This window comes from Balaenoptera physalus (genome assembly GCF_965194825.1).
Source record: "Balaenoptera physalus genome assembly, chromosome: 5".
NCBI classification, from domain to species: Eukaryota; Metazoa; Chordata; class Mammalia; order Artiodactyla; family Balaenopteridae; genus Balaenoptera; species Balaenoptera physalus.
In genome coordinates, this window is record NC_138884.1 from 6,661,164 (window position 1) to 6,733,252 (window position 72,089).

General features: G+C 38.2%; 1 protein-coding gene across 1 annotated transcript; it reads right to left on the bottom strand.

Annotated features, from left to right (window-relative positions):
* Positions 1-14,887: 14,887 nt before the first annotated feature.
* Positions 14,888-53,840, bottom strand: NAF1 (nuclear assembly factor 1 ribonucleoprotein). The gene is given in 9 exon segments (XM_082461804.1): positions 14,888-15,403; positions 15,406-15,797; positions 21,995-22,097; positions 25,562-25,613; positions 28,534-28,694; positions 33,941-34,023; positions 37,094-37,187; positions 50,811-50,979; positions 53,429-53,840. Coding segments are annotated over 9 exon segments (1,377 nt in total). The 5' UTR covers positions 53,683-53,840; the 3' UTR covers positions 14,888-15,334.
* Between the last annotated feature and the right edge of the window lie 18,249 nt (positions 53,841-72,089).

Below are 72,089 nucleotides of genomic sequence, written 5' to 3' on the forward strand. Positions count from 1 at the left end.
AATCTAGAGATGATTTAAAATATATGGGAGGAGGTACTTAGGTTATATGCAAACATCATTTTATATAAGGAACTTGAGCATCCGTGAATTTTGGTATCCACGAGGGTCCTGGACAAATCCCTCGAGGATACCAAGGAACCACCAGGCCCCGGCAGTGAAAGTGCCAAGTCCTAACCACTGGACCTCCAGGAGATCCTAAGAACTACTGTACTTTAATGTACTAAGACAGTAAATCTTAATTGTTCTCACCATCAAAAAAAAAAAAAAAGGTAATTATATGATGGGATGGATGGAGGGCGTTAACTGACGCTATGGCGGTAATCTCCTTTCAGTGTATAAATGTACCAAATCAACACATTGTACAGCTTAAACTTACACAATGTTATATGTCAATTATATCTCAATAAAGCTGAAAAAAAAAACCTAAAAATACACTTGCCTTTGACCAAGGAAGTATGTTTCATTTTATAAATAAAATACATGTACGTGTCTGGTTTGTATTTGTCTTAAATCATTTAGTAGATGTGGGAAACATGCATATTTTTCAGTGTTCAGTCATTGGCTGCTAGGTTCTGTCACTGAATGCATGCCTTGATTCTCTTCCTGTTGAGAGATAAGCTTAAGTAATGATTGAGAATACGGAAAATTATAATGAATGAGGTGCCAAGTTATACATGAAATGTGCATTTTTAACATTTTGTTCTAAATTGCATATTTCATTTCAATATAATGCCTATAGTAATATTTTTAATGTTAAGCTTAACCATGTAATGGATTTCCATTTTTTATTTAAGAAATGCACAATGAATCAATGCTTTCCCGTCAGCTACCCCTGTGGGAAGCCTCTCTCTTTGGACTGTGAACCAGGGCTTCACTATTGACAGTTATCCTAGAAGAAGACAAGGTATTAGCCAGGGAGCTCAAATCTCTGTAGTGAGAAAAACTCACAGTAATTTGCCAGAGTTATCAGAGTGTTTCATACTAAGTAGTTTGATTGTGTAAATTAAAGTAAATATACCAAACATCCTCACATTCCAGGCATGGCATTGACCAACACGGTAGGCACTAGCCCCAAGCAGGTATATAAATTTATTTTTTAAATTATTTTAAAGATTTCTTTGATGTGGACCACTTTAAAGTCTTTATTGAATTTGTTACAAAACTGCTTCTATTTTATGTTTTGGTTTTTTGGCCATGAGGCATGTGGGATCTTAGCTCCCCGACCAGGGATTGAACCCACACCCCCTGCACTGGAAGGCAAAGTCTTAACTACTGGACCGCCAGGGAAGTCCCTAAATTTAAATGTAAATTAATTAAAATTAAATAAATTTAAATGGAATTCCTCAGTCCCATTAGCCACACTTCAAGTGTCCAGGCGGCCAGTGGCTCCCATATTAGTGCCAATAGAGACCATTTCCACCACAGCAGAAAGGTCTCCTGGGCGGTACTAGACTTGAGTTTCCATTTTCCATAGTAATGAAAACTAAGGCTAAAAAGAATTACTGAAATAATGTGAATACTAAGCATTCATTTTTTTCTCCTTTTCATTCCTTTGTTTAATTTCTTTTTTTTCCCCTTCTGCCTATGTGTCCTTCATCTCAATATAGTATCAACTGATATGATTTCAGTTTCAAGATGGAATAAAATAATTTATTTTAAATAAAAATTAATTTAGAAAACAACTTCAAGTAAAAAGTTTCCTGAGAAATTTAGAGAACAATATAGAAAATGATATTTTAAACACTGTACGTTAGGTGATTATCTAGTTCTACATGTAATTCCAAAATAAAAATCTATTCATCCATGGTGAATTAGGCAAAATTAGTAGACAAAATTCACTTTGATTTTTAGTCGTCCATGTTAGGGAAAATTCTCCATCCTTTCCCCATAATTTTCAAAGAAAGGAACACTTCAGAATTATCTCTCCCCACCTACCTTCCTCAGGAGAAGTGGCCATTCTTGGTGCTCACTGGGCCGTCTTGCTAGTCGTGGGGACCGCTGGGCCCTACAGCAGAGCCCTGTGCTTCCGTGTGCTCTGGGCATCCCGTGTTCGGGTACAGAGGCGCCCTGCTCTCCCACCACTGTGAGCCCAGGCTCTTCGTGCTCTCCCTATACCATTTTACCTCCAGGACAAGCTTTTCTCGCTTTCTCTTTCAAGTTTAGACCATCTTGCAGGAATGAAATGACTTCAATTCAGACAAGAGTGACCTCAGTCCAGTCTCAGATCTAGGCATATTCTAAAAACAATCTTTTACCTGAAAGTCCTGTATTGACTCAACTATTTAAAAAATTGGTTTCCATACTTCTCTACCATTTGCTTCATTAGCCAGAACTGGGCAGAGAATAAAAACCTTTAATAAACAAAAAGCCCGTTGCACAATACTGTTTTTTGGGTTTTTTTTGGACGCACACAGCAGCTTGTGGGATCTTAGTTCCCCAAGCAGGGACTGAACCTGGGCCACAGCAGTGAAAGCGCGAGTCCTAACCACTGGACCACCAGGGAATTCCTGCTTTTTAGGCATTTTTAACTAATCTTCCCAGCATGAAATTTTAATACCTCAGATATACTGTATATCTAATTATAATTTTATATATCTAATACATAATTACTGTATGTGTATCCGCTTTGTACAGAAAAAGAAAAAGAGTAAGAATTTTTCACTTTCTAGGAATTAAGTTTTATCTCCTTGGAGACGATATAGCTCCCTTGATAATGCCTGATAAACAGGAATTGAAGTATCGGAAATAGGTACTATTTCCTAGATTCTTTATGTTGCAGTGAGCTGTGCATATATTTCAAAGATTATAGCTCACCTGAGTGTCAAGATTCGGAAAATATTCCTTTCTTCCTGCGTACATTCTCTTTGCCTTCATCAGTAGGTTAGTGAGGCGATGACCTCTCTGGGCTTTCTGAGAAGTCACAGTTTCTGAAGTCACTAGACCTTGACCTTGGAGATCTTAGGTCATTCTACTCCGTTTTCCTGTAACTGCTTACAGGAAGGGGAAGATTGGGTAAGGGTATTGAAGGAGGGGAGGAAATAGATGAAGATACTTAGATAATAGCACAGTTTTTATTTCCCAGTAGCTGTTTATTCAAACTCATTATCGAATAGCTTACTCTGTCTCTTTTGAAACTTCCTAACTTAATAGGTTAGCACTTGGAAAGCATCTCTTATTTCCCCATTTTCAGTTAATAAAATCCTCTACCATTTCCTAAAAGAGAAAATAATATTCAAATGTGGAGCACTGAATTCAATATGAGAAAGTCAGTCATACTTTAATATAGTAATTGTTAAAATTTATACTAATCTGCATTTTTTTTTCGTTTAGTCAAAGCTTTCCTCCTTCATATTAGTTGATGAATCAATGAATCGTTATAATTAAGGCAAGAGGTAAGGCATTTTGTTTATATTTTCCTTTGTTATGCTTCACACTAGCAATAATAAGAAGGAATATGAGATTTTAAAGTGTAATAAGATAGTGTTCTTAAAATGTATTTAATTAAAATAATAGACAAAAATATACTGAATTATTCCTTCATTCATTCATTCAACAAACATCCCCTGTGGATACCACGTGCTTGAGGAAACACGTGCGTCTAAAGGAGCTGGTGCCCAGTGACCATCCTGCTCATGTCTGGAGCTCCTTCCTTCTCAGAAGACAGCCTCACAAGTGGAGGGCTTTGTGTCTTTCCCTTGGGTTACAGCTCCTTAATGAAATTAGGCTCATGCAGAGGAAATAGTTCCCCGTTTCCTCCTATTTCTCCCCAAATCATCACTACGTGTTGACAATTACTTCTTTAGAACTCTCCATCTGTACCTCTCACATTCCAAGGTATTTCTGCTTGGGGCAGAAACAAGCTCTTCATTAAAACAGCTCCACCGGACAAGGTTTCCGTGTTGCCCTTCCATCTTCTTTTTGCCCAAGTAGAGACTTGACCTTGCAAGGGCTGAGAGAAGACAGCTAGAGGAAATCACTTCTTTCAAATACAATTCAAGAACATGTCCTTCTTCTCCCTCCATTACCTCCTACCCTCATATGCCCCATCCCAATATAAAAGTCACAATTTACGCCATAAATGAAGTGCTTAAAATAATTTCATGCTTAAAAAGCTTATACGCCCTGGCTAGATTATCCTAAAATGCTGACCTACAATTGTTACTTATTCATTCTGGGAAAGGAGAAAAAGAAGTTGAAAGTATTCACTCTGTATTCATTAAAATTCCTTTATTTCTACTATCTAAAACATTTCAATTTGTCTAGGAAGAAAAACAATCCTCTTATTGTGAGGCTAATGTTTGTTTACAGTATTTTCCTATGAGTGAGTGAAGAAGGGAAGTAACATTTAGGGACCCAGAGAAAGAACACAGGTGTAACGAGGGGACGATGACATAATGACCAATCTCACAGAGCCGAGGAAAACCTGCCACAACTTGCTCTGTGACAACAGCGAGATCCACTGTTAGAAGGAGAGAGCTTCTCCATGGGGAGTGGAAACCTGTGCTGTACACTAGGACCTTGTTGTTCATCCATTCCATATATAATAGTTTGCATCTGCTAATCCCAGACTCCTCATTCATCCGTCACTCACCCTCCCCACCTCCGCCTTGGCAACCACCAGTCTGTTCTCTCTGTCTCTGAGTCTGTTTCTGTTTCATAGACAAGTTCATTTGTGTCGTATTCTGGAGATGATCACACTAAGTCAGAAACAGAAAGACAAATATCATATGATATCACATATGTGTTTTTTTCTCTTTTTGTTTCCATCAAGTTAAACTCTAGTATGGATATTTTTGAACCCACCGTTGATGAGCTCTAACCACTTTATAACACAGATATTTATATTTGTGGTCCCAGGGATCAGGAACCACAATCTCTGACTTAGTTGTATTTAGAAAATGGATGAAAGGCCTGGATGAGAACTGATAGAGCTGCCTGAGTTTGCTTCTCCCTTTTACAATAACTGTAATAACTAATTAAGCCCAGGAATTACTCTTCAAAGGCTCCTCAGAAAATACTTTATCTAAGCAGATCTGGCAAAAATCTCTCCTTTCTGGATGTGACTCTGGCCATGGCATATCTATCCTTTGCTGCTTTTCCCAGTGACAGGGGTAGGATATATTCTTCTAGATATAAAGCTGAAAGATTGATTTGATGTTAAACAAATAGATGAATATCCTTGTAAGCAGCTCTATGCAGGAGGCCCATTTGTCTTGTCACTAACCTTAAACCAGGCCCCCCGCCATGCTCTACTCATTCCAGCCCTAGCACACCTTTCAAATCTTTTGATCACCCAATACCTTGCCTAAACTGTTGGTTCTTTCCATGGATCAAAGAAGTAGAAATGAAGAATAAGTAATTAACAGATCTCTTCCCTAGCTTCCCCTTCAGTAATCTCATGAACAAGCTCTGTGAACAGGAGATCATCTAAATAAAGATCACAAGGAGTCGACAAGCCTGCACACAGTGAGGGATGGTGAAGACGCTGACCCCCCTATCTCAATGATTAACTGAAATGACTTCCCTGTTCCCCTTTAAAAACTTTCATGGCCGAGCAGAATCTTCGGAGATGGTTACTGGGGACACTGAGTCCACCTTCTCCCCAGATGGCCAGTATTCTGATTAAAGGCAACTTTACTTTCTACCAACATTTCTCTCTCTCTCGTATTGATTTTCGAGAGGCCAGCAGCTGGACCTGAGTTTGGTAACATCCTACTCAATGGAGGGAGGAGTGATTATTGGTGGAAAGGGAGGGAGAAGAGTTAATCCCTTTGGTCTTGTCAAGTCATCAACCCATGTGGAATATTTAAATCCAGAGAACTACTCCTAGAAAACTGGAAAAGTAGGTTACTTCTCTACTTTAACCACCACTCTCCCATCCCCATCCCTGAGCATAAAGTAAAATATGCAGTCCTTACTGATTTTCCATTTGTTTTGTTTTGAAGCAGGTATCTGAGGCTTGAGCAACTGCAAGGACGGAGTTGTCACCACTGAGAGAGCAGACACTTCTGGTGGAGCAAGCGTGGAGTGAGAGCTTAGAACGGAGAGGTGGACATGTTGAGGTATGGATTAGTCATCGAAGTGAAACATCAGGTGGTCTGTGGAGTTCCAACTCTGAGCAAAGTCAGGGGTAGAGATGAGTGTAATTGGAAAACAGAAGTGCACCGAGCACGGAGCCCTGTGACCGTGCTCCCTAAGAGGCAGAGCAAAGAGCAAACCAGGAACGGAGACTGACAGCAACGCCCCTCACAGCACATCTCCAGAGACCTGGGCATATTTTTGTTTAAGTAAATGCTGCCACTTACAGCTGTGCAACAGGTGGCTGGTCTGAGAAAGTGTGACCAGTGAGGTAGAAAAACAAGAGAGCTTGACATCCTAGAAGCCAAGCGGAAAAAGTTTCAAAGAGTATAAAATTATCAGCCATGAAAATAGTGAAGTATGATGAAGGCTGAGACCAGACCATCGTAGCTGGCATTGTAGGAAGCACAGAATGACTTCGACAAGAGTGGTCCTCACCCATCAGTGGGAGCAAAATCCTGATTAGAATAAACTAAAGAGAGTTGGGAGAAGAGGAATTGGGGGCTGGGATTATAGATAATTTTTAAAGTTATTTTTTTGCAAAAGAGAGCAGAGAAACAGGGCAGTAACTGGTGAAGTGGGCCAAAAGAATGATTTCTTTCTAATTATAGGATGGGACAAGTAATGGAAATTTTTCCAATAAGGAAAGATTGGTGATGTCAGAGGGGAGAGGAGAGAATTGTTAGAGTGATGTCTTTGAGTTAAGCAAAACCAGTACACGAATGAAGTGATTGCTTTAAATAAGAGCTCTACCTAGAGGAGACAGTCATAGGACTTTGGAACGGAAGCAGGTTGGTAGATGGACATGGCGATGGGAGTCTGGATGCTCTATGAGGTGTCACAGAATGAGTTCTGGAAGCAAAATTAAGCTGGAGTTTGGAATGCTGAATACTAGGGATCAGCACTTACGGAAGGGAGAGGGAGGAAACAGGATTGTCTGGAAGAAAATTTCAAAGTACAGTGCATGCCTGGCAAAGCCTTAACCAACTCCAAAGACAGATTTGGATTTGCCCCTTGGTGTCTTTATGCTGCTGCCACCCTCTTCCCTCTAAACTGATAATGGATTTGGGTTCCTCTGACGGGCCTACTCTTGGGCTCTTGCTAGGAGCTGATTTCGGGCATGTATCTGACAGCTCTCCCAACAGCTGGGGTAATGGCTCTTTTCTTGAAGGGGTGATACACCTCTATGTCCAACAAATAGAATCCTTTCCATTTTCTCAGAACAAAGAGGCAGGCAAAATACCCAGGAGAGGAAGGACAGTGAAATAGCAGGTGGGGGAAGTGGAGGGCTTGGAGATAGAGGAGAGGCATGAAATTGTCACCTAGGTGGGGACTAGTGAACAGTCTAGCGAAATATGGTGCATTTCCAGGCAGCCCTAAGGGTGCATTTTTAGGGGAAGTGCTGAGGAATTTCAAGTGATCCACACAGCATGGTGGTTTGGTTTTCTCCAATCACGTTCAAGTATAAATGTGCAGCAGCAGGAACAGAACGAGAAAGAGGAAGGAGAATTTTTCTTTTTAATCGGAGTATAATTGCTTTACAATGCTGTGTTAGTTTCTGCTGTAGAACAAAGTGAATCAGCTATACATATACATATATCCCCATATCCCCTCCCTCTTGAGCCTCCCTCTCACCCCCCCATCCCACCCCTCTAGGTCATCACAGAGCACCAAACTGAGCTCCCTGTGCTTTACAGCATGTTCCCACTAGCTACCTATCTTACACATGGTAGTGTATTTATGTCAATGCTACTCTCTCAGTTCGTCCCACCCTCTCCTTCCCACCCCACCTCCACCACGTCCACATATCTCTTCTCTACGTCTGCATTTCTACTCCTGCCCTGGAAGTAGGTTCATCTGTACCATTTTTCTAGATTCCATATATATGTGTCAATATACGATATTTGTTTTTCTCTTTCTGACTTACTTCACTCTGTATGACAGACTCTAGGTTCATCCACATCACTACAAGTGACCCAATTTCACTCCTTTTTATGGCTGAGTAATATTCCATTGTATATATGTACCACTTCTTTATCCATTCATCTGTCAATGGACATTTAGGTTGCTTCCATGTCCTGGCTATTGTAAATAGAGCTGCAATAAACATTGTGGTACATGACTCTTTTTGAATTATGGTTTTCTCAGGGTATATGCCCAGTAGTGGGATCGCTGGGTCATATGGTAGTTCTATTTTTAGATTTTTAAGGAACCTCCATACTGTTCTCCAAAGTGGCTGCATCAAACTACATTCCCACTGAAGTGCAAGAGGGTTCCCTTTTCTCCACACCCTCTCCAGCACTTATTGTTTGTAGATTTTTTGATGATCCCCATTCTGACTGGTATGAGGTGATAGCTCATTATGGTTTTGATTTGCATCTCTCTAATAATTAGTGATGTTGAGCATCTTTTCATGTGTTTGTTGGCCATCTGTATGTCTTCTTTGGAGAAATGTCTATTTAGGTCTTTAGAGGAAGGAGAATTGAGAAATCAGTTAATAGGGGCCAGATCACTGAGGGGCTTGCAGGCCACTTAAGGACCTTGTCTTTTTTCTCTGAGTGGGATGGGAAGCCATACCAGGGTTGTTTATCTTAATCCTTTTGACTTTGAAGAATAATATACACATATGGATTTGCTTAGAACATAAATGTACAGCCTAATAAATTATCACAAAGCGATCATCCATATAACTGTATCAGGGGTGTGGCCAGAACTGTAGAAGGGCCCCCTTTTGCCCTTTCCCAATTATTATTCTTCCTCACTGTTAATGCATTTACTCTCTTGACATTTATAGTTAATTCCTTTCTTGCTATTTTTTTTCATTTTTAATATCTGTGCTATCAAAGCATGTATCCCTAAAAACTAAAGGTTAGGTTAGTTGGTTTTACATTTCTTTTTTCATCTTTCCATAAATGGAATCAAACAATATACCCTTTTTGCGTCTGGCAGTTCTGCTCTACATTATGTTTTTGAGGTTCATTCACAGTGTTCATCTGAGGTTCATTCACAGCGTTCAGGCAACCGCAGGATCAGACATAGGTTTGGTTTTCGGAAATTCCAACCCTGCAGCTAACAGGAGATAGTTTTGTGAAGGGAGTTGGCACTGTCTGTTTATTTCAGGATAATATAGAAGTTTTCTTGGTCCTTACCCAGGTTGTAGGATTAGAATTTAAAGCCCTGGGCTCAACTCTTTTTTTCTCCAATCTCTCCAATCAACGTAGAAGAATCACCTAATGCAAAGTCCTTATTCTTTATTTCCACAGTAATGTTTTCTGTCAGCAGCTACTTGATCAGTTAAAACGTTGTCTTCCCTAGACACCAGCTGTTTAGTTACCACATATCATGGACTATTGTTCTGTTGCTCTTGTGTACGGGCATTTTTTGTCTTTGCAGAATGTTTTTAGACTTTTCAAACTTACCCAAATTTCACTCCTCATCACAGTATGCCTGGAGAGAGCTTTGTAAAACGGAGACTGACAGCTAAATTTGTTAAGGTGAAGATAGTTCCCCTTTCTTTCAGTGTAAGAGTGATTTCCTGTTCATGGTCTGAATTATAAATAAACTCCCTATTGGGCAGAAACAATGGAAAGACATTTTCTAAATGTCTAAGACCATTAAATATTTCTTCTCCTCCTGGCTGTAATTATTTGGAAGTTTTGCCTATAAAGCCATTTGAAATCTAACATTGTTTAGGCCAAATTTTTTTAAATTGAATGTATCCACAGATATATTATTGCAGGTATAAAAATTCTGTAAGACATCAAAGAGGCACTTTTATAGAATGGAATTTGAGCTTCATAATTCAGTGTCTCCCAATGTGTCCTGTGAGTACAGTTTTGGGGGTTCACAACTATTTTGTTTAAAGGATTTGTGCATTATCAAATTTGAAAAAGATTTGTGTTATACGTGCTCCAAAAAAGGGAAAACCTTGAGAGAGACTCTCTCTCCAGCCCCTTTCTTTTTCTCTCTTTAAAAACAGGAGGAAAGCCACGGACCCTCAGTTCTCCTCCTTCCTAGAAAAATGTACATCTCACAGGTTTTTAGCAGGCTCTAGTACACTGCAGGGGGCGGGGGCGGTTTGGGGAGGGAGGGAAACCAGGTTAAGAAGTACAGAGTCTATACTAAAGAACAGTGGTTTCCTAACCCAATACAAAATATTTAACATTACTTCCAGGTCCCAGGATCTTCTACTAAATTGTCTTCTTAGCAAGACCAGGTATCTCTGAGAAATGTGCCCCACCATGAAATTTCTTCCAGCTATTATCTATGACACTGTTTCCAAAATGTGACCTGTAGAATAATGGGACAGGGAGATGTTCACTGAAGAAAAATAAATATAGGAAGTAATGCATTATGGAGTCCATATTTTAGATTGAACCGTATGAAATTGCCATTTTGTAGGCAACTTCATAGGGGTCAAACGGTATCTGAACGTATTAATAAAGTTAATGCCTACAGTTATTTTCTTCTGCCCTTAAATATTATTCCACCCATAATTTTGCTAAACAGAATTTATCTTGAACTCACGGTGCTGCCAATAAATATACCAGGAATTATAGTTGGTCATATAGCAAGCTGGTGTTAAAGAAAATTAATCATTTGCTTTGAATGAATCGGCCACTAAGACAGCTGGCGTACCTGGGGCTGACAGTGCCACGTGCTGAGATGAAGCGCCGCGTGCAACGTGTGGTCAGGCAGGCATTTGGAGAGCATCCCTCCTGCGTGTCATGGGACAACACGTGAAAGCTTTCAAGAGCTGCCGCAGTGGTTCTGCACATTGCAGTGGCTATGGATACTGAGAGCATATTAGAAGTTCATCTCTACCATCCAAACATTACAGACCCCCACCATCTATGTATCACGTTTTAATAAGGATTCTATGCTAATAGATTTTATTCCTTTGTATTTGTTCTATTACTGTTTGGGTCATATCTCTTGTTAGAGATAATGTTTATGCTCAATTTAAATAAAAAGCTTTTACCATGTAAGGTCAGTTTGTTCTCTTTGGGGGCTGGTGTAATGCAATAACTATGAAATAAGCCAATGTAATATTTATTCCCATTTCATCAACCTTATGAATAGAAATAAAAGGTACTGAACAACTAAACTATGCATATCAATCAGGCTTTTTGTACTAGCCTTCAAATATAAATATGTAAGTATACATATAATATATATATAATTATTCATAATTTTTTATTGAATATGTGGAAGAAAATTTTTCCTCATTGGCTATTTTCATTATTTTACCATTTGATACACAACTGTGTACCTCATTTCCAGGACACTCAGTAATTGATCGTGTCTAATCCACCAATGATAACAAGTTAGGTACAGAATACACAGTCAAAGATGAGATATAATTTCATTGCTGCTAGTAGCTCAAAACAAGTACTTTGGCCTGATATAAGAAGCTCTTTCTCAACTTTAATTTCAGGCACAGTATAGTAATTGTTTCCATGGGTTTTTTTTTTTTGGATGGAACATAATTGCTACATAAATTTAGGATCTGACTAGGTCAGAATGACAAGTAGAGAATGGCTTTTGGAATACTGGCAATTTATCTGCAGTGAAGGACACAAATGTGTACTGTTGTTTTACCCTGAATGTATTAAATCATAAATATAGTGCAGACTGTATTAAATCATAGTGTATCTGCAACATAACCTGACAATGATTTCTCATAATTATTTTTTTTATTTTCCAGCTTGCATTCTATTAAAAGTATCTATTTTTAAATAGTTAGACCTGAGATCTTATTATCATTGGAATCAAATATGCAACGTCAGAACGAAGATTTTATGAACGCAAATTGTGTGAACATACCAAGTAATTCACTCTACAAAACGTTAATCTAGTTTTTAATTCTTTTCTTAAAAAGACCTAGTATTTAGCATACTTATTTTCCCTAGCACATAAATACAGAAGTACAAGACTATTTATTCTGATGAGCTTGTGAAGATAGTGTGCTAAGTGTTTTCTCAGGTACCCCAGCCAAGCAGTGGGGAAGGGCGAGAGGTAAACATGTAACAAATTATTTCTCTTCCTCTGCTATGTTCCCTGACCTGGGTCATCATCTGGAGCGGGGAAGGACTGCCTTTTTCCACAACAGAAATCAACAACAGATGTTGTGTAAAATAACTGGTAGAAAGCATTAAGCCAGTTAATCATATTGCCTTAAAATGTTTAAATTCATAATATTGAACACAAATGCCAATTATTGTTGAAATAGAATATATATAAATGACACAGTATGTCTGAGATTTTCTCTCTCCTCAAATTATTAAGAAAACTTGTCCATAAAAAATACACTAAGATTTTTCACACCTGGGGATTTTAAATACCACTTCTTTTTTTATCAAATAGGTTAAAATTATAGATTGGAACTCAGATTCTACTCATTTCTTATTCATCAAATGTCTTGAAATTTTAATGTACTTAGTTTCACCAACTCCAAGCAAGGAAAAATAGCACAAAGGGAGTGAGATGGAGGGCAGGGAGTAACAAATCAGAATGGGGGGGAAGAGGGGAAGAGAAAGAGGGAAAAGGAAGCATCCTGCAGTCCTCAACGCCCACAAGAGTGGAGACCCCTGCACACAGGCCCCTGCCAATGCATCCAACTAGTACTGATAATAGGGTCTACTAATCAGCTACACAGCAGAGATGGGTACATTTTAGGATTTAACTTTATGACTTGACCACAAGGCTTGTGAGAAATGTGTTTTGCTAAGTTTTAAAACTGTACCTCCTCTTCTAGGTCTAGGCAACCTCAACTCAGTTTTCAATATTTATTTCTAATATTGGACAAGTCATCCAATGACCATGGGCCTCACTATCTTTTCCATTAAAGAAAAAAAGAGAAGAGTTACTCACCTTAATAAAATAAATATACTAGCCTAGGCCATAATTTCATTTTGCCGTATTTACAACTGTAGACATGCAAAAACATTATCTATAGTCAATCATGTGAATGTCAATCTACTTTATTATAGGAAAAGACTTACATAAAGAATTCTCTACTTGAGGTGAGAAACGGTGTGAGAAGAACATTAAGTATTTACCTTTAGATCAGCTAGTAGTTGATCCAGGGCCACATGATTTTAAAAGCAGCACTGCAAGATTAATCTTGGGATGATGAAGACTGTAATATTTCTCTCTTCCAAATGAAAGAGACAACTTGGTTCCTCCTCTTAAACTCCAAAGATGCATACAGCTGAAAACATACAGCTCTGAGAACCAAGTAAGATGCCAAGGATACAATTTAAGTAGTCAGTTTTCTCTCTTCTTCTCTATCAACTCCCCACACCCTCACCACCACCCCAAACAGAACTCCCTTTAGTCCCTGAGTGAAGGGCCGAGACGCTGGAGTACATACATCTACCTTGAAATCTATATAGAGTAAATCCTGAGATTCATCACCCATGGATTCCTGTTAAAAGTGGTTTCCTAGGTCTCATCTCAGACATACTGAATTTGAATCTGGGGATAAAGTCCAAGAATGCGCACTTTTAACAAAACATCCAAAACTCAGGTGATTTTTGAAGTTTCAAAAGCCTTGAATTAAGTATAGGGAGTAAGGCAAGTTGGACCTAAGTGTTTAAGGTAGCAGCTTAACTGAAAGCAGAAATCAAATGGTATGGTTCAGCTCTTAAGTTTCTTCAGATATTAAATAACTACTGTCAAATATCTACCGACTACTTTTGGACAGAGGTCTAAAGATTTTCTAAATGCCATGGTGATTATAACAGCTTACTGATTTGCTATAACTGGATGGCAACATCTCACATTTTTATAAAAAAGTTTTGGGGTTTTCTTAATGTTCTTAGATATAATCTCACTTAACTCTTACAATATTCCATGAACCAGAAGACTGTGCCATAATCTATGAAGGCAACTCCTAAAGAGAAGCTGCAGTAATGTTTCAAGAAAGAATCATAAAGCACAACATGATAAAGCCAAAGTATTACCAGAGCAAGAACCTCTCATCTTATGACCTGGTAACCCTGAAAAGAGTCTCCTCAGCCCATAGGGAGGCAAAGTGGGGTCTCGGTGCAACCAGAGTCCAGGGGCTTGTGATAAATTAGCAGATTACCCCAATGTGCATACAAGAACTATTTTGTAAGAGTGCCAAGGAACGAAAGATTGAAAAACACCAGTTTAGTAGAAAGTGCTGGTCTGAGAATCAGAACTAGGTTTAACTCCTTGCCACCTCACTGGTGACCTTAGTGACTTAACTTCCCTGGAGCCCCTAGTCAGGCTGCTCCATACTTATTAAATTAGGACTAGTTTAGGCTACTCCCAAGGCCTCTTCTATCTCTAAAATTCTGTAATTTCCTTACGTTTATGTTTCATGAGTACATGAATCATGTAAAATAATACTCACTGGTCATTTAATTAAAAACTCTAAATTCAGTCTGTCGTTCAACAGATATTTATTAAGTACTTAATCTGTGCCAGGCATCCAAGAATCTGGGAAACAGATATGGAAGACACAGCCTCCTAGTGTGGCGGTAAATACATGTTACTGTGAATAAATAACGTATTTTATTGTGAATGATCCTTGTGTCTCTTTACGTGGTTAAACAGTAAAGACTACTGGATCATGCCCAAATAATGGAAATTTGCATAGATAATGGAAAGCCTGCCTGTGCAAAACTAATAAATATTAACTTTAATTATAGACATGGCTTCTGCCAAGACATAAGGCTTTTCTTCTTTGTACCCTTCACTTGCTTTAAAAAAAAAAAAAGTTAGGACGTTTACATTTATTGGTAAACTGCATTTACAATGAAAATCAATTTTCAATGTATAAGTTTATAAAAATAGTTTATTTTAAAGACTCTCAATAGAGGACTTAACATCTTATTTTCAGATATACCAAAAACATAATATACTCAGTGCATTTTAACCCATGATGAAAGTTGCTCCAGATCTATTATTATTAGATCTACACATACTGTTTAACTGGGTAGTGTTCAAAGTTTTAATACCACATAATTGGATTCCCCCCCCTACAAGTTTAATGTTAAATTTTCATGAATACAATTTCACAAAGATTATACTATATATCAACTTACAACTGAAGGAACCACTTAGTAATTTACAATGTTTTAAAACTCTAGCTACATGATCTCTTTTTTTAAAAAAAAATCCTTCCTATATATATATGTATGTGTGTGAGTGTGCGCACGTGCGTGTGTGCGTGTGTGTATATATATATAAAAGTCCACATTTCTCAGGAAATGCATACATCCACCTAATAGTAAGGACCAAAATGAGAAGCATTACTATCTCCAGAAGAGGAGGGGGGAGGCAGAGGTGGGGGGGCGGAGGTGGGGGAAGGGAGTACGGTAGGGGAATTAACGGGTGAGGCGCCACAGCAGGGGCAGCCCAGCCCATGTTTGCAGATGCAGGAGGTGGTGGCAGGGGTGGTGGAGGGGGAGGGAGTGAGAAGTTATGCATGTCAAACCCAGGAGGAGGGAAGGGATACTGTGGCATCATAGGGCCGTCCTGTCTCTGGGGTGGAAATCCTGAAGTCTCCTGAGGTACCATGTGCTCTGAGTTATAAAACTGTGGAGGTGGGGGCCTGCCAGGACAAGACCGAGGATATCTGCCCCGGGAAAACCCTCGTGTGAATTCTCTGCTGTGATATCCTTTTGAAGGCTCTGAAGCAGAGTTATGAACATTCCAATTCTGATGTACTTCTGAAAAACCTTCACCTTTGGGGAAAAAAGCATAAAAACAAAATTAAAATTAACTTTAATACATCAAAAAACAGTTTAAAATTTCAATAATTTCTTCTTTAACTTCCAGTAGACCTTACAGTAATTACAATTTTATAAGGCTTAAAATTATCAATTTTAAATGAATCCAAAAGGCCAGAGATCAGGAAAGGGAAAAAGCAAGACAAAACTTTGAGACAATAACCAGTTGATTTCAGCCAAACACCACAGAGAAAACTGGACAGGAACCTCACTCACACTCTCAAAGGCTGAGTAAGGGGCTTGGCTAGCCCTCCCAACCAGGGTGGTCAGAAGAGGCTGAGCAGGGAGCCAGTTTCCAGCCTCCCCTCAATGACAATGGGGAACCTGGACTTGCATCTCCACCAGCAGTAACACAGTGTTCCTCCACTTCCTGTACTTGGGGTGGAGTCAGAGAAAACCTAGGAGAGTCAGGACTTTCATCAGTGCCCAGCATAACGAGGCCATCCCCCATGGTGTCAGGAGCAGTAACGAGGCACTCTTACCCCCACCAGGCACAAGAGGAGGCCTGCCCGTGTGCAGCAGTAATGATTCACCCCCGGCTTCAGATGTCAACAGAAGTTATAAAGAAAAGCTTAACTCCTATCCCCACCTGGTAGTAATAGTAATAACGCAACCTCCTTCCTTTCCCCGCCAGAACAGTTTTAAAAACAAAAACAGCATAATAACTAATATGTCCACGTTTCAATTAAAAACCACTCGTCATACCTAGAACCACGAAGATTTGAAACTCAATGAAAAAGGAAAACTAATTGAGGCCAACATCAAGAAGACAAAGATGTTAGAATTATCAGAGAAATGTTTTTAAGTAGTCATCATAAAAACACTTCAATAAAAAATTAGGAACACACTGAAACAAGTAAAAAATAGAAAGTCTCAGCAAAAAAAAAACAAACAAAAAAACAAAGAAGAAAAATAAATTTCAGAACTGAAAATTTAATAATCAAAATTAAAAACTGAAGGGAGGGCTCAACAGTAGAATGAAGGGACAGAAGAAAGAAGATAGAACAACGAAAAGTATCTAGTCTGAAAAGAAGAAAGGAAATAAACTGGGGAAACAATGAACAGAGAGCTTCAGGGATCTGTGGGACTGTAACAAAATAACTAATATTTACATCTTCAGAATCCTAGAAGGAAAGGAGAAGAAAAATGAGGGAGAAGATGTACTTCAAGAAATAATGACTGAACACTTCTCAAATTTGGCATAAGACATAAACCCACAGATTCAAAAAGCTAAACAGATCTCAGTTAGGATAAACCCAAAGAAGTCTACACCAAGACACATCACAAACTTTTAAAAACTAAAAACAAAGAAAAAACATGAAAGCAGAGGAAGAGAGAAATGATACCTTACCCACATGAAAAAAACAATTTGAATGACAGTAGATGTCTCATCAGAAACCATGGAGGCCAGAAAGAAGTGGCACAACATTTTCCAAGTGCTGAAAGAAAACTGGCAATCTAGAATTCTATACTGAGTGAAAATATCCTCAGGAAAAAGGGAAATCAAAGACTTTCTCAGACGAAGAAAAGCTAAGAATTTATCTCCAGCAGACCTACCCTAATAGAATGACTAAAGCAAGTTCTCTAAACAGAAACAATAAAAGAAAAGACTGTAAGGCATCCGGAAGCAAAGAAGAACAGAGTAAGCAAAAACAGGAGTAAATACAATAGAATTTCCTTCTGTGACTGAGTCTTCTAAATTATGTTTGATGGCTGGAACAAAAATTATAACTGCTAATGTGATTCTTACTGTATACATAGGAAACAATTAAAGCAATTTATACTATTAACAAGGGAAAATAAAGGGACATATAGAGAGGCAAGGTTTCTACACTGCACTCAAACCAGTAAAATGACAATAGCAGATTGTGATAATTTATGTATATAAAATTTAAGACCTAAAGCAACCACTGAAAGAAAACCATACTAACTGATACAATCCACACTGCAGATAAATGCAAATGGAATTCTAAAAAATGTTATAGTAACCACAAGCAGGCAGAAAAAAGACAACAGAGAAATAAAAACTAGAGAGAATACAGAAAAACACAGATTTAAAGCCCTAACATATCAATAATTACATTAAATATAAATGGTCTAAATATACCAATTAAAACACAGAAGTTGGCAGAGTGGATTAAAAAACATAACTACAATCTACAAGAAACATTTCAGATGATCCAGTCACGTTGAAAGTAAAAGGATGGAACAAGCTATAATATGCAAACATTAATCAAAAGAAAGAAGGATTAGCTATATTAATATCAGATAAAACAGGCTTCAGAGCAAAGACTGGGACATTTTATAATGATAAAGGGGTCATCTACCAAGAAAATATAGTAATCCTAAATAGGCATGCCCCAACCACATGCTCTCTCAACAACTGACAAAACAGCTATACGGAAAATCACTAAGGCTAGAGAAAATTTCAATACCACCAACAACTAACAAGATCTAATTGACATTTATAAAACACTCCACCACACAACAGCAAAATATACATCACTTTCAACTGCCCGAAATCATATTCCTAGATAGACCATATTCCATAAAACTTTTTAAAAAATGTAGAATTGAAATCATACAGATTGTGTTCTCAACCCCCAATGGAATCAAAAATAGAAATCAATAACAGAAAGATTACAGAAAAATCTCCAAACACTTGGAAACTAAATAATACTCTTCTAAATAATCCATTGGTCAAAGAGGATGTCTCAAGGTAAATAAAAACAAAGAAAGGAACGTTAAGCTAAATCACAATAAATAAAACACACCAATATCTGTGGAACAAGTTTAAGCAGTAAAGTCTTAAATAAATAATATAAGCTCCCACCTCAAGAACCTAGAAAAACCAGAACAAAATAAACCCAAAGCAAGCAGCAGAAAGTTAATGATAAAGAGCTGAAAGAATGAAACTGCAAATAGAAAAACAATAAAGAAAATTAAATGACATAAAGAACTGGCTCTGTGAAAAAGCAACATAATTGGCAACCCTCTAGGCAAAACTGACAAAGAAACAGAAGACACAAATGATCAATATCAGGAAAAACATCAAAAGGATGTCAAGGCAATATTGTCAACAACTCTACACACATTACTTGACAAATTAGATGAAATGGGCCAAATCCTTGAAAAACACAACCTACTATAATCTATCCAATGTGAAAAAGATATCACTATTAAGGAAATTGAACTTGTAATTAAAAGTCTCCCAAAAAAAGATATCTCCAGGCTGAGGTGATTCACTGGAGACTTTTTACCAAACATTTAAACAATTAACACCAAATCTACAAAATGTTTTCAAGAAAATAATAAAAAAAAAAATTCCCAAGTCATTTTATGAAGCTAGTAGGAAGCTTCTGCTGACACCAAAACCAGGTAAAAAAATGAGAGGGACAGAGAGAGAGAGAGAAAGAGAGAGAGAGAGAAAGAAAGAGAAACAGAGAGAGAAAGAAAGAAAAAAAGAAAGAAAGAAAGAAAGAAAGAAAGAAAGAAAGAAAGAAAGAAAGAAAGAAAGAAAGAAAGAAAGGAAGAAAGAAAGAAAGAAAGAAAGAAAGAAAGAAAAGAAAGAAAGAAAAGAAAGAAAGAAAGGAAGGAAGGAAGGAAGAAAAAGAGAAAAGAAAGGAAGAAAGAAAGAAAAAAAGAGAAAGAAAGACCAATATCCCTCATGAATATAAACATAAAAATACTTATCAAAATATGAGCAAAATTCAATAACATATACAAAGAATTATACACCACGGTTTATTCCCATGATGCTCATTCAATATTCTAAAACCAATGTAATCTACTTTATTAACAAGGTAATGAAGAAGTCATGTGATCTTATCAATCAATGCAGAAAAACAATTGTCAGAATTTAAAAATTTGACAAAATTCATGATTCCTGAAAAAAAGCTCAGGGAAAACAGAACTAGACAGAAACTTCCTCAACTTGATAAAGGACATCTACAGTACCCCTACACCTAACATTATACTTAATGGTGAAAGACTGAATGTTTTCCTCTATGACCAGGAACAAAACATATTTACTCAATATAGTGCCAGAAGTTATAGTTAGTAATGGTGAGAAAGAGAGCTAAATATGCATACAAACTGCAGGGGCGGGGTGTGGGGCATTGTTCTTATCTGCCACTGACATAATTGTCTACATTGAAAATCTCAAGGGAGAACCTCCTAGAACTAGTGAGTTCAGCAAGCTCACAAGATACAAGCTAAACATACAAACAATAATTGTATTTCTGTATTCTAGAAATGAACACATGAACACGAATTTAAAACGCAACACCATTTACAATGATTCCCCAAAAATGAAATACTCAGGTGTATATCTAACAAAAAAATGTACAGGACTCGCATTCTGGAAACTACATAATGCTGGTGAAAGAAATTAAAGAAGATCTAAATTAATGGTGATGTATACCATGTTTGTGGAGTGGAAGACTGAATACAGTTAAGATGTCAATTCTCTCCAAACCAACATATAGGTTTAACCCAATTCCTATCAAAATCCTGGCAAGACTTTCTGTCAATATAGGGAAGTTTATTCTAAAATTCATATGGAAAGGCAAAGGAACTAAAATGGCTAAAATAATTTTGAAAACTTTCAGAAAAAAAAAAAAAAGAGAGAGAGAGAAAGAAAATCTTTGGGATGTAGGTCTAGGAAAGAAATTCTCAGACTCCATAAAAGCAAAGCAGATAAACTGGGCTTCATCAAAATAAAAAATTTTTGTTCTGCAAAAGATCCTTTTACAAGGATGAAAACACAAGCTATAGACTGGAAGAAATTATGTACAAACTTTCATAACTCAAGAGTAAAACACAGAAACACAATTAGAAAATGGGCAAAAGACGTGAACAAATACATCACTGAAGAGATACACAGATAGCAAATGAGCTCATGGAAAGCTGTTCAATATCATTAGCCATTAGGAAAATGCAAGTTAAAAATCACAATTACATATCATCACATACCTATCAGAATGGCTAAAATAAAAAATAATGAAAATATCAAACGCTAGTGAGAATGCAGACAAACTGGGCCACTCACACATACACTGGTGACAGGAACCTAAAGTGGTAAAGCCACACGAGAAACAGTGTGGCAGTTTCTCAAGACACTAAACATGCAACTACAGTGGAGCCTTCAAATAACATGTGTTTGAACTGCACAGGTCCACTTATAAGCAGACTTTTCTCAACAGATGCGTACTATACTATCCAGGGATGGCTGAATCCACGGATGCATCACCGCAGATACAGAGGACCAGCTGTAAGTTATACACAGATTTTCAACTACATTGGGGTGTGTGTGTGTGTGTGTGTGTGTCAGTGCCCCTGACCCCAAAGTTGTCCACTTGTCAACTGTATCATATAACCCGACTGTACTCTTGGACATTTATCCCAGAGAAATGTGAAAATTTGTGTTCACATAAAAATCTGTACACAAATGTATAAAGCAGCTTTCTTCATAAAACGCCAAACTGTAAACAACCCAAATGTCTTTCAATGGATGCACGGTTAAACCACCTGTGGTATATTCACACCACAGAATATTACCCTGGAATGAAAAGAAACTTGATACATACAACAATCTAGATGATTTCCAGAAAACTGTGCTCAGTGACAAAACCCAATCACTAATTTATCTAACCATCCTTGACAGGACAAAATACATTACAGAAATGGCACACAGATCAGTGGTTGTCAGCAGCTGAGGAAGAGGTAGGAGGAGGGAAGGGGATGTGGATATAAAAAGGCAACATGAAGACTTCCTTCTGTGATTGCATTATGTCAATAGGAAATAAAACACCTTGATTTTAGCTTAAGCACCATATCATTTAATTGTAAAAATGGAAGCAAACAGCTTTCTAAAAAAAAAAAAAAAGTACTGATGAGTACAAATGATTCTACCAAGGCTTAGCTTGCCTTTTACCCCTAGGAGCCAAGTTTACACCCACGAGCCTGAAAAGCCACCAATGAGCATCCCCTGTCACTCTCCCACCACGTCGCACCTGTGTAACGCCTCCAATGCTGGCCAGGTGCCACAGCATAAAGACAGGACCCCAGATGTTCCCTCAGTTTTATTACTGAGGAACTTATATAGATGTAAATGAAGATGAAAAAATGACTATATATTACATTTAACTCACCTGGTTCATTAAATTCAGATCTGAATTTTTTGCGGCCTTGAATCTGAGATTTTTTTCTCTGCTTGGCTTCTTTTTCCTTTTCATCATCACTGAAATCTAAGGCCTTGCACAGAAAAATAGACAGATTTATGTCACATGCATTTACCAATTCAATGGTACATATTTAACAGTGACCCTGACAGAAAAGTTACCCTTTTCAATACTTAATATTTACCAATAATATTCAAATCAGATATGATAGAAAAATAAAAATATTTTTTGAAAAATCCCTAATGACTCTAACACAGAAGATGAGTACTGAAGGTTTTCTTATATTGTTTTGTTTTGAATTCGTAGAAAGTTTCAGACAGGTAACTTTAAAATGCTGATCTTAAACACCCTTCGGATATGGGTATCCCCTAGCTAGAAATCTGACTTCCAGCTTAGAGTCACGATTCATCATAGTGCCCGCTGCCAAACAGTTCTAAAGGCAGGAGTAGTTAGGAATAAGCAAATACATAAACTATCAGATCTAATATAAAAATGGAAGTGAATGTTATACCCTTCATTCATTCAAAAATTTACACACACCCATTATATGCCAGGCACTGTTTTAAACACTTTATAGGGATTAATTATTTTAATAATACAATGTCAGGTATAGTAAGGGATATAAATAAATAATAAGGCAAAGTAAGGGTGGGGAAAATCACTAGGATACTCTTTGGATAGGAGTGTAGGAAAAGGCTTTGATAAGTAGATACACGAATGACCCAACTTCCAAGAAGAAATCATTTTAAATCACAAGAGGGAAAATTCAGATGTTACTAAGAATTGGGATCCACTGTTATAACCTACCAAAAACCAAGACCTATTAGCTATGTATAACTCCTATGATTTCTTGGAATTCAGGTATTTTACTATCCTATTAATTTCAGAAAATAATGACTATGTTTCGTTTAAAAAAATACAAAAGCAGGGTCACTGTGTATACATGTGTTCCCTAATTAAAAGGAAGAAATAAAATACATATGAAAGTTTCTGTACAGTATTTTCAGTATGGTCTTGGTGAAATATATTCTAGATTGACTCTTCCATGAACCAAGAGTAGATATGCCTCAGAATCTATAATCAAATTCAAAAACGTCAACTAATTTTAGTACCTTGAAACACATGACCTTTTATTACTGATCTTTAATGTGCTAAAATTTTTAAGCTCATGTTAAATTTGGTACTGAGCCAGACACTAGAAAGTACTGAGGCCAGATGGAAGACACTGCTTTCTCTGAAACGGTTCAAACGAGAAAATAGATAAATAAGCCAATAAACAAGCGCTGTGACAGTGCTCTGGGATTATGGGGCAACAGAAAGAGGGAAGAGGGCAAGGAAGGCTTGCTACGGGAGCCCCAGGAGGAATCTCTGATGACGAGTCAGCGACGAACAAGGGGAAGGAAGCTTTTGGGGAGTGGGTCATACGTGCAAAGGCACCGTCTATTAGAGAAGTACAAACGGTTCTCTAAGGTAAAGCGAAAGCTTCTTACACAGCAAACTCTGAGATGATGAAATTGGAGAAGTTAATAAAGACCCTTATGGGGCCAGTTTAAATAACTGGGCATTATCCTAAAAAGCAGGAGGACACCACTGTAAAGCAACTATACTCTAATAAAGATGTTAAGAAAAAAGAAAAAAAAAAAAAAGCAGGAGGGATGTATTAAACGATCTTAACTGGCAATGGTTTATTTTAGAGTGACTACTTTGGCAGTATTTTGCTACCACCTCACAAAATCAGAGAAAAATTCACATTTTTCTTATATATAAATTAATTTAAATTTGCATTCACTGAACACATTTATTCAACTCAAATTATGTATTCATATGTTAGAAACGGATGTGGAGATGAATAAGATGTATTCACTATTATGCTCCTTTATCCAAGTTCAGTATTTCCTGTTTTCAGGGCATGACTTTTTTTTTTAAATTTACACCCCACAAATTCCAAATTCTAGTCTACGATTAAGACCAGGCAATAGGGCTTCCCTGGTGGCGTAGTGGTTGAGAATCTGCCTGCCAATGCAGGGCACACAGGTTCGAGCCCTGGTATGGGAAGATCCCACATGCCGCGGAGCAACTGGGCCCGTGGGCCACGGTTGCTGAGCCTGCGCGTCTGGAGCCTGTGCTCCACAACAAAAGAGGCCACGATGGTGAGAGGCCTGCGCACCGCAATGAAGAGTGGCCCCCGCTTGCCACAACTAGAGAAAGCCCTTGCACAGAAACGAAGACCCAACACAGCCAAAAATAAGTAAATAAATAAAGTTAAAAAAAAAAAAAAAAGACCAGGCAATAATCCTATACTACAAAATCTGATCATTATAAAATTTAGAAACTCAGAGTTTCTCATATTACAGAAATAGAGACATCCAGTCAACTACTTGGAAAAAACAATTCCCATAAACTATGTTATGATTTAATTTTAAAATTAACCCAATCAAACCAATTTTATAAACTATTAACAATTCCATAATTAACAACTTTAATGCTTAGGTCTAAAACAACAGGGATGTATTAGAATATCTGGATTTCACAAGAAATATGTTTCAAGACCTTTGTGAATCCCCAAATACTTTTAAGATGTCCTGAACATAACTAAGAACATTAAGTGAATCTTCAGGGTCTTAGTGGAAATCACATGTACACATGACACACATCAGAAAACATAATCCCATGGCAGTGTGGATACTAAACTAGGACTGCTCATTGGCTAAGTGACTATATAAGTGGGCACTCCCTGACTCATGCTTCAGCAAAATCAGAAATTAACATAGACCATGAACCTTCAGCACTGTTTGAGAACATCTAAAATGACCAAAATTAAATCTGAAATACCAAGAATTTACAAAACTGAGAAACTTCATCAGAACTACTGAGCACATTTTAAAACTCCCACTTATAATAATTACAATTCTTCTTTTATATTGTATAAATTCACACTATTTTAATAAACATATACACTCACTGCTGTAATTTTCATATTTTAATAATTTAAAGACCATATATATCAAGGTACTTAGAGACATAAAAATAGTCTTGCTGGCATAGATTTAAGAAAGAAATACAAGAACACTCTTTTTAGGAAGGTAATTATACTGTAAAAAATGGAGAAGTAGGCAGACTGTAATGATTTTGTACCTCCAAAAGAAAGGCAGCTTATTAAAAGCACCATCAATAAATGTGATGGTGTATAATCACATCCTACATGGTGAACCTACTAAAGGAAACAAATTTTTTTTTAATAATGACAAATTCTGCCTTTGCCAGGCCTCAACGAAATTGATAAAAATAGGATATTTTAAGGAAAATGATAAGCTGATAATTATTAAAATGTGACTGAAAATTTTTTTTCCTGAAACGATCACAAAGTCTGGGCGGTATAAAAGCCGTCTGGGACAGGCGAGAGCACACAGGCTGGCAAAAGGCAGTGTGACTGGCGAGCAGCCTTGAGGACCTCCTTCAGGCCAAGAGCGATGGGTTTATAAGGTTGAGCCCTACCTTCCTCTCTCACATACTGGGCAAAAAGACTTATACGTGTACCTCTGGTGGTGGTTCTTGATCATTCTTCCATGATGCATCTGATCCCCTATCCCTAGGGGGAAAAAACAAAGGTCAAAGGGTCAAGGTACTTACTAAGATTTTGTTAAGTGCTTATAACCTAATAGTATGGAAAATAATAAAGTACAAGACCTAAGCGCAATCTTAATTTGCAATATATATGAAAAGAAGAGCAAAGAATAAAGGCTCATTTTTGTGTTCTTTACCTCATTTAAGAAGATGTGGGAAAGGCACACGTAAATATTAGGAGCGGGGAATCAGAATAAGAGGCCAAGGCTGTGTTGTGCAGGGCAAAGTGGTTCTGCAGTTCCTAAGTAGCTCCAGATGCTCTGACTTTGACGGAGAGTTTCATGATAGCTGAGCTCAGCTCATAAACTTCCTTCAACAGATGCTTAACCAATAATACCACAGGTCAAAATGCTGTTCCAGGTGCCAAGGACACAAAAATGAATACGAGGCATTCCCTTGTCTAAGACTTTACAGGTTCAACAACAGAGATCACAACATGAAATTCTTCTTCCTCGATTCACCTGAGGAATATCAACGATACTCCCTGAGTAACCAAGGCTTGCTCTAAGACTGCCTCTCAAAGAAGAGAGGGTGAGACAAAGGATATCTAGTTTGGGGAGGAGGAGGAGCTTTGAAGATTCTGAAGGACAGTATAATCACAAGCATTAACTACTTTTGGTGGAAAGTTTTACACTCTATGACCAACAAAAGCACGTAGATCTATTATAAGTACAATTATAAGTTCTGAAATCTCATTTTTAATCTTATCTGGTTAATCTTCTTGATTTCAGAGTATGACAATATTTGTTATTCAATTACATTAAAATATTACAAGGTATTAGGAGATTTTGTCCTCACTGCTTGAAACCAAATCTCAAAAATAAATGGAAGATTCTCAGGAATTAATTCATTAAAATCATTAATCCATTAATCCACAATCCATTAAAATCAATTTACAGATGTCTGTGGGCTGGCACAACATGAAATCATTAATCTGCTCTAATATTTTAATTCAGAATTTTGACATTATATACGATTTATATCAATGATTTTTCCGCTTTTAATTATCATCTGACACCCATGCATTTATCATAGCTCCAGGACTCCTTTTTGTATGGATACCATCTGATGGCCTGCAGTGCCCTTAGTGTGGGATCTTAAAGATATAAATGGTAAAAGCTCCCCAAGTAGGGCATCACCACAGAAAATCAAAATCTACTATAGAAAAGACCAAGCAACATTTCAAACAGCATCTTTAACAAAAGACTAAGTTCATGGGAAGCTAAGATTAAAATAGCCTTACTAGAAGAAGGTAAGCTGGAGAGAAGCTAAACTTCTCCACCTCAAAGGCAAAGGAGTCCCCATGACTGACCCAAAAAATGCAGTCTAGAACAGAAGTCTTTGTCAGGCTGGGTTTCTGCAGGGTGGGCTCAATTTCCCAATTCTTTAGTTTCTTGTTCTTTCTTTCTAGGACAAAATTCTTGTGCTTGCAAATCAGTACAAAGACTGCTTCTAAATCTATCTAAAAACATCTTCAGAAAATCTTTTCAACCTATCAACTTTTAGCTAAAATATTTTATCTGTTAAAAGCAAAATATATGGCACATCCAGAGCAACAGCCTAATATTCAAACAGAATGAAATGCTAATTATTTAAGGCATGATTTTAAAACATACTAAAATCTTTATGACTTTGTTGTCTATTTAATTCACCTTTCTTGTCAACATTTAGAAAAACTAACCTTATGCAGCCTGAAGAACACCTTAAGTTCCTTCAGATAATCGTGTGGATTCTTAAAACATGAGTTTAATCAATTATCAGGAATAAAATGTTCATCTCATTTCAGAAATTATTTCCAATAATTGAAACTCAGACTGGATTTAATATGTAGGTGGTAGAGAGGCCTTCTCGTGGCCTGCAGCTGGGACTGGTACCAGGGTTTGACAAGCACCAGGGTTACTACTCACTGTTAGCTCCTGCAAAAACCACACCCCTAATGTATTTCAAGTTTCCAACTGAAAGACAGCTAGATCTCAAAGGGACTTCTGTGTCAAACTGAGTGCAAGGTCTTTCCAGATTTAAGATCTACGCTCTGCCAATCCCTTGCGGTCTTTTCTTCCGCCCTTAACTGGGCAATATTTTTATTGGCTCATATTCATTACATCCTTCCAAAGCATTTAACTTATGTTTATAGAAAAAGCGATTCTACTTGAATTCGGTTTGTGCAAAAATTAATTATGTAATTATAATAAAAGAACCTAACTGATATAAACAGCTCTACAGCTAACACCTGGCGACGCAATTTACACCTGGCAGATACAGAGCTCATCGGTGGGAACAGAAATATTACCAGACACATGCCACAGGCATCATACAGCATATTTCATACAGCATCCAGACAGAATGGAGACCACTGGTTCGTTGGTGAAGTCAACCCTGTTAACCATGGCTTGATACACAACACACATTTTAGTTCTCTCTTCTATTAAGTTTACAATTTATAAGTAACCTGAAATTTACTCATTATCTTTTTTCCTCTTGAGAATTATCGTTTCATTAAATAGTGAAGCCTATGAATGTAATCCAAAGAAATTTTTATTTAAAATGGAAGTTTTTTTAAAAAAAATTATAATACTAATAGTAAAGTAGCATATATATGAAAGAAGGTATATAATGGAAAAAATAATGAATTAAAATTGACAAAATGTATATGGCCCAAACATGCTCTTACTAGTTGATCATGTCATTTTGGGCAAAAGATACAAATGATCTCGACCTATAAAGTCTGATAACAATTGTAGCTTTCAGAGATGCTACCAGGAAGACAAATTAACTCTTTGTTAGATAGATAACGTTTTAACTACAAGAAACTACATCACTGAGAATTACTCCTAAAACATAAACATTAGATAAGCAAAGAAATAGCATGCCAATAAAGTACTTACTGTTTAAGTCTTTCTGTGAATATATATTGGGTGAAGTCTTTCATTGATGGAGCAAAATACATAGTGTCCTTTATTTTAATACCTTTATTCTCAATGTGCTCTGAAGAATTAAACCGTAACACATAAAATGGGTGCGCGACAGGTCCAAATATCTCAAATATCTATGAAAGAGAAGAAACATAAAGTTCTCCTTTAACTGCAAAATAAAGAAACCCGATAAATGTTTTCAAAGGTAATGTTGTCAATATAAAACCAATAAAAGTTTAAGTCATTTCTGCGTACTCATAAAGCCTTCATATTTTGATCATAAATGCATTAGCTTATTCCAGATTTCCTTTCTATGAATCTAAAATAACTGTAACAAGTTTGTTCCTTGCTATATTTAAATCATTTTGGTGGTACCAACTACCAACTAGACGCAAATAATAAATTTTTGTTTTTGTTACTGCTCATTTAAGTTATAAGATACGAACAAAAGAATTACAGTTGGTAATGTTTGAGAAATAAAATGCTGTCATCTTAAATCTTATGAAATGGAACTTTTTGATTCTTTTAGATTCAGTCACTTCTGCTGTTTCCATAGAGTTGTTAACATTTTTATAATATTAAACGACAACATTTTTAAATTCAAAAAGTAGTAAAGTAGATTTAAACTTTAAATTGTTTTATTTCTCAAAAACCAAAGATACCATACAGCCTTTAACTTTTATGTAAAGGAACTGCTTTTAGTATATCTATTATTTTATTTTTGAAAATGTTTTATAAAGGATGAAAGGGAGCCTCTTGATTTCAAACTCTTCCCAATATAAAGGCCTGAGTTTTTAAATATGTTTCTGATAATAAATGTACATTATAGAAACTAGACCATGATCAGTATCAGTGTAGATTTTTCCAGTCATTTTCCTATTAATAATTTTTTTTCTTTTGAGACTATATCATACTTTTGTATATTGCTCCATTTTAACTATTTTTTTAAATTGAAGCATAGTTAATTTACAATGTGTTAGTTTCAGGTGTACATTAAAGTTATTCAGTAATACACGTGTGTGTGTGTGTACTCTTTTTCAGATTCTTTTCCATTAGATTATTACAAGATGTTGAGTACAGTTCCCTGTGCTATACAGTAGGTCCTTGTTGTTTACCTATTTTATATATAGTAGTAGTTAGTGTGTATCTGCTAATCCCAAACTCCTAATTTATCCCACCCCACCCCACTATCCCCTTTGGTAACCATAAATTTGTTTTCTATGTCTGTGAGTCTATTTATGTTTTGTAAATAAGCTCATTTGTATCATTTTTTTAGATTCCACATATAAGTGATATCATACAATAGTTATCTTTCTCTGACTTACTGCACTTTGACAATCTCTAGGTCCATCGATGTTGCTGCAAATGGCATTATTTCATTCTTTTTCATGGCTGAGTAATATTCCATTCTAGGTATATACCACTTGTTTATCCAGTCATCTGTCAATGGACATATATGTTGCTTCCACGTCTTGGCTACTGTAAATACAGTGCTGCTATGAACACTGGGGTGCATGTATCTTTTACAGTTTTCTCTGGATATATGCCCAGGAATGGGATTGCTGGATCATATGCTAACTCTACTTTCAGATTATTAAGGAACCTCCATACTGTTCTCCATAGTGGCTGCACCAATTTACATTCCCACCAGCAGTGTAGGAGGGTTCCCTTTACTCCACACCCTCTCCAGCATTTATTATCTGTAGACTTTCTAACGATGGCCATTCTGACTGGTGTGAGGTGTATGATACCCCATTGTAGTTTTGACTTGCATTTCTCTAATAATTAGAGATATTGAGCATCTTTTCATGTGTCTATTAGCCGTCTGTATGTCTTCTTTGGAAAAATGTCTATTTAGGGCTTCTGACCATTTTTTGATTGGGTTGTTTATTTGTTTTTTTGATATTAACCTGTATGAGCTATCTGTTTATTTTGGAAATTAATCCCCTGTCAGTAGCATCATCTGCAAATATTCTCTCCAAGTCTGTAGGCTGTCTTTTCTTTTGTTTACAGTTTCCTTTGCTGTGCAAAAGCTTATAAGTTTAATTAGGTCTCATTTGCTTATTTCTGCCTTTATTTCCATTACTCTAGGAGACGGATCTAAAAAAATATTGCTGCAATTTATGCCAAAGAGTGTTCTGCCTATGTTTTCCTTTAGGAGTTTTATAGTATCCTGTCTTACATTTAACTCTTTAATCCATTTTGAGTTTATTTTTGTAATATGGTGTTACAGAATGTTCTAATTTCACTCTTTTACATTTAGCTGTCCAGTTTTCCCAGCACCACTTAATGAAGATACTGTCTTTTCTCCACTGTAATATGCTTGCCTCTTCTGTTGTAAATTAATTGACCATAAGTGCATGAGTGTATTTCAGGGTTTTCTATCCTGTTCCACTGATCTATTGCTCCCTTTCAAAACCTAAAGTTTCTTTAAAATATATTCTTCATAAGCATAATTTCTGTGGCTATTTAACACTCCTTTACACATTTAGCAGAATTTATTTAATTTGTCTTATATTGTAGAACACTGAGACAGCTTCCAATTTGTTCAATGTTAAGAACTGATGCCCCATAATGAACACCTTTATCTGTAAATCCCTGTACTTCAGATTTCCTGAAAACTGATTTGTAAGGGATGCAATTATTGGAGCCAAAAGCATGATTATTATTAAAACTCTTGATGTAAGTTACTAAATAACTTTCCAAATACCTTAGACCAATTTAAACCAACTGCATTAAAAGTACCTATCTTATTACATCCTCAGTTGATTTGTGATTGTTAAAGTTCTCATTTGTTAAAAAGTAAAACAAAAAATAACAAAAACAAAACCTGCTTGAACAAATGCTCAAAACTAAATGCAAAGAAATTCAGGTTATATAGATATAACAGGTGATATAGGTTGGTCACTTTTTAAAAATCCCCTAATATTGAAGAACTCAACATTAAAAATGGAATTCCATTCACAATTATCAAGAGGAACTAATCATTATTAGGATTAAAGTGTAAAAGCAGAAATTCAAATCTGAGGTTGCCCTCCTTAAATCAGTGGGAAAAGGGGAGGGAGGTGGAAGGGGAAAAAAAATCAGACCACCTGCGTTGTAAACTGCACTTTGTTCCATTTTAGCTATTGTGATTTTTGAGTAAATGGGGATATTCCACTTCCTTACAGAGTTTCAGTGAATTTTAAAATATACACAAATTATTTGACACTGTAGCTGATCATTATTGTTATTGAAGAGGAGAGGGAAAAGGAAGGATGTGCAAAGGTTTAACATTAAAGGTAAAACCAATTTAGTGTCTGGATAAAATATGCTAAATATCTAAGAGATCCAATTTCATTTTCTGATCACTGGTTTGTTTAACTGATACTCTCAACCCTCCACACCTCCACCATGATCTTGGGGATTACTTCAAGGTGCTAAGATTTATAATCAAATATTTTTGAAAGACTTGTCACTTCTTGAATTTACAAAGCTTTCTATGTAAAATTTGGAGAGAGATTTAATTTTTCTTTCTAGACTTATACCACATAGCTAAAGTTAAAGATGTAAACGTTATATTTTTATCTGACTTGTTCCAAGGTCAAATGACAGAAGGGCTGAGTATTAATATTATTCAGGACTGAAAATTCAAATGTACTGGGGGATGTAAGAAATGTGAGTTTAGAGGTTTTCAAAATTAGCAAAGTGTTGAGTATATTGAAATTGAAATTGTCTGAGTTAGCTATTAAAGAAAAAGGAACTGTCGTGAAAATCATCAATACAAGGAATCATGGAAATGATGAGTCTCAACTCCCAGTCAGGAAGAGCAGGAGGTGCACGTCCCTCGCCCCTGCTGCCTGGTCCCCCCCGAGGAGGCACGCCAGCCTGCCTGTGCATGCAGAGCTTCCTCCAGGCAGTCTCCACCCACTTCCACGCCTCTCTCTCTCAGCAGCCGCCAAGGTTAAGCCCCTGGAATCTCCACTCCCCTCTCTCTCAGCAGCCTCCAAGGTTAAGCCCCCCGAATCTCTCTAACCCCTTACAAAGGCACCAGCAGTAAACAGGGTTTGTTCTGTATTGCAGTACTTCTTCCTCTGAGTCAAAAGCACTGAGATCCATACGTGAAACAAAAGTACTAAGCCTCGGTATTTGAAAGGGAGAAAAGCACGGCACCATCCTTCAGGTATTAAAAAGCCTTTCTTCTCTTTGCAAACTTTCTCAAGAATTGCCAAAAAGTATTAGCTCTAGACCCCAATTAATTCTGCTGCTGACTGCTGTGCAATCGTAAGAGACTCATTTCTCTTTGGTAAATGAGTCTGGTGGCCAGAAAGTAGGTAGTGCAGGGGGGCAGGACCCTGATAAAAGCCTGATCCCTTTCTAATCTGTGTTAGAATGGAACAGCAGGAAAAGGCATAGAAAAGGAAAAGTTATGTGAGCTGATCTAATAATATAGTTCAAAATATATGCTTTTTTCTGATTAAACACAAATTAATTATATCTCTCCGAACAAAAAAAGACACCAACTGTTGCTTATCTAGGAAAAACTAAACCCAGAAAGTTGCTTCTCCAAAGATAGCAGCTGGTTTCTTACCTGTTTGTTTTCAACTCAATACATATTTACTCAGCACATATAATTTACAAAGGACTGTACTACACACAGCGGGGAATCCCGAGGCAAATAAAACTCTCTCCCTGCTGCCAGAAAAAGAACACCTGGTTGGTATTTACATTCTTGATCTTGGACAGTTTTACATCCTCTGCTGACCACTCTGAATTGCTATTTGCTGGGTAAAATGTGGGGTCTTTCCTCCCTCTTAAGGTTGGACGTGCAGCATGTGGGGTTGCTCCATTAGTAAGACGTGAAAAGGGACCCAACCTCTCGACGATACACACATTCATAATTCCCCAGGAAGTGCTTGCAGTGACACTTTCCTGCTATCACTGACATCTTTTTCCACTTGAAAAATTCCACTCTCAGCTTCCACCTGAGGAAGGCAAAGTCTAAAAAGTTTTGAGAGCCACTATTCAAAGGGCCTCACAAACCAAAAAAGTTTATGAACAACTAGGCAGTGGAAAGTCTCCAGCACCTAACTGAGTACCTGGAGGAACTGTGTCTTATTCAATACATAGACCCAGTGCCTGGCAAACAACCTGACAAACATCAGGAAAAAACTGTATACATGTGTATTTAATGACACAAACAGCAAAGGATAATAAGCAGTATTAAACCAATGTACAGACAGACACGAAGTATTGAAGAAAATGGGGAATGTGCTAAAATTTGAGAGCTCTAGATTGCTCATATACTAAAATTAATAAACTTTTTAAGATAGTGAAAGTCAGAAAAACCAATCAACAAAGAAACAGGATAATTAGTAGGATCTGAATATTTTTTACAAACCTTTCCTGCTGCCTGTCGATCACTTTTAAAAACTACAGTCTCCTCATTAACTGGAGGTACGTTAGTCATAGATTCAATTATTACTGAAAAATGAAACAAAACAGATTATTTCAAGATTTAATCAGAAGATAATGCAGAATTTAAATGAGAATTTAGGCTTTAATTCCAACATAATTTAAAATGAAATTTAAGGTGGGATAATATACCTCAGTAACTATTCCTCTTGGATAAAAAAACAAAGTCTATTTATTACCAAGTAGCACAGGGAAATAAATTCTACATTATTTTATTTTATACGAAAGCTACAGTTCTAAGAAAAAAAAAAAATTAAAGTACAAAATCTCACAGAAAATTGGAATCATCCATTAAGACAACAAATTCAAGCTGATCATTTTCTCAAGCAAGTTTTACCCAAAAAAGAATAATCTCACATTTAGTCACTAACTCCTGTTTTAGAAGAAATCAGTCTTCTTTCTCACCCTAGAAATTCTTTTCTGCAAAGCACTGATTACTTACTGATATATGAAAAAGTTAGATTTCACAAATACATTTTCCTCTGAACAGCTGAAGTAAGAATGATAGAACTCCCAGTAATTTTTATCATTTCCCTTCTCAAAAGGCAAAAAGCATTATTCCACTGGTCTGGCAGAATCTCCAATTCGTGTAAGTGCCACAAATGTCAAACAACCAATCTACCACAGCAAAGAGGAAAACAAACACATACACACCTCAAACAGACACACACACACAATAGTTTCTTAGAAAATTAAGGCGACAAACAAGAATACTCTGTCACATTAAACAGATAATGCTATCTCCACTTGGAAAATTAGTGGAAATACTGAAGTATTTCCACTTGAATATCCACTTAAAATATTAGTTCAGATTATTAAAATCTATTCAAAGATTTTCAATTGTATCCCAATTAATTTCAAGAGCTAGTGCTTCTAAGTTCTGAACATGCACATAAGGAACAGATCACAGGTCAACAATTTTTGAGTTAGATCTGCTCCTGGAATAAAGATGACAAGGATAGGTAATAACAGTGAACACTGACAGAATTTATTCTCAGTCTTCTCTCCCTCCCAATCCCCCTCTCAAGGAGTCAAAAATTACATGAAAATTAAAAATCACCTAATCCAAAACCCTCATTTTATAGAAAGGTAAGAAAACAGTACTCAAGAGATTAACATGATTACATGGTCAAATCCAGACAGAGCTACCACCACAACCTAGTGGACTAATACCTATTGTAATTTAAGGTGGGATAATATACACTCCTTTCTGTAAAAGGTCCAAATCATGTTAGATGTTTTAAGCTTTCAAAACAGAGTGTGCAACAAGCATGTATTGATACAACAGTAACATGCGCTGTTTGATTCATTACTCTTTATTCCCACCAGGATGAAAATTTTGTTAGTCTATTAAGATGTGTTATTCAAAACAGTATCCTTGAAAAGCATTAGTCCATGTGTATCATATAGTTTACATTTCTGTCCCTTGAGAATAAACATTATGACTTAAATTTCTTCTATATACATCAAGTCCAATAAATTCCTGTCTGACTTATTTGTGCATATTAAATACCATAAGATAATTCAAAAACTAGTAAATGTAATGACTCGACAGTGATGTAATAAAGAGTTTTAATAATTATGATTTTTGTAAAAAAAAGTTTCATTTTAATTGGAATTTTCATTAATAAACTGCAAAATTATATAAGAATTAATTTTTAAAATAGTGATATGGACACATAAAAAGATCAAAAGACAGATTTCCATTTCTACCATTGACTGATCACAAGAGCAAGTGACCTGAATTTTCCTATGTCCCTTTAAGTCATAAACTAAGGACTGGTGGACAATTTAGGTCTCTTTCCCAGTTCAAAAATCCTACGACTTTGGGACTTCCCTGGTGGTCCAGTGGTAGAGAATCCACCTTCCAATGCAGGGGACGTGGGTTCGATACCTAGTCGAGGAACTAAGATCCCACATGCCATGGGGCAACTGGGCCCATGTGCTGCCAATTACAGAGCCCACACGCTCTGGAGCCTGCACGCCACACTAGAGAGAAGCCAGCATGCTGCAACGAAAGATCCTGCGTGCCGCAACTAAGACCCGACACAGCCATTAATAAATAAATAAAATATTTTTTAAGAAATCCTATGACTTTGTCAACTCTGAGTCCTATTTTTAGGTGTCTATTACTAGAGAGGTAATGGTAGCGACATTAATTTCAAAGTCTCTCCTATACATACTTCACATCTTGGGGCTAAAAGAGATCTGTAGAATCTAGTTCCCATGTATTCCAGTGGGTTCATATTTCATGATATTAATATCGGTGTTAAATCACAGAACTTTCTACTTTACATGTTTATAAGATAAAATCAAAGGCAACAGGCAGATTAACAGTCCTCTACCCACCACGCCACAAACAAAAAAAGACATCCACACCCTAATCCCTGAACCTGTGGATGTTACTTCATGCTAAAAAGGAGACTTTGCCGACGTGATTAAGGTTAAGGACCTTGAAACGGGAGATGATCCTGGATTACGTGGGTAGACCCCACCTAAGGAGTCCTTAAAAGCAGGGAACCTTTCCAGGCTGTGGTCAAAGGGAGATGTGATGAGGAAAGAAGGTCAGAGAGAAGCTACATTATGGGCTTTGAGAATGAAGGGAGGGGGCCATGAGCCAAGGAAGGCGGGCAGCCTCTAGATGCTGACAAGGTCAGGAATCTGAGGATTCTCCCTCAGAGCCTCCAGAGAGGAACTCAGCCTGATGGACCCCTTGATTTTAGCCAGTGGAACCCATATCACACTTCTGGCCCACAGAACTGTAAACTAATAAATGTGCTGCTTTAAGCCACTAAATTTGTAGTAATTTAACAGCAATAGAAAACAAATATACCAAATCAAAGAAATTCTGGAGAAGTATGTCAGTAAAAGCACACTTTAAATTTTTATAAAGACACTGTATTTATGTATTACTTGTATAAGCAAAAACTGAATTTATCTGTTCAACCCTAATGACTGTAAAATGAAGTGTTATTACATCTTTCAGAGAAAATTTACCAGTCATAAAAGTCTTTGATTTCATTATTAGTACATGCTTGGATATAAATGATAATTTTTATAAATAAAAATATTTACATACCTAATTGTTCAATAATACTTGAAACCATCCCAAGAGGCTTTAATTCAATACCTTCAGGCAGAACAATAGTGAGTTCTTCAACAGAAGGTAGTTCCTGAAATACAAAAAAGCATTAACCTTCCTCCAGCTTCAACAAGTTAACTTTTAAAAAAAGGACAGTTTCCATGTAGAGTGCTACACCCGTTTCTGAGACATAACATTAAGTACTTGTCATCTCTTGGATGTTGTCCTTTTTAGTGTCTGAGCATTTCTCCCCGCTTCAACATCTCCCCACCTAAGTGACTCAAGCGGTCTAGTGTCTACACCCTAACCCATAAGAACACAGACCTGAATACATTCTAGATTTTTCTAATCATACTTGAACAAGAAACCACCATCCCCCTACCCCCAAAAACTGCTGTTAAGGAATCCAAGGTAAAGAAAAGAGACAACTCACATAATAACTCCCAGAGACATTCCATTCGAAGAGAAATATTTCCAGTTTCTCCACAGAAGGAGAGTTCTCTGAGCTGCCTTAATGTGGTTGGTTAATTAATTTGACTGTGATTAAACATCTGAACAGAGAAACAGCTAACTTTTCTGGGGCTGTGTGAAAGAGATGAATGTCTGGCCTCTTCAAGAAAAAATACAGAATTCCTGGAAACAGAATATAAGCTTCAGTCCAAAAAGTTGTGAAGGTGTTGCCTGATTATCTTCCCTGTCTAGGTTAAAAACCAAATTTTTTTTACATCTAAAGATTTCCCTTTTCTGACCCAGCTGCTAACTGAATGTCAGCTGCTACAGAAACTAGATACCGAAGTAGAGATGAAGTTGAAGAGAAATCTAAGAATAAAGCAGACGTTAGGCTTTCAATTAAATAAACAGAGCTTTCTATTCTTCACCTTTGCTAAATGATCACAAGTGGCTCTTCGAAGGAAGTTTTTCCTTAAGAAGGGCTTGAAAGTGCAAAGATCTTATTAATGGCGTTGGGGTTAAGTTTGAGAGAAAAAAGGTAACTTTTGGAGAAATGTTAGAAAAGACAGGAAAACCTCAATTATACAGTGCATTGCAGATGAGCGTATCTTGGGTAATCATCTTCCTCTATGGGAACTCAAATCAAGGTTTTTAACAAAACCACTTAACCAGAGCGAAAGCGTAACTTTCTTCTGCGGATGCTACCTGCCGATCAAGGAGTAGTTATGAAAAGCCACAGGAAGGGTCTCAGCCAACTCAATGCAGAAGACGTACCTCTGTCTGGTTAGCCTGGCCTGTGTGTTGAAGGAAGTGATTGTGTTTTATATGTCGGAATTTTCCTGAGTACTTTTAAGGAGAGGACGACCGCTTGTCATTTTATGATATTAAATATGAAAAGCCTTTTCTTGGCAAAGCCATGGTTTGAAAATGCCCCATGTGTGTATCAGAATAGAGAAGGGAGTTCAGTTGTTAGAACAAACTGGTCAATGTGGCATGGAACAGCCTTGTTTAAGAAGTTCTTAGCTAAAGAAACCCCGCACCCTATGAAATATGAGACCGGAGGACTATAATGCTGGGGGCTGCAGGCAGGAGGCTTTAATGATAGAGGGCAATGTGACAGGCATCTCACAAGGACGCTGGCTCCGGGAGTGGCACCTCCTACAAGAGGCGAACGGCATCTTCTAATGCAGCAGCACAGTGATGAAATCTGCCCCACTGCCTCACCAAATTATAGTAAGGTCTAGAGCAACAACTTTCCTTCCTTCTGGACTGCGATAAAGCCCGCTGGTTAAGTAAAGCCAGGACTGCGTAGGCAGAGGAAAGGAAGAAAAGAGGATGTGCTGTTAGATCTTTTATGAAAACCTCTGAACTGGGCAGGAGGGCAGATTGTATGCCGTTAACACTTAGGACACAAAATCAGCACTATTCTCAAATAAATAAATGCCATTTGACCACAAAATGGAAGGCTCCTTGTTTTGTGTGTTCTGTTAGGAGGAATTTAAGGCCCATGCAATATAATTATGTTTTGGTACAAACCTAAACTCTGGTACTATTTTGATCTTTTTTAACTTTAAAGTACAAAAGTTATACATGTCCCTGTTTTTTTAAAAATAAAAACTGAAGTAGTATAGAAGGATATGAAGTAAAAAGCAAAAATTCCCCGCACCCTATTCCTTTCAACCTTCCAATTCCTCTCCATAGATAGCTGTTAACAGTCTTTCAAATACACCTACTAGACGGACACAAACTTAACATTTAACTTTGATATGTTTCACTTAACTAAAATACCCACATTGTAATATAAGCTATCCTTTTTATCTATTATATCTTCCACATCTTTCTACACCAAAACATAAGTATCTATTTTATTTAAACACTCTTACAGTGTTCCACTGTATAGATGTCCTATAATTAGTATACCAATCACCTGATACAACACTTATCTGCAGTTTTAATTTTTATCATTACACAAAATGATACAATGAACGTTCTTTAAAACATATCTTTGTGTAACTCCTATGATAAATTGTTCTGAGTGGAACTGCTAGATCCAAAGGTATAAACATTTTTAATTTTGACAGAAACTGCTAAATTTCTTTTCAAAAAGATTACATCAATTCACACTTCCGTGAATGATATATGAGAGATTTTCCTACATCCTTGCCATCACTGAGAAGCAAACTTTAAATCTTTGCCCATCTGAAAGGTCTAAAACAGTATCTTGCCTTAATTTGAATTTCTTCATTAATCAGGACGACATGTTTCCTGGCTACCTGAGTGTGTTTATGAATTGCTTGTATACTTTATACACATTTATTTTGGAAGGTTTATCTTTTTATCAATTTATAAGAAAACTTTGGGTTTTTAAGAAAATTTACTCTTTATCAACTACGTAGCAAATATCCACTCCCTTACCTCTCACCATGTTTTTTTAGCATTTAAATTGTTTACTAAACTCTGGCATTTGACTACACCAAATACATCAATCTTTTCATTTTTTCAATTTTAAAACTCGTGTCACATTTAGAAAGACCTTCCCTATACTAAGATGACTTTTAAAATTCACTGATACTTTCATCGCTTCTCTAGTTTCACATTTTAAAATTGTCTGAACACAAGAAAACACCATGCTGAAATTTATGTCTAGTGATTTTCTTGTGTATTCACGGTATTACCATATTTTCAAAAAAAATAAGTCCCCCTCCTCCTTTTCAATATTAGTATATTGCATTTTTCAAATGACACTGGTTGGTATGACCACAATTCAGTTGTGATGATAGTGAGCATGATGTCTGACTATTAGGAATGTTTCAAATGTTAAGCATAAAAATGCAATTTGATTGGAACTTTTTATAAGATTAAGAAAAGTATTCACCTATTCCTGTTTGTGTGTGTTTGTTTTTTTTTAATCAGAAATGACTGCTGAACTTTACCAAATGCCCCTTCATCATCTTTTGATATCATCACCACATAATTTACTGTAAGTTGAGCAGGTCAGACTACAGGGTCTAATGGAGTCCTGATGTTCTGCTCTAAAGACATCTATGAGACATCCAGCATGAAGGGAGACAAGCGAAGGTAAACAAAGCCAGAATATCTGTAGTGAGGCAGGCTCTCACACCTGTGGTCAAAACACAGTCGGGGAGGCTCCCTTAACTCCTGTTACTACCCTGTTTCAAACCTATGTATTAACAGAACAAAAAGTTTTGCCTACAAATTGGGAGGATCTCTGATCTCATGTAGAACCAAAACTTAGAACACAGACACCACACTTCTAATTCCAATTCAGCGACCCCAGTACTCTGTAACGTGGGAATGCATGCATAGTTTTCTGAGATTCCTAAAAAAGGCCAATGAAGGCATCAAATTGCTTCTTGATGGTAAAAGACCCTACCTATAAAAGTGATATGCATGATGTCTCTATACCAAATGCTCTGCAGAACACAAAAGGTATATAAAGAACCAAATATTATACATATAACTTGTTAAGAGAAAATGAAATCAGCCTAGTACAATTCCAGGTGGAGATCAAGAAGTAAAACCAGCCTTGTATAATTCCAGGTTAAGAGCCTGTCCTGGAGCCTTCGAAGGTCCAGTTAAGTCAAGCAGTATATTTGCTTTGGAAATAGCATTTTGGGGACTGAATCAAGGGAGAAAAGAGATATTAGTTCCTCTTAAACGAGCATGCTAGGAGAGAAGAAGGATAAAGGGGGGGAAAAACGTCTCCCAAACTCCCTCAACAATTCATCCAAGGGATGTGCTTTCCATGAGGATTTTTGGCAGGTTTGTAGGCAAAATTTTAGAAGGTTCAAAGGGAAAGTTTCTGGACTGCAATGTCAGACCATTAATACAAGATCTGGTCGTGATATGTAGATGTCACAAGTTACCTTATCTACTAATCTAAAGAACTACTAATCTAAAGAACTGCACCACCACCAAGCCTAGTCACTCCTCACCAAATTATCCTGTGGCTTTGCGCTCTTGTAAATACATTACTGTCTAACATACTATTTGTTTACCTGCTTAAAGTCTTTCCCTAACTAGACAATAAATCCATCAACAGCTAGGTACCAGGTCTGCCTTGCTTGTTGCTATAGCAGGAACAATGACTAGCACATAGTAGGTGCTCAGTATAAATTTATTAAATGAATCGGCTTAGCTCATCAGTCCAAGCTAAAAAAAAAAATCTCAGAAGAGGTCGCAGACTTTTTCAGTCAGAGCAGAAATCAGATAATGAAAACACAATTCTTAAAATTCAAAAGAGAATCCTCAAGGAATGAAAAGGACCTCAACCCGACCTTCTCAAAAACAAAGTAAAAAAGGCAGGCTTCCAATTAAGCTTCACTGCCCAGGACTGACGCACAGATACCTCAGCTTTGCAGCGGCAAACATTACTACAGCCATTAGATTAACACCTGGCCCCCTGATAACACAGACGCTGCCCCGGTAAGATAATGAATGAATCTGCTCTGCCTCATCATCTCCTTCAAACAAAAATCAAGCACTCTGCTTTTCCACGAGAGGAGGAAGGATGTGTACGTGTGACAGAAATGAGGAGAAACACAGACACACTCCAATAACCAAGAAAAGGGGCCAGAACACATGTTCAAGGACACTACTGCCTTGACAGTACAGAGGATATAAAGAATCAGAAATAAGAGGCGCAACGATACACTAAACAACTGAAGGAAGAGCTGATGAGGGACATCTGGACCCTTCTTCATCATATAAACAAAATCAAGTGCAATGAAAACAAAAGACTAGAAGGCTATTTACAGCCGGCGAGGAAGATTAAAGTATGAGCCGAGTTTACCTACAACCCCCATGGAAAGATTAATGAGCGAGTAGAAAAGCCTCCTTCTATTCTGCTTATCCAATACAAGACACTAATTACATTTGATTATTTAAATTTAATTAATTAAAATTAAATAAAATTTACACTGCAGTCTTCAGTCATACTGGCCACATGCAAGTGCTCTGTAGCTATGGTATGAAGACAGGGTCACTGTAGGACATTTCCATCGCTGCAGGAAGATCTACTGCACAGCACTGCTTTACACTCTCACACAATCAAAGAGCCCTCCATTACTAAATATATACCCAGGTAGAGGAGGACCAATCTATTTTCGGCCATTAGTACAAGTATAATTTTAAGAGCATGTTATAACATCATGCACCATATTAGGTCTTAATGCTAACCTGAATACTCCACTGGCAGAAATGAAGGTGTGTGATAAATCTGTCGTCATCATTGTTATTTGTTATTTTCCAAAATTAAAAAGAAACTAACAACCTGTTTTGGATGTACAGTGTCCGCAACTAGATATAAATATCTATGCACTCATTTAAGTAAAATTAATGTTATCTTTATTGATCCAAAATCAAAGAGTAAAAATAGTTTTTATGGATATATTTATTCAAAATGTCTACATGTAATGACAAATGTAACAACAAAGAGCAGACAAGGGAAGGAAGAAAAGTATTTTACTCGCATCATCAGGCAAAGAAAAAAAAGTCACAGCATTTGGCAAATGAACTCCTGAAATTCAACATACTAAAGAAATCCAATCCTCTACTCTGACACACTCTACACCTCCAAGTCAAAGGCTTTCTTAAAAGGCAATGTAGGGTTTCTTACAGCAATGTAGGAAAGCGTAAATTAGACGACAGAATCATCCTTTACCATGACAAATTATCCTATGTTATTCAGAAACCAAATACTCAGGAAGTTCAAATGATCAGATTCCAGTGTTGCTAAGCAGGCCTCCACAACAGTGACTACAAACAGAGCTGACTGGAATCCACCTGATGCTAGTTCTGGATCTGCTCCTCTCCACTCACTACTTCAGGCTTCTTATCTATAAATAGTGAGAAACTAAGCAAAAAAAGTTCTGAATAATGCATACGCGTGATTAACAATACAATTTTTAAAAATGTTTAACAGCATGCAATCAAAAAGACAGAACATTAATACAGAAATTACACACCAGACTTGAACAAAGTTACTCTGATTCTGGAGAACAGATGCTCACAGCTATGGCATTAAAGAAATGCAAGGTCCTAACCACACTTCTCAAGCAGGCGTGAAAGATCAACCATTGTCTATCAGAAGAATATGATTATATTCTGATTCTCGGACATCTTTATGGCCTACATGGTTGCTCAGTTAAACAAAATATTCAAATGAGAAGCACTGAACATTAAAAATCCACCCTATTAAAAATTAAACTGTAGACACACCAGTCAAAAAACGGTGCCTAAAACTTCCAGCACAAAAACGGAAGGAGCTAATGGGTCAAAGATGGCTCTCCGAGGGCTTCCCTGGTGGCGCAGTGGTTGAGAATCTGCCTGCCAATGCAGAGGACACGGGTTCGAGCCCTGGTCTGGGAAGATCCCACATGCCGCGGAGCAACTAGGCCCGTGAGCCACAACTACTGAGCCTGCGCGTCTGGAGCCCGTGCTCCGCAACGGGAGAGGCCGCGACGGGGAGAGGCCGGCGCACCGCGATAAAGAGTGGCCCCCGCTCGCCGCAACTAGAGAAAGCCCTCGCACAGAAACAAAGACCCAACACAGCCAAAAATAAATTTAAAAAAGTCACAAACTGCTATTTAAAAAAAAAAAGGCCCTCCGAGAAGACAGTCATACCTTACAATGGTCTTGACTCCCCTAGCTCTATGAAGACTTATCATTGGGGTAGGGGAAAAAAATCAGTAATTTATGATCTTTTGAGGTAAAATTACCTAAAGAACCTTGATTTGGGTTTTCACTCACAAATACAGAAAAAGGGCAGCAGAAAGTGGGAAAGGAACCAAACATTCCAAATGGCAACAAATCCTTTTGGTGCCAGTTTGGGGAGAACTTTAAAAAGTGAGGAAAGTGGAATGAAGTTATCTGACCACTTTCTCATGTTACCCAAGAATAGAGGACATGCATGTGGAGGCCAATTACCTGATGCTATTAGGTGAGCCTTCACTTTTCAGATATGGTTGGAAAGTAGGATCCAATCTCTGAAGTACTGAGAGCCATGATTGGAAACTTTTTTTTCCTATAGCTGGTAAAACATATTGGAAAAAAGAATGGATTAGGTCTCTACACTGTGAGTCAACGAGGACCTCATATAACATTTAGTCGAATTCATCAACTTCTCCAGGGAAAGTACTTTTACGACATTCCATGGAACTCAGCTACTCCTTTAGCCATCACCAACAAGCATTAATTTGCCCTCATCAATTACCCTATCATACATGACACTAGATTCACATTAGCCCATTAAATATTTTCACCTAAAGTTGAAAGTGAACACTTCTTTGAAATGTCTTTATATTCTCCTTTTTTTAATAAACTACAATGTTCTCATCCCATCTTTCTCTAAAATTACTGTCACAAAAACAAAGCTCATAAGAATACTCTCGAAAGTTAACTGGCATAAATATAAAAGTAAAATAAAATCATAATCCATCTCCATAAGAAAAAACCTTCAACGATGAATATAACCCTAAGCATTATCTTTGATGTTAACTGAGGAGTCCATACCTCACGCAATCTGAGACACTGACTTTATGTACCACAAAATTAAAAGCACTGCCAAAAAACTGTGAAGCTAATCACTGCCATCAATTATTAGTCCCAACTTTTCAGAAGTGTGAAAAGGTTAAAAAGTGTCCATTGTAGAAGTGACAACATTCCCATGGATGATGAGTGAACAAAGAAACTTTCCCTGAGCCCCTACAACGTAACCAACACTGGGGACACAACTCTGCTGCGACAGACTGGTCCTTTCACTGGGAAATTTCCTATTCCGCTCACCCGTCCGTCTCTATGGAGATCCTATCCACCTTTCGACCTAAGGTCCAGCCACGATGCCTTCCCTGACCACCACGCTGCAAGTCACCTCCCCTTCCACTCGGTCCTTCGGCTTCCTGTACCTGGCACAATTCACTGGGCTTTCCGTCATTAACTCCGTTGTTACTCTGCTTTCAGCCAACTGTGTATGCTCACTCTCTAGGTGGAGTCTTTTTTACAGACATTTGTCTTTATTCTCTAAAACAATCACAACTCACTTGTTAAATCTACTGGGGATGGAGAAAGCTAATAAATGGAATGTTTCTGTGTAATAATGATCATATACATGTATGTACACAGGGTATATATGGATACTCTACTGAATAAATCAGTATTCAGGATTATTTGTGCTTCATACAAGCTTTACTGAAATAACTTTGTGCAATGAAGCACAAAAATCTTAATTTTTAAAAAAATCTGAGCACTGTTTTTAAAAAGCACCAAGTATTAATGAAAACCTATCTCCTTTCAAGTATATAAGCCATTCCTTAAATATCAGGTATTTTGAGAATGTTAAGAAGTGCCATCAGTATTCTAAGATATGATATAATAATTCCAGATATACTAAAGTCGTAAAAAGCTGAAGTTGAACAAGGCCTGCATTTAGGACAAAACTCATAAACCAAGTTGGGCCCTGAAAACACCACATTCAATCAACGATTATTAACTGTAGAACAAGGTGCAATACAATTTCAAGATGGTGGGAAGTCAAAAACTGTGAAATAATCCACTGTAACTTCTGACCACTTGAGGTGGCCCATGTATTTCTATATCCTCATGTTAGGATAAGGGTCTGCACTGCCAGAATCAGAAAGAGAAAAAGTGTACTCACCCTAACTACAACTACAAGGGTCAACCTAATTATATTGCATTTGTATGTTACCTATATTATACTGTATATTGTACATACACATATACTGCATTTGTATATTGCCTATATACTGTATATTGTAAATTACATACCATATATTGTGTATATATATATATATGGTATATATATATATGGTATATATACAACATACTGTATACAATATACAGTATAATATAGGCAGTCTCTAACTTATGAAGGTAAATTTACCAAGAACTGCCTACAAGCATTAAGTTTTTTTCTTGGTCACGTTATATTACATGTATAAATACACGTTATCTATATTGCGGTATTATCCATGTTTTATCCCCAAAAGAACTGTGATCATAATTTTAAAGTATTATGTAAAAACTTCAGGTTTTCAATAGGCACTAATTTATACAATTCATTTCTGATTAAGACTTTTCAATGTCCCAATCCCATAAATGTCCTTATGATTCTAAATTTTAATTACACCAGATTTATTTGAAAGAACAGTTGAGAGCATAAATTGATGAGAAAGTTCTTCAAATAGAACCTAATTTTCCAATTCATTGAAACACTGAATAAACCCTATGTGGTTTAATGTAGTTCCAAAACTGTAATATGCATGCTGCTTTACATTTAGTGTAGGTTATATATTAATACAAACCTCCTCAGCATTAAAGCGTTTATGTTTTAAAAGAATGATTCCACTTGGTTAACTTTAAGTCATATATTACATAATTGTGACATTAAGAGCCAATTAAGACTATTCTCCTTTCCAATGCCTCTACGGCTGACCAATCCCTCATTTTTCCTCTTCCTGTCATCTTTTTTTAAAACAAGTTATAACCACATCTTGTCATCCCAAGGGATTGTTGCAACTGCTTAATTCTAGTGCCACAACTACTGAGCCTGCGCTCTAGAGCCCGCGTGCCACAACTACTGAAGCCTGCGTGCCACAACTACTGAAGCCCGTGCACCTAGAGCCAGCACTCCGCAACAAGAGAAACCACTGCAGTGAGAAGCCCGCATACCACAATGAAGAGCCCCCGCTCGCCGCAACTAGAGAAAGCCTGCATGCAGCAACGAAGACCCAACACAGCCAAAAGTAAAATAAATAAAATAAATTAAAATTTTTTTTAAAAAGCAACTGTTTAATTCTAAAAGAACAATCTCGAGGTTACCTCACTGTAGCTCCCACATTCTTACAATGAGAGATCCGCAATAGCTAGTAGGTAGATCACCAGGACCTAACTTTGCAACAATGGAAAAGATTTAAAAAGCTAGACCCAGGAAGGCAACATTCCTGTTTGACAAACAGGCTAAATGGAGGTAAAAATTAAGCTCAGCATGCCTGAACAACAATAGCAAACAGCCTAGAATATGAGATACTTCATAAAGAGGTAGGACATAAAACCAGGCTAAACTGGGCATGTCTATGTTCTAAAGATCTCAACGATCCAGCACAAACTCTGGAACTGGTATTAACTGCTTGGCCCATTTTAATTTATGTATGTCTTTTGGCAAAGGCAACACAGAATATTTCCCTCATCTTCTTCAGAATTTTATTAGGAAATTAAATTAATAGACTGCACAGAGCAAACAGTTCCGCTGCACAACCCCTGCCGCCTAAGACGACACACACCAGTAGACCTGAACAAATGGCACGTTCAATACCAGCCAGAGCTAGTTGTAACAAAGGAGGCGATGCTTCCCAAGAAGCGCGGACTGTCATCTTCCGAAAAGAGAAATCTAAGCTAAGTCACAGGACTGTCCCAAAAGTCAGGAAAGAATATGGCACTAATAGCCAGTTCGTGGAGAAGTTTAAAGTAGAAGATACCAAATGTACAGCCAGGAACAAGAAAAGAAATGCATGTGTAAGCTAGAATTAAATAGATGAATCTACATGTAAACAGAAGAAGTGAGTCAGGAAACAGTAATATGACACTCAGAATGATGAGAGTCCCAAGAAGCGTACAAAACAAACAGCACGGCCATCCACAAGAGCTAGCTTGGTTCCCGACGGCTTTCCTATCCAAGTAAGTTTCCAACAGATCCCCCTCCTCCTGATGCAATCTGAGGGTCTCTGTTGCAGCCACGAGAGTCCAATGTAAGTCATGTGATTAACTGCTCCCAAGTATCATTATTTCCCTCTTCCCCGCCACAGAAGATAAACACTATTACTGACGAACAGCAACTCCGTCTGAAGTGTTCTAAGCCTCCCTTTCCTGTGACCGAGAACCCATTCCTTGCGGTTTGCATGGGGCTGAAAACACCCACCCAGCCCCCGCCCTCTTCAAAGCCCACACACTTTCACGCTTCCTTTCTGTCACCTGGCTCTCACACGCTCCTGCCCTCCCACTCGCCCGTGTGCCTTCTCTCAAGCACACACTTTCCTACACACTCTCCACAAGAGCAGCAGTGACTAGGTAACTCAGGTCCAGGCAATCCCAACACCCATCTCACTACACTCAAGTATTTGTTCAGGCCTGAGTACCGAGCCCCCGGTAAACCAGCACAAGTTCTCTCCGTGGCTTTCATACAGGAGTATCAGTGGCCAAGCCGCCAGCCCCGCGCAGAAACACCTACTGAACAACAGAGAAGGAGCAGAGTCCTAAAGATACTGAGTACCTGTAGCCACACCATCCTTGGTGTTCAGGGTCGAGTCATTCTCTTCCCTTGAACTTCAGAGCTGAAGTCCTGAAGGAGTCCTCAGATACTCTTTCAGACTCTAAGTCAAAAAGATTTAGGGCAGACCAGAGAACTCATTCCTGCACCGAGCTCTGGCACCAGAGTGGCCTAAAAGACTAGGAACTTCTAGTACATTTACTTCCTAATCGTGAAAATATAAAGTAAACAGCTAGTTAAGAATCCAAAATTTAAAAATAAAGACTATAATTGCCCCTTCCATCCTTCCCAAAGATCCTTCAGAACTGGCACAAAAAGGAACAGAGCAGCACACTATTCCAAGTTTTAAAAGCTAACATACTTTCCCAGCAAAAATGCAATTTTCTGATATGAGCCAAGCATACACTCACAATTCAACAGCACTTCCAGCAATTGACTGTATTTGTCTCTGCTTCATTTACTATCTCTCTCTCTCCAGTAGGTACTATGAGAGCAAAAAGGGGATGGGTCTTGTTTACAGCACTTGGCATATGGCAGGTGTGCTGTAATAGTTTAAAAGTGGGTGAATGTAAGATGCCTGTTCACTCACCCATTCTACAATCACATATTACCGTTGACTGAGAACCCAACACCCGAAAAGCACTCTGCTGGGCACTAAGGGAACCGCAAAGATCAGGTCTGAACTCAGTCCTCAAGAACGTGGTTCCTGGCCTCTATGGACATAGACCCTTTTTGACTTTCTGATGAAAATATGAGCACTCTATCCAGAAAAATACCTAAGTATATTGCCTAATATTTTGCACTAAATTCCAAGGGAAAAATTCAGATCTAGTAAGATAAATAAGAAAATGAAACACATACATAAATCAAAGTGCTGTGGTCCTTTATTTGTTGATTCTTATACTCTAAGAGAGAACTTAAATAGAAAGGTTATCAAGATACAAGGAAAAGATCAAATTTCCCAATACTTTCAGAAAATAGTCATAAGTTGGGAGAGCCTTTGTGTAAAAAGACCACTGAGAGAGACCAATGTCTATAGTAGGAAAATATAAATCAATGATGAATTTGCATACAAATCCAAGGGTTCTCAATACATGAGGTGTTAAGTGAGATAGGAAATTTCTTATTACAAGTAGAGAAAAAGGAAATAATATCGATTGAATACAGTCATGAAAAGGTGCCTGAATGACTCTAAGCTTTAAAAATTTTTTTCAAATCTTGCTTTACTACTTCATTGATTTAAGTACTATATCATTACAGTTAGTGATCATTAAGGTTTTTAAAAGCTTTAATAGTAACTAAAGTACACGTGGGAGTGGGGAGAATAAACATGTGGCAATATCCTGTGAAATTCTGAGAAGACTTTCCTCTTGGATCATACATAAGGTTTCATTCAACCAGACTACCATCAACCTCCTAGTAACAGCTTAGAAGGAAATAACCACACAAGAGTTAAAATTTATAGACCAAACCTATCAAATGTCAATACCAATCCACAATAAACAAGTTTTTTCCAACTGTAATAATGAAAACACTGCAAAAACTTCAAGTAAATATAAATCCTCAAAAGTGCAACCGATCTAATTTCACTTTCTATTTCTCTAAATGCAGTCGATGAAAAAAATAATTTCAATTGCTACTGAGCAAAATTTTCTGAGTTGTAGACCAAAAAATAAAAAATCTTTACACTCTTTAGGGAAGATAAAAAATGAAAAGCAGCAAGCCAAACCGGATGCCCAGCACAACTATCAAATGTTAACATTGGAAGCAACCTGAGAAATTATTCAGATCAATACTTTCTTTTACTTAAGAAAGCCAAGGCATGGCAAAGGTATGACCGATAAAAGCTGAGGAAGGTATTCAAATTTATGGAGCAGATATAGGGCAAATGAGATCAATACTGGTACCATAAAATATTTTAGAACATGCAAATTAAGTTCAGTAACAAATCTGAGTACTTACACTAAGAAGTAACTCATCTTTTGTTTTAAGAGGAAAATTCTTATTTTCCTTCTCGACTTGTAAATCATCGTCTCCATCTGACAGAACTGCAGGGAGGGATATAGGAGACGAAGACGATGAGGATGATGATGAGGAAGAAGAGGAGCTTGAACTATCGGAATCTGTTTCACTGTAGAAAAGAAAACATTGAGAACAGTACAAAAGCATTATTATGAGGGTATCAAAATACGATTATTCAACTAGGAAATATCTACTTTACTAGATGTTTATGGCTGCTGTTCAAAAGCTTAGCATTTCGAAACTGACTATGGTATCTGGAAAGCAGTCTTTAATCCATTGATCACAAAATCCCTGCTATAACCCAAACCCTCTTATTACAATTGTCTCACGTGTCATGCAACAGTCTGAATATAATTAAGCATGTGACAAATCACTGACAGAAGAGAATTCTGGGAAAGGCACCTCTCTTATTAGTCACCAAGGACCAAATCACAACTAGGCCAAGAGAGTTTCTTCTCAAGTCTTCAATTTGGAAACTCCTCAAAGTTACTAACCATGCTGAACACTGCTCTCTGAAATCTCCTTTAGCCCTCGACTTCCACGGCAATTCTCAGGGCCAGTGACTCTCCTCTTAAATTGTTTGCTGGTACCCACTTCAGCTCCTTGTATGTACTGTTCCTAAGAGTCCCGTCCTCATGTTCTCTTCTTTCTCTGGTACCCTTTCCATGGGTAACCTCATCCACTCCAATGAGCTCAATCATTACCAATGTGCAGATAACTCCCAAATCTTCAGCCTTGGTATCCCCAGGCTCCTCTCCTCATCTCTGGCTGCTTACCAGCAACTGTGGTATGAATGACCTATACATGTCTTACACTCACAAGTTACAAGAAAAAAGTGCATTCTCCTTACTAAATCTGCTTCTGTCTTCGAGCTTCTACTTTTATTTCATTGTTTAGTCCTCAATGCAGTCACCAGAGGTAGTAACCTTGGAATCATGTCAAGCTATTGCATTCTCAGTCAAAGATAAAACTGGTAAACGTGACTCCTATTCTGCTAGAAAAATCTGAATACAGAGTGTGTATTAGGTGATATTAAGGAATTAGGATTCATTTTACTATGATTGAAAATGACATGGTGGTTATGTAAAAAGTATTTCATCAGAGATGAATAGTAAAGAATTTACAGGTAAGGTGGCATGCTGTCTGAAACTTAACACTACCAGGTTAAAAAAAAAAAAAAAGTTAGAAATGTTAGATAAAACAAAGTTAGCAAAATATTGGAAAGTGTCAAGTTTGGTGATGAGTATATGTGCATTCATTGTATTACTCTCTGTACTTTGTATGAGTTTGAAAACATCCATAATAAAAAGTCCAAGTAAGTTTTATCTGTAATCTGATGTTCGAATTTACATCTCCATACCAGAATTGTCCTCTGAACTCTAAACTCACCATCCTACTGCTTACCTGACATCTCCAATTTGTTGTGAGGGAAACCTCAAATTAACTGTCCGAAGTTAACATTCCTATGGGTCTACAGCCCCCATCCCAGTAAACAGCACCACCATCCACCCAACTGATGCCTCTCTGACTCGGCCACTACGACATCTACTAGCGACCCAGATCAGGGAGATGTCAAAATATTCAATCCAAACATGGTCACGTCGTGGACTAAAGGCACATCTTTCCAGCTGCTTCCACACTAACCCTGCTCATTCTGCTTTCACTCTGGAGCCCAGTTCAATTCCTTCTCCACAGAGCAAAACAACAGAACGTTAACCTGAGCATGTCAATTATCTGCTCAAAAATTCTTCAATAGTTTCTCCACCACTTAGAATTGAAACTTTATCATGGCCAGAGGGTCCGACCGGGTTGGGTTCTCCTATTACTTTCGCAGTGCCTAGCTTGTTCCTTCGTGGTGATTTTCACCAGCTCATTGGCTGATTGGTATGTTTACTTTTATTTTTCGTCCCTCTCAGTAGAATGCAGGGCAGGGGTAGGATCTATTTTGTTCACCGGTACAGCGTCGCACAAGACACAAACACTTGTAGACGATGTGCAGCGTGATGTAGTGACGTCACGCCGAAGTCCCCTCCCTCCACAAAACTTTCATATTTAAAAGACACCGCGAGGGAGGGGGGAGGAGCCTCATATAACCTACGGAGAGCCTGCAGTAAGAGTAAAATAACAATGTTTCGCTAATTTCATTAACAATTCCTCACCACAAGGCTTCTACGAACAAAACTGCCGGGACCCAACTTGTAAACACATAAAACCCTTCACCTGATGCTCCATTTATCCGGCTCCACATGCAAGCGCACCCACTAAACTGGATGGGGAAAAGTCGGCTCTGCCCCAAACTATAAGCTACAACCACCAAGGACACGCCACACGACTGGTCACGGGAACAACTCTGCATCCGCAGGTTTCCTACATTCTAGCTGAAAACGATACGGTGTACACAAGACCCCCAGACTTCGGGGACGAGGGGCCCTGACGGCGACGCTCAGGCCCCCAGCGTGATCCACAGGGGGCGGCGAGGAACGCGCCCCGGGTCCCCGGGCCCTCCCGCTCCCCGAGCCCGCCCCGGGCCCCGCGCCCCGGACCGCCGGGCGCCCGACCTGTCCGAGTCGGAGTCCGAGTCCGAGTCCGACGTCTCCAGGCTGATCCCTCCGGGAGGCGGATCCGGGAGCGACGGCGGGGCGAGCTGAGGCGGCTGCTCCCCCGCAAGGTCCGGGGCCCCCTCGTCCGCCCGCGGCGCTGCGACCGGAGCGGGGTCCGGAGCCGGCACGGCCAGACCTTGGTCAACCCCGACGCCGGCGCCACCGAATTTCAGGGTTTGCAGCTGAGCGGCGGCGGCCTCCACCACCTCCATGGCGCCGCGCTCGGGGCGCCCGCGCGGGGAGACACACCACCTCAGCGGCGGAGGCGACCACGGAGCGCTGGGCCGCTTCCCGCGCTGCTCGGGCAGCTGCACGCGGAACCGCACGCGGAGCCGTCCGGAGACGCGCCCCCGCCGTGCACGCAGCTGCACTTCCGGCAGCGCGTGACGTAACGCGACGCGACGGCGTTCCCTGGGGCGGGGCGGGCCGCGGGCCTTTGCAGCCTGGACCGCGGGGTCCGAAAGCCGCCGGATTCCCTGCGTCTGGGGAAGTGCGTCTCACTCCGCAAAGCGGGATGGAGAGACTTTCCTGCAGCTGCTGCTGCTGCTTCTGCTGCTGCGGGATCTGGGGCAATTCCGCGGAGGCGGAGACGGGAAGGAGGGATGACAGGACAGGGAGATGCCTGATGGGCCGAGACCGTGCACATCAGCAACTTGAGCCAGGAATCCTTGAGCAGGCACTTCTAGTAAACTTCCTTAAAGTTAAATGGAGTTCCAGCCGTGGATAGACAGCAAGCACGATGACCATCCGTCTCAAAACGATTACAACTCTTCCATTTTTTTTTTCCTCCAAAGCGCTCCCAATTTAAAGAGAGCACTAATCGTGGAAAAAGTGTTGCTGCTGGTTGATGTTATAGTTGATACCGCTTCGCATAAAGGGTGGGATGTAATTAAAATGACTAACTTGGCCTGAGAAACCGTAATTCTGGGTCATAAGGAAGGCAAGCAAGAAGTTCTTAGGATTGACGTAGAGATCAGAATTTTCTGGTTTTCTGTTAGAACTTCAACTTGATGCATCAGCCCCTCGAGTAATAATAAATAATAATCGTCGTGACCACTGATTAAGCATGCATATGTGCCGAGAACTGTGCCAAAGACGTTATCAATTATTCACGGAGTTTTATTGTGTGCCCTCCACAGTACTAGACCTTCATAGAAATTAAGACAAGAATAATGCATAGTCTCTGGAGCTTACAATTTAATTGAAGTAAAAAGGTCAATGCACAGGAGATAACGAGAAAGATATCTGAAATGTGAAAGGAAGTTAAATAAGATTGATTGGCTGTATCATGGAGACCTTCCAAAGAGAGGCAGGAATTTAAACTCGAGATACTATTGTCTAATGCAGTGATTCAGCAGAGCTCAGTGTTCCCAGCTAAATAGACCTGTGTTCAAATCTCAGCTCTACCATTTCCTTGTTGGTGTAACTGTGACTTTGGGCAGAGAGTCTAACATACCTAAATTTCATTTTCCTTATCTATAAAATGGAGATAAATATACTATCTCATTTAGTTCATGTGAACATTAATTAAGGTTTTATGCAAGAGAATGGCATGTGTCATACACATTGACAAAATTACTTGATAAATAGAACAACACATGGATATGAATAAAATGATACTTCAGTGATGATCTTGCAGAGATATGCATATTAATTTAAGAAGAAAAGAAATTTGAGTCAGAATACCCTCCAGCCAGCCAAAAAGGTTTTGTATTTTTCCAGGAATTGAGTGATGAAAGTCTGAACAGAGGCTAGAGTCAGTGAAATAGAGTAAAGGAAATCCTCAGTGTCAGAAGAAGACTCAAAGTACTCTGAAATGTCTAACAAGGAAACTGGAAAGAAGTTGGTATTACCGATAAAGATGGAGAAGTTGGGACAACATAATGAGTTTGTGATGTTGAGTTTGAGGAAAAACTGGACAGTCAATTGAAAAATGCCAGCAGCCCTTTGAAAATATGAGAATGGAGTTGAATAGAAAGGCTAAGACCAGAGCATAGGTTTGGGAACAATTCAAATACCTAGTTGTTCACTCAGTGGTCATTTACTTACTAGCATGCCTATGCACTGCATCATGAACTGGGCATACCGGAAGGTGAATAACACAGTCCCTGCCCTTAAGTAGCTAACAGTTTAGTAGAAAAGACAAGTTGGAAACAAGCCATAAGTACTTTAGTAGAGAAATGTATTATAGTACAAGCATGTACTACAGAAGAGGGATGTACCAAAGGAATACAAAAGAGAGAGAAAGCGATGGGAGAGTGAAGGAAGACTTTGCAACAAGTATGACATTTGAGCTGGACTTTTAAAGAGAACCAGGAATCTAAGAATCTAAGAAAGTAGAAGAACTTCATATTGATGTTGATCTGAAACAAATGAACTGACTCATATTTCTCCAGCAAAGATGGGTTTATTCAGGATCAGCAGAGAATTGCAATTCTGGGTCTGTAATCATGGCAAACCATATGCATGGCAAGGGAAGGAGACTGCTTTTATAGAGAGGAAAAGGAAGTTGAGAGGGATGTAATAAACAAAGACTCCATGGCTTGACCAGGAAAGAAGAGGAGTCTTTCTTCTTCCTGCTGGGCTCTGCGGTTGTCACAGGGTGTGAGAGATCCCCCTTCTGGTCTCCCAACTCTATTTAATTGAGTTTTCTGTTTATTACATTTTTTACATTTCCCCCTCTTGATCAAGATCTCTCTCTAAGCATCATTGATCAGGAGTTAGTTTTTCTAGGTTCACTGACTTTTTGTCCCTCAGTGTCAGAAAGGACCTTTCCTGGGTGTAGTGTCTCACATTGGAGGGAAAGTGCACAGATTGGAAACCTGTTAAGGTCACATTCAAGTAACAAGGAGGGGTAGGAGGGAGAACTCTCAGGCACTTTTTATCTAAAGTCCATATGTTATCACGAGCATAGGCACTGGAGATCATCTGAAGCGCTAAGTCATCATCAAAGGTTTGGTGACAAACTTCCAACAGCCTTGGTCTGGCCATCTTGAGAAAGCTGTCTCATCAGATGTCATCTGCTTCAGTTGCAGGAAATCTTTACTTTCAGGTCACCAGATGATGCACAGGTCCAGTCAAGGTTCAGCGCTTTCTTTAGGTGTCATGTGAATCCAAGAGTCTATCCCTTAGAGTTTGGCAACACAAGGGTTGGTTAGCAGTACCGGATAGGGGCGTCTCCAGTGAGGGTGAAGAGAGTTCTATGGGAGGTGTCTTTTCCAATAGAAAAAATCTCCAGTTTACAAAGCATGATGCTTAGGGTCTTTGTCTCTCAAGGGCACACTGTGAAAAGGTTGCTCTACCAAAACATGGTTATTTTTAATAGAAGCAATTAGGCCTTTGTAATATTGGAGTGTCTCTCCTTTTATCAGTTGTGGGTCAAAAGAAGCAGGAGTCAAGTGCATTGAGCATCTGTGACAAACCTCAAAGCTGAGAGTTTATGAGTTCCAAAAGGGGTGGATCTGAGATTAAAAAGGACCAAGGGCAATGCTTTTGGCCAAGGTATTTCTAGCACCCCTACAGATTTTGCCAATTGAGTCTTCCAATAATGCAGTTAAAGAAAGTGCTGCAAAGCTGGCCAAATAGCACAGACTTGTCAAAGTACCTGGCTGGTACAATGGGTTCCTCCATCACTATAAAGTTTGAGAGGAGTTCCTAAGGTAGGGATAAAAAGGATTTCAGCTGCAGAAGAGGCAGTAGCCTGTCTGCAAGGGGAGGCTTCAGTGCAGTGTGAAAACACACACACCATGACTAAAACATATTTATATCCATGAGAGGAGGAAGTTATATGAAATCCATTTTCCAGACCTCAGATTGTCCATTAGGTGGTTTAAAATGCCCCAGAGCAGTATGAACATGCTTCCCCAAGTTGTACTGTGGATAGTGAGACAAGGAGGTAGGCACTGTTTGAATCCTTGTTAATGTTTCCCCACCAACACTGATTCATGGAGGCTCTCATTTTGTCAGTAGACTGATGGGTTAAGGCACGTACAGTAGGGAGGAGTAGAAATTTTAGAGTGTCTGCTAGAACCGGGTTGTTATTTGGTCCAAACTTGGGCTTTCTCTTTTATCAAACCAACAATTGTTGAATTTCCAGTCCTGTTTTTCCTTTTCTGAGGCCAATTGCTGGGCTTCTTTAGCCAGTTTTTTAAAATTATCATTTGGGGAAATATCCCTTTGAATCATGACAGAGGCTTGGCTGCTGTTGGTCCCTTTAAGGACAGCATTCCTTGAGGAAATGTCAGCAAGGTAATTTCCCTTAGCTACCAGACGGTGAAGTTTAAAATGCTCTTAGATCTTAATAATAGCTAAAGTGGCATGTAAAAGTATTGCATCCAATAATTCCTGAACATAGGGGCCATTTTAAATTTTATTTCCACTGGAAGCAAGGAAGCCACATTGCTTCCATAACATTCCAAAATCATGAGCTACTCCAAAAGCAGATCTGCCATCAGTATAAATATTGGCAGGTTTGTCCTTGGCTAAAGTACAAGCCCCTGTAAGAGTGTATAATTTAGGTGGTCAGGCCAAAGTAGCCAGAGGTAAAGATATTGCCTCAATAACATTAAAAGGAGTTGTAATAGCATACATAGCACAATATTTGTTATTGTCACCTTTTAAATAAGAACCATCAGTGAACCATGAGAAGTCAGAGTTACCCAAAGGAATTTTCTGTAGATCATTATGAAGAGCCAGGAGTGGCCTGTCAGCATTAAGCAGTCAAGGGGGATTTTGTCAGTGATGGAGGGAAGAAGAGTATCCAGGTTAAGATTATTACGATATAAAACAGTTTTGTGAGGGGCAGTTAAAAAGAACTTCATGGGAGTTGAGGCTGCTGACTGAGAAATGTTGAGTGTGATGAGAATTCAGGGGAGATTCTATTGCATGGGGTACAAAATGGTTAAAGGGAATCCCATGATTTTCTTGGAGATATTAACCAAAAGGGCAGTTTTCATAATGGCTTTATGACAAGGGGGGTATCCCCATGCCACAGGGTCCAGTTGTGGGCTATAATACCCTATAGGTCGATGGTGGTCCCCATGTTTTTGGGTGAGTACCCCAAGGGTGTTCCCTTCTTTTCATACACAAAATGGAAAAAGGAAATCTGATAACTGGGATGCCCAAGGGCAGGTGGGTTCATCAAACTCTCATTTGAAGTCTTGAAGGCTATGTTGTCAAGTTCTTTCCATAAAATTGGGTCAGCGTTGTTATTGTTGAGTAAAACATGTAAAGGTTTGGCCATAAGAAAGAAATTTGGAATCCAATTTTGGCAATAACCAACTATCCTGAGAAAACCTTACAGTTGGTGTTTAGTTTTGGGTTTTTGGAAACTGAGGACACCATGATGTCATGTGGATCTTGGTGTAGCCCTTGTTCTGATATCAGATCCCCTAAGTACCAAAGCTGAGTTTGGGAAAACTGCAATCTTTCTTTGGAGACTTTTTGTATCTTTAAGCCTGAAAGCTCTGGGAAGTGGGTGCTGTCTCCCTGTGAAGAAGCTTAAGAAGGAGAGCAAAGAAGCAAGTCATCCACATACTGCAACAAAGAGAACCTCTAGGGACTTTATATCATCCAGATCAGACTTCAGGATTTGTAAGAAATAAGAAGGACTGTCAGTATAACCTTAAGACATTACTGTCCAGATGAAATATTTTTGTTCTTTTTCGGTTTGTTTGTCTTTGTTTTTGTTTTTCTGTAGAGCTGTATCACTCAACACATGGATTAGCTTTTTATATTATTAAACATAATAATTAACATTAATACCTAAATATGTTGATTGCACACAGATAAATTAGGGAGTGAAATTATTCACAATGCCAAAAAAAATTATCGGGTTATATAAAAGGATCACAACATCTTAACATCATTCTTACTTTAGGAAAAAAATAATAAAAACACAATTATTCCAAGTGTTGTGGATTAAATATTAAGCACAAATTAAGATGAAGCAAATGTGAATCATAAAATCGTAAAAAAGTTATTTCGTTGTTCTTGCTTTTTTCCCCCATTTGATTCTGAACAGGAAGATACAACTCCAGGTACCTTGCAACCTATTGCTTCTCAGGTACCAATCACTATGGTAATCTATTTATAAACATCATATTTAATCCTTGCAAAGTATTATCCTCTTTTCACACACAAAGAAACAGGCTTAGGTAGGTTAATAAACATACCCAAGATCACAACACTGGTTGGATGGGAGCTGGCATGTCACCCCAGGTAGGCCTGATTCTACATCTGGACTCTTCTTTCTTTTTCTTTTCTTTTTTTGAAATTGATGTTGTGGAAAGGAATGTTGCTTGCCATATTGGTAAACAAAGGGATGTTGTGGCAATCAAGCCATCAGCCACAGCAGGAACCCCAGACTGTGTACCCTGAGGAGATTCAGGATGGAGAGAAGCAGGACACTGGCCCTAGATAGTTAAGGTACACATCACAGGAATGATTTCAATGAGCCCAGACTCTTGCTTCTTCCCATACACAGAAAAGCACTAAACTCTTAACTTGAGATGTCTGGTTTTCTTTAATTAACAGTCATCTTTTGATTTCCAGCTACCTGTTTTGGGTTTTTTTGTTTGTTTGTTTTGTGTTTTGTTGTTGTTTTGCTTTTATTTTGGGGGTTTTTTTTGTTGTTTTTTTTGCAAAAATCCCTATATACCTGGCTCCTGCCTTACCTCTTCAGAACAGTCCCTCAGAGCTATCTGAGAGGGTGTCTTCTGGGCTTATGTCCTCATTATGTCCACCAAGTAAAACATAATTCTCAACTTTTAGGTTGTGCATTTTTGTTTCAGTGGACAATGTATAATTGATTTACAGTATTATATTAGTATCAGGTGTACAGGTGACTATTTCTCTTCCCAAGTGAAGGCAAAAAGATATTGGGTAGCTTCATCAAATGGAATATGAAAGAATGCACTGCACAAATCAGTTACAGTGAAGAATTTACTTCTGGTGGGAATGGATGTTAGTATGAGATTAGGAACAACAGGGTGTCAAGGGATAACAATGTCATTTATTGCTCAGAAGTCCCAGACAAACCTCCATCCTTCGTCCTTAAGTTTTCTTAATAGTGAAATGAGAGTGTGACAGGGGCTAGTACAGGGATAAGAGGCCTTGAGCCCTGTAATCTTCTATTATGGGCTTTATGCCTTATGTCCTTATGGTAAAGGACTCTTTATCCTATAGGATATTGATTAATTCTGGGTAGAGATTTTGAGGTATCTATCTGAATCATGATGGGAGGTGTGCTGTGAATTTTGCTAACATCAGTTGGAGATTTTGCCCATAAGGAGGTTGGTAGCTGATTCAATAGGGACAAATGATAAGTGTTTCCAGAATCAGCTCTAGTACCATCAGAGATGGAGCAAATAAAAGGTGTCAAAGGGTCATTTAATTCACTTGGTTGGTTACTTTGATGACTACTGTCAAATTCTAGAATTATTTTTCCCTTTTGGGAGAAAGACATTCCAGCATGATAGTTTTCCAAGAAGCCTAATAAGTAGATAGGGGCAGAGTAACTAAGGGGAAAGGGGTGTGTATCTCTCAAAGGGCCTAAACAAAAGGGAACAGGTTCAGAGACAGGAACCTCTTGAGGTTCACTAGAGATCCCCACTATTTGAACTGTTTTAGTATTCTGAGGCAGCTACACAGTCACAGCCCCCAGACTTTCCAGTCATCTGTCCCCCGAACCCGGAAGAGCCCCCCACTGCTGCACTCCTTTATAGCCAAGGCCACGCACCCCTCACCGCCTCGCAGAAAAGCATGCTTCCCTGAGAGTGCAGAGTATTTCAAACACACCCCAACTGCTGCAAGGTGGAAGGCTGAGTTCCTGACCCAAACCAGAGATGCAGTGCGATCCACCTCATCGCTTTCTTGCCTAGAATTGTTCACCTTGTATGTTAATCTCACTTTTCTTCACTCCTGACTATGGAAGCTGTCTCCTCCCTCTGTCCCAAGCCAGTCCTGACGCTTAGCTCCAGTGCCAGCAGGATGGGGGGCCTGCAGGCACGACCAGGGTCTCCGGCTTCCTCCCACACCCTCCAGCCCAGCACCTCTGTGGCCACAGGGTAGGGCACGGGGTGGGGAGGGACTGGGGGTGGCGAGGGCGCCTTCCTGGCGAGCCGGGGTCCACAGCAGTCTCAGGCTCCAGGTTAACTGGGGTCTCTGAGACATAATGAGCCGCTAGACCCAAACCACGTTCTACATCTATCTTTGTCTAACTCTTTATGCTTGTGACAACCTCTTTGTCATTTCTTCCCAGTCCCATTGCATCAGACTTTGCGTCATTATTATATCTCTATGTACACTTTTGACCCTCTTAACTGTTGTCTCTCCATCCCAATGACACAGCTCAATCACCTGGGCTAATGGTGCTTCAGAATCTCAACCTCCAATCACCTCTATCCCAGGGGTGCATCGCTGTGAGCAGGGCTGCAGCCCACCAGGCTCATCTGTGCTTTATGAGTGGCATTTGAAAGAGACAGATAGGAAGGGCAGGCACAGAAAAGAGGATGGTGCCATGTAACCTCGAGTCATTTTTATATGTCAATTATACCTCAATAAAGCGGAATTTTTTTTTAAAAAAAGGAGAAAAAGAAACTTTGAGTGTTTTTGGAACTGCTATAACGCACGTAGATGTAAAGGTAATACACTCAACAGATTTCTTACACTTCATTTTTGTTTATTTTCAGTTTTGTCTGAAGCCAGGGTTTACACTACCCTATTTCTAAAGTTTCGTTTCCAGACCAATTTTGAGTATTTCTATTTGTTGCCTAGAATTCAATCTTGAAGTTACTGAAAATGATTTTACTCTCCCAAGAAAAATATTTTCTTTTTAACAAAGCAATGTGAAAGTTAAATAGAGGTCAATCAATAGTTGAATGGTGTCATGAACCAGCCAATTAGAAAGAAGCAGCCGTCATCATTTCCAATTTGGTGAAGAAGCACTAAAAACAGATGTTTTGTGGTTTGTTTTTTGTTTGCTGGGTCAGAGAAAATTATTTTCACACTGCCTTGTTGAGATTTGCTAACAATAGAGGGACTGTTCTTATTGGAAATCCTGTTTTCCTCTAGATTCCAAATTCAGATATTCTCATTCAATTCTCTGAATTAAATCATGATGGCAATCAGTGGATTACTTACTGCATATATCACAAGAAGGTGGTATTTGAATGATGGAATGAGGAAAAAGTGCTTTGGCCTAACTGGTCTGGGGTCTTTTTGTCAGACGCTTTGGTGCCCTCGTGAAGAAGGCAAGAGCCTTCAGTGTTGTCCAGGGACTAGGGGCTGACTCACTTCTGAATCGTACATTAAGATACAAGCAGCGGCCCTACTACCTCTATGCAGTCTTCTCCTTTCACCTTGCAAGGGCCAGATTAAAGGTTGTTCGTTGCTCACAGCAGGACCCAGCAGTATAGTCAGCTGCTTCAAGAGGTGGTGAGTTTAAAGCCATACTGGAATATTTCAAGCAGAGGCTAAGAGAATATTGAAGGAAGTTTTATACCGAGCTTGAAGGTAGACCAGATGACTTCTAGGGTAGGGATCTCCAACCTTCTTTTTTTTTTTTTTTTTTTTTTTGGTATCTGTACCTGTTTTGTGTTCTTTTGATACGGCCAAACAGGTGCATTGTAAGAAGACACAGAGGTGAGGCTGAGAAAACAGCAAAGTTTTTGATACTCACAGGTCCTGGGGGCAGGAGGCATGGCGTGTCATGTCGAGCCACCTGGGAAAGTCTCCAGGGCTGAGGGAGGGTTGTCAGGAGGCAGAAGACAGGAGGGAGGGGAGATGCAAGCCACAGCCTTGGCTGGGGTTTCCATGGAGAAGGCAAGGCAGGGCTGGGTGAGCAGTTTAGTGGGCTACTTTGAGTGTTTTTGGGGGGATGGGGTTAGACTGTAGGGGTGGACCCTGAAATGATTGAGACTGAAGAATATTGCCCCCAGGGGGTAGCCAGACAGAGGAGGTCTGGCTCTGGACTGGTGAGTTTGCACCTCCAAGACACACTCCTAGCAGGGAGCTCTCTCGCAGGCCTGGCTAGCCCTGGAGAGGCGGTCACTCCCCGGCCAGAAAAGGTGTTTTTATAAGATGTCAAAGCATCATAATATATAGAAAATTTTTAATATTTTTGATACAGAAGCTCATCAGAAAATTATTTGGGAGTACATGCCCCTAAAATATGCATATTCATTTACCTATAAATTTTATGTGTACCTTACATTAATATTATATTAAGTGCATTCAAATAGAAATTAGCAAATGATGAATTTTAGATGACATAAAGCACACTGAAATAATTCAAATTTAAAAGCAGTGCAAATTTTAAAATTAATCATACAAAAAGTTTTGCTTCTCTTGAATACAGGTCAACGTTAATAATAATTTAGTGAGAGCACTACTACTGAATATGCTTCATTATTTAAAAGTATTGTGTTGTCGCAGGAAGAGGGACCCCTTCCAAGGCCTGAGTGTGGGCTCTCGTCTAACACTGGGAAACGAATTGTCCGAGGAGACTCACGTGCTGACAAAGCAAAAGACTTTACTGGGAAGGAGCCCCCTGGGCGGAGAGCAGCAGAGTAAGGGGCCCCAGGAGAACTGCTCTGTTATGTGGCTCTCACACTCGGGTTTCATGGTACTGGGATTAGTTTCCAGGTTGTCTCTGGCCCATCATCTTCCTTGGCCCGTATTTGGTCCGACTCAGGATCCTCCCTGGTGGCACGCGCATCTCTCAGCCAAGACGGATTCCAGCGTGAGGGCTTCTGGGAGGTTGGCAGGACATATCGTGTCCTCCTCCTTTCGGCCCCTGCCGGATTCTCCCGGTTAGTTCTCTGCAGCTGCACCGCGTTCCTTATTGGGACCCTTATTGTGAGACAGCTCAGGCAAGTGGTATCATCGTGCCTGGCCAAGGCGGGTGGTTTCAGTCAATGGTTCCCTAACAGTGTTCGCATTATGTGATACAACAAATTGATTCTAAATTAAAGTTTTTTAGCATTTTATCTTATTTTATTTTATTTTTTGGCCACACCATGAAGCATGTGGAATCTTAGTTCCCCAACCAGGGATCGAACCCGCGCCCCCTGCAGTGGAAGCACGGAGTCTTAACCACTGGACCGCTAGGGAAGTCTCTTTAACCTTTTAAATACGGAATTTTTAATAGTTAGAAAAATAGACTGAACACCAAAACAAATCCCTCTGTATTCTTCATCCATTTCAATCCTTATCAGTTCATAGAAAGTTTGGCTTATCTATACACTCCCCCTGACCACTGCCCTGGATTATTTTGAAACAAATTCCCGGTATCATATAATTCATCTGTAAATATTCCAATATGTACCTTCTTAAAGATATGTATTTTTTACATAAACCACAATATTATTAACACAGGAAAAAATTAACAAAAATTCCTTAATATTGTCAAATATGTAGGCACTATTCATATTTCTGCACTATGTTTTTTACAGCCAATTGCGATTATATTGGTACTTGATTTCATTACTGTGATAGCTGAAACAGAAGCATTGTAAAAGCATAATATATAAAAAATATACATTATACATTTAGAGTAAGTTAAATTATGAATGATATAGTGGATGTGAAAGCATATTTCAAAGAGTCTTCTTGATAATTTTGAACTTTATAAAATCTAATTAGACTGCCATTGCTTTCATCTTGTAATACCTTGGCCAAAAGAACTCTTTTTAAAAAATTATTGAGATTTAATTGACATATGACATTGTGTAAGAAGTACAATGTGCTGATTTTGTAAGCAGCTTTTGTCAGGAAAGAACGATCTACAGGAGGCCCCTTTTGTCTTGTCACTAACCTTAAACCAGGTGCCCTGATGCTCTACTCATTTTCGGCCCCAAGCACACTTTTCAAATCTTTTGATCACACAATACCTTGCCTAACCTGTTGGTTCTTTCCATAGATTAAAGAAGTAGAAATGAAGAATAAGTAAGTAACAGATGACCAGATTTCTTCCCTAGCTTTCCCTTCAGTAATCTCGTGAACAAACTGTGTGGACAAGACAGCATCTAAAGATAAGTCACAAGAAATCGATGAACCAACAGACAAGCCTGCACAAGTGGGGGATGGTGAGGGATCTGACCCCCTATCTCAATGATTAACTGAGATTACGTCCCTGTTTTCCTTTAAAAACTTTCATGGCTGAGCAGAATCTTTGGAGGTGGTTTTGAGGGGACACTGAGTCCCCCATCTCCCCAGATCGCCGGCATTCTTATTAAAAGCAACTTTACTTTCTACCAACATTGGTATCTCTCTCAAGTATTAGTTTTTGAGTGATGAGCAGCCGGACCTGATTCGGTAACAATTTGGTACCTTTATACATTGCAACATGATGGGTTAGCTAACACCTCCATCATCTTACAAAGTTATCATTTCTTTTTTGTGATGAAAACATATAAGATCTTGTCTCTTAACTGCTTTGAATTATATAATACAGTATTTTTGACTATAAAAAGAGCTCTTACTAAGAAACAGGATGTTCAGCTCTGCCGGCTTGCTGCTTTACCAGTATCCTTGCTTATTTCTTGCTTGCTTTACTAGCATCACTATTGCTTTACTAGTATCACTGGTTTCTTAGAATAATCTTTTAAAGCCGCTTGTACATGTTATGAGAGCTACTTTAGTTAAAACCATCTATCATATATCACATATCATAAAACCATATGTAAGCCACAAATCCACTTAAGTCACACTTAAAATTCACTGTGTTACCATATGCTTCAAGTAAAGGACAGGGGACACTCTGCTATGAAGCCCCCTGTGCTAGGGGACCATCATCCTCCCCTTAGGATACAGATGAACTTATTTGCAAGGCAGAAGTAGAGACACAGACGTAGAGAACAAATTTATGGATACCAAGGGGGAAGGCGGGGGTGAATTGGGAGATTGGGATTGACGTATATACACAACTATGTAAAAAATAGATAACTAATGAGACTCTACTGTATAGCACAGGGACCTGTACTCAGTGCTCTGTGGTGACCAAAATGGGAAGGAAATCCAAAAAAGAGGGGATATATGTATACGTATGGCTGATTCACTTTGCTGCACAACAGAAACTAACACAACATTGTAAAGCAACTATACGCCAATAAAAATTACTTAATTGAAAAAAATAATACCTCTCTTATTACAGGGAAATCAGTACTAATCTAAAGACAGAATGAGGACAACAGGGTCAATCCATAGGCAATATTTATAAAGGTTATATTTTTCCAAAATTCTTGCAATTAAAAAATAAATGTAAAGGGAAGCTCTAAAGATGTATTTATTCCTACTCAGTGGATTGTCAGACGTGGCCCTTTGGGTGAATATACCCAGTCAGTATTCTCTGAGCTTTCTGGATCTGTGATTTGCTATCTGTCAGTACTTTTGGGAAGTTCTTAGTCATTATGAATTTAAATATTTCTTCTGCTCCATTTTTTCTTTCTTCTCTGTTTGGTGTGCCAATTACATATATGTTACACCTTTTGAAATTGTCCCACAGTTCTTTGATATTTTATTCTGTTCTTTTACTATTTTCTTTGCATTTTGTTGGGAAATTTTCTGTGAACCTATCTCAAGCTCACTGATCTCACGTCCAGTCTACTGATGAGCTTAGCAAAGGCATTCTTCATTTCTAAGTGTATTTTATTTCTAGAGTTTCCTTTTGATTCTTTCTTAGATTTTCCATCTCTATATTACCCATTTGTTCTTGCATGTTGTCTACCTTTTCCATTAGAGCATTTAACATATTCAGCATAGTATTTTAAATTCCCTGTCCCATAATTTCAACATCTGTGTCATATCTAAGCCTGGTTCTGATACTTGCATTGCCTCTTCACACTGGTCTTTCTGGCTTCTTAGCATGCCTTGTAACATTTTTGTTAAAAGCCAAACATGATATATCAGATAATAAGACAGGTAAACAGTCTTCAGGGTGAGGTTTTATATTAGTCGGGCTAGGAACTCACTTGTGTTTAATGTCTTTGTCAATGCTGTAAGTACCAGAGGCTTCAAATTTCTCTAAAATCTTTTTTTTTTTTTTTTTTTTCTCTCCCCTGTTGACTTTAGGCTTTCCTAAGTAGTGGTCCTCCTTAGAGAGAGTCTATGTCTCACAGCTCTTCCAGCCTAATCCACTGTTGTTATATTGGAGCCCCTGATGGTATGTACTAAGGTGTGGGGGCAGGTAAGCATTCTATAACCCTAAAATTAAATCTCAGTCTTTAGGTGGATCTGTGTCCTTGGAGGGTTACCTTCCCAAGAACTTCCCTCTGTATGTGAGACAGAAATTCTAGAGGGGACTACAGTGAAATAACTGCCCTTCCCCCACTTGGGATAAAGCTCTGCTGATATTTTTTTCTCTAGAGAGTAGGTCTTTATTATGGAGAACGCACTCAGTATTTTTCACAAGGATTACTCTTTCCTTGCCTCTGTCAGAGCCACAGGGGATTTTTCTCAGCTCTTCATCATGAGAACCAGTTTTGGAAAAAATCTCAGGCATTATCTTTTGAAATATTACTACTGTCTAAATGCCCTCTGTCTTCTCTTTCTGAGACTCCAATTTCACATGTGATAGACCCTTTAACCATGTCACATGTTTCTTGTGCTCTTTTATGTATTTTCCATCATTATGTCTCTCATACTTCAGTTTGGATGTTTTCTCTGACCTATATTTTGATTCATTAGTTCTCTTTTGATTCTGTTATACCGGGTGATTTTTCTTTTAATGTCAGACATTTTTATGAAAAAGTATAGATAACTTGAATCTCTGGATGATATTTTCCCACGGAGAGAATTTAATTTTCTTCTACTAAAGTGCTAGGAATCCCAGGTCATCTTAATCTAATCAGGGGTTGAAATGATTCTAATTTGAGCCTTATTTCTGATTCACCCTTGATTCCTAGGGTGGGGCTCTCCAAGGTAGTAGCATAAAACCTGTAATATTTGCTAGGCTTCTTCCTACTTTATAGTCCCTAAAACCCAGTTTTTTTGTTACCAGAACCTCATGGGTCTATCAAAGTCTCAGTTTGCAGCCCACATAATTACGTTTGGAATTGACAATACTGGACTCACCTCTCTGAACTTCATTTCTCTCCAGGATCTTGGTCTCACAAATATTTGCTATTTGGCAGCTTTCCTATGCCTTCAAATAGATTTTATTTTGTTTCATTTTATTTTCGTCCAGAATGTCTTGTTCTTAGGATTAGAATTACTGAAAATACTTTTTTTTTTTTTCCAACAGGACCATAAAGAGTCAAAACATTTATTTTTTGCGTCTGTATCTTAGTGATCTAAAAATTTGGTCTCATAACAAAGTATCAAATAAGGTCTGGTACAAAAATAGTATATGTCCTTTTTTTTTTTTTTTATGACATATAGCAACTGCAAGCTAGTCTGTGGAGTTAAATACAGCTCTCTGGGAATTGTGTGGTTAAGCATGCTCTGTAGGTGACAGTTTTCTCTTGAAGATTCTGCAGGTAGTCTGTTCCATTTCACGATTATGCAAACTTTGATAATACCCTTGTTGATGGTATATCTTCTAGAGGTCATCCCAGGGGAAAATGAGCAAGCTTTCCGAAGTTGCCTTAAATAGATTTCAAACTCCTAAGAAGGATGTTCCCCACCTTAACTAGTGCCTTTTATGCTTCCTGGACCATGTAAATGTTCAATAAGTGCTTGATATACACATGAGTGAATGAATGCATGAAAACAGGGGGCATTCCCTAGATTTTCAATGTTCTCCTCAACCTTAGCACAATATTCTACACGTGTTCTTACCAACATCAAGTAGGGCAAAGCAATCACCTCTGAAATTCTGGAAATTTTTAATTGGAGAAAAATAGTAAAAAGAACAATATTAAGAATACAAGTAATACAAGTAACTCAGGTTAGCAAAGAATTAGATTGCCTGTGGTTCAGGCAATTATTTGCCTTCGGTCCTTAAAATAGTTTCCAAAGATTTGTATATCTTAAATCAGTGCCAAACTCAGTTTATAGTATTTCCAGAATAATTTATTCTTTCTCTGGAATTACGATAAGCTATTGCAGTTATTACCTTCATGTAGTTTACATATTGAAAAATGCAAAGATGCACTAAATATGAGTAAATTGGGAAAAGTAGAAATTTGGGAAGCATTTAATAAATTCTAACTATATTTTCAACATGGTAAAATATTCATTAATTAACATGGTACTATTTCTATTGCAATATGTTTTCTTTTATTCATTGCATTCTACCTACTCTTCAAAACTTTCTTAAAAGTGATGAAAATAATAATGGATAATTAAAGAAGAATGTGCATTTTGTTAAATGATATTTAGAGTGACTGATGCTTTCTGTTTATTTACATTTTGGTAGTTTTTCTTTTAAAGCAGGTTTCCTTGATTTATTGTATTCAGTAGCAATATGATGAACTGTTGAACTAGACCAGATAAATTGAAGTTTTATAAAGAGTCCTCTTTTTATGACAACAGATGGTGGTTCTATCCAAAATAAAGCAATCTTCAAAATAGATATTACCTGAACATACAGAGTTTAATGTGAAAAGTTACACTTTTGCTTGAAAAGCATCATTGAAAGTACTATATTTGTACAGTTGATGTGAGTTCTTTTGGTGTCCTCTCAGATAGTTTTATACATAGGAAAGAAACTTCAGAAGTTTACCTTGTGTATGCTCAATCTGTCAACTTTACAATTTTAAAACCCTGATACTTTCTTAAGCAATAAATTTCACCTCATAATCTTATTATTCACTTGTAAGACTAGTAAATTTTAATAATCATTTTTAAGAGATCTTTGAATAATATTTGGAACTGCTTAGACAAACACCTTCAACATTTCAAGTTGCATTTACAAGTTTAATGTAGTTTATCTCCTCAAGTACATCAGTTGTCTTCAAATAGATCCTGCATGATTACATAAACAGCTCTTACAAATCTAATAAATTTGATTAAATAATTAAATAATTAAGTGAATTATTTAACTTCACATAGTAAATTGAAGTAACAAGACTTTCATTCTAATAACCAAATTCTTGTTAAAAATTACTAGTGTAAGAGGTTTCAATGCTTACTTCCCTTCCAAACACCAAACTATTAATTATGCATAGTATTCTGCTTTTCCTAAATCTTTAAACTGTTAATCCATCATATTCCTGTGTTTAACAAAGATACCTATAAGGAAATAAAATCTAACCCAATTCACTCACTCACTCATTCATTAACTCATTCATTCATTCAACCGTTATTTCCTTAACACCTGCCAGGCACAGTCTAGACACAGTGTATAGCACATTGAATAAATCAGGGAAAAAGCAAGCCTACACTCACATAGTTTAACTTTTAATGTAGAGAAAAAATAACAAACAAGATAAATTCATCACATAATTTATAGTAGTTAAAAACACCCATTAGGATGGATGGTGGTGTTGACTGCAAAATGATATGAATGTACTTACTATCACTAAACTATAAACTTCAAAATGGTTAAGTAGTAAATTTTATGTTCTGTGTATTTTGGCACAATAAAAAAATGGGGGAGGAGGAGGGAGGTGATACAGCCAACAGAGAAAAATAAACTTGGAAAGGGGACTGAAGCAATCTTAAATAGGATGGCAGACAACTGAGGTTACGTAAGATCGCAGATTTTAAAATTATTATTATATAAGTTTCAGGTGTACAACATCTGTATACATTACACAGTATCATCATCACAAGCATAGTTGCCATCTATCACCATAACGTTGAACACTTTCACCCATTTCACTCACCCCCAAACCCCTTTCCCTCTGGTAACCACTAATCTGTTCTCTTTATCTGAGTTTTGTTTTGTTTTATTTTGCTTGTTCATTGGTTTTGTTTTGCTTTGGTTTCCACTCTGAGTGAAATCATACAGTATTTCTCTTTTTACTTCTGGATTATTTTACATAACATGATACCCTCAAGATCCATCTATGTTGTTCCCAAATGGGAACACTTGTACACTATTGGTGGGGTTTTAAATTGGTACAGCTACTGTACCAAACATTATGGAGATTTCTTAAAAAATTAAGAATAAAACTACCGTGCGACCCACCTATATCACTTCTAGGTATTTATCCAGAGAACACAGAAACATTAAATCGAAAATATATATGCTGAATTCTCTTAGATTTTGCTTAACTTTAAAGCTTTTGATTTCTCTGTTGAATCTGAATGAGATCCTTGCTAGGTAGAGTAAACTTGGTTGTAGCATTTGCCCTTTCAGCACCACCAAACAAACCTTACAACAAATGCTAAAAGAACTTCTCTAGGTGGGAAACACAAGAAAAGAAAAAGACCTACAAGAACAAACCTAAATAATTAAGAAAATGGTAATAGGAACACACATATCAATAACTGCCTTGAATGTAAATGGATTAAATGCTCCCACCAAAAGACACTGACTGGCTGAATGGATACAAAAACAAGACCCATATATATGCTGTCTACAAGAGACCCACTTCAGACCTAGAGACACATACAGACTGAAAGTGAGGGGATGGAAAAAGATATTCCACGCATATGGGAATCACAAGAAAGCTGGAGTACCAATACTCGTCTTGGATAAAGGAGACTTTAAAATAAAGACTATTACAAGAGA